Genomic DNA, 72,089 nt, shown 5'->3' on the forward strand with positions numbered 1-72,089 from the left:
ATTTTGAAGAGTCGGGACATGACTGAAATGATTGACCAATGACAACAAAAATGGGTAATTTGATTGGGGGCATTTGGGAGCACCTTCCTACAGAATATGGTTGTGGACCCCGTGGCTTTGCTGGGATCCCACAGAAAGCTCCATCTATTTTTCACCTCCTGGGAGTACCTCACTGGGGGAGGCTGACTGGGATGTGGGAGGCCAGCTTTTCATGGCTGTAGAAACTGCCATTTGGGGCAAGGCCTCTTACAAAGGAGAACAGCAGCTATCTCTTGACCTTTTCCCTTTTGCCCACTTCAGAAGACAGGCAGCAGCAGATGATTGGACCTGCTTCTGGAAACCTAAGATTTCCCTGGAATAAATTCTGAGGTGGTAATATAACAAGCCAAAGAGAGAAATGGATCTTCTTGGGTTAGGCCCCTAGGATCCAACATAGTCTGTGAAAACCCAGAGCATTTTGAGGGTCATAAGTCACATCTAAACAACAACACTAAAGCTGAAATGACCTTTAGAAACCCTCCAGTACAACCCCTTCACTTTACAGATAAGGAAACTGAGGAAAGTCCAAGGTTGTATGTCTAGTAATGGGGTGTCAAGACTGTTCCAAGATCCTTTTTTCTTTTCTCTTTTATTTCTGTTAATCATGTCTTCTGGGGCCCCGAAGACATCTGATGTGTTTCCAATGCCTAGGGAATGCATTTATTAAATCCTTTACCCTTCAAACAGCCTGTTTATGAACTTCAATACAATGTAGGTTTTCGTCCAGGCCAAGCTCTCTGAATCTTTTTTTTTTTTTTTTTTTTAAACCATGCTCAGGCACTATTAAGCTGACGGTCACCTTGCTGGTATTTACACAGCCCTTAAGTTAGCAAAATACTCTGCAAATATTAATTTTTTTCTCAAAACCACCTTGGGAAATAGGTCCTATAATTATCCCCATTTTGTAGATGAGGAAACTGAGGCAGACAGAGGTTCAGTAACTTGGCTAGGGTCACACGGATAGGAAGTGTCTGAGGCCAGCCTTACTCTAGACCCAAATCTTAGTGGCCTTGTTCTAGAAGTCACAATGTATTTTTTGAGTCACCACCTTCTCTGCCCTTTCATCTACCCACCTTTTTTCCTCTTCTAATATTTAAAAATAATCAAGGGCACACATTTGTGTTCTCAACACAAAACCTTGGCCCATAGTGTCTTAAGAGATCACTTAATCTCTTTGGACCTCAGTTTTCTAATCTATAAAATGGGGATAATAATAGCATCCACCTCCCAGGGTGGTTGCGGGAATAAAATTAATATTTGTTTTAGCCTTTTTTAATTAAGCAATATTTGTGAAGTGTTTTGCAAACGTCAAAGTGCTTCCTGAGTGACGCTGTCAGACAGTATGGAATACAGAATGATTGTGGTTTAGATTAGTTTGGAGAAAATTTAATTCACAATCATTTAGGAGGGTAGAAAATAAAGCAATAAAGCTTCATGTTTACATACAAATAATAGCTTGTGTTTATACAGAATTTACAAAGCACATTCTATACATTCTCATTTGATCCTTAGAAGCCCTAGGTGGCAGATAGGGCTGGTATAGCTATTTTTTTAGAGAGCAGAAAATAGACTCAGAGAAGTGATAATCCTATGAGAGGCACTTGAACTAGAAGTCCAGGTTGACTTGGACTTTGTTGACTACTTCTCATTTTGATGGGAGACTAATCCTTTAAATTAAAATATGTGGAACTATAATATGTAAGCACCAAGACCATCCTAATAGTTCCCAAATCATTTCAGCTGCCTACTTCACCATTTTTTTTTTTTTTTTAAATGGAGACTAGCCATTCGGAGCTTCCTTTTTATCAATTCTACACTAAAAAACCTTCTAATTGTGCCTTTGATCTCATCCTTTTCCATCTCCTCTGGAAATTTATCCTCTATATCACAAACCTACTGACTCCTTTCCTATCACCTAGAAATATGACCAAGCCTTCTTCACTACCTCATGCCTTTAAGTGATTGTTCTATATTTCTTGTCCCATTCATAGTCAAACTCCTAGAAAGTCTTTGTCCATACAGACATATCTTATTTTACTGTGCTACAAAGAAAATACAATTAGTTTATTATTTTAACAGATTGAAGGTCTATGGCAACCCTGAATGGAGCAAATCTATCGGCACTATTTTCCCAAAAACATTGTGTCACATTTTGGCAATTTTTATAACATTTCAAGCTTTTTTTATTATTATATCTGCCATGATGATCTTTGATGTTACTATTGTCATTGTTTTGGGATGTTCTGAACCATGTCTATATGAAAACTAATAGAGAAATATTGTGTGTGCTCTGACTGCTCCACTGACTAGCTATTCCCTTTCCTCAGACCTCCCCATTCCCTGAAATATAATATTGAAGAATATTCCATAAACTTAGTTGATAAAGTAGCGCAGAGTTTGAGAGGATTGACTCCAATTATGAAAAAAGTTTTCTTACAGATAAAATGCTATTAAACATCATTGCATGTTCTCTCTCATGAAAGGAAGAGTCAATCAATGCAGCCAAATTCTCATTGTCGTCTTATTTTAGAAAACTGCATACCACCCCAACCCTTCAGCAACCACCACCTTGATCATTCAAAAGCCATCAATATTGAGGCAAGACCCTACACCAGCAAAAAGATTACAATTAACTGAAGGTTCAGATGCTGATTAGCACTTTTCAGCAATAATATTTTTAGAGTATTTTAAATTAAATTTCATTAATTTTTAATTGTTGCACATTTTTAGACATTAGTAATTATTGCACATTTAATAAACTACAGTATAGTATAAACATAACTTTTATATGCAATGGGAAACCAAAAAGAATTCATGTGACTTACATTATTTCAATATTCGCTTTATTGTGGTATTCTGGATCTAAACCTACAATATCTCTGAAGTATGTCTGTACTTCTGAGTTCCTATTGAAACTGCTCTTCCCAGGATTACCAATAATTTCCTAATCACCAAGTTCTAAGACTTTTTGACCTCTGTAGATTTTGGCACATTTTGACTATTCCCCAGCTCCTAATTGCCCATATTCTTCTCTCCCTTGGCTTTCCTGATACTACTTTCTTTTAATTTCCCCCCATCCTCCTCATTCACCCTCCCTGGATCATCATCCATCAGTAAGACTGCATTTGTCTTTTTTGTTCCTAGGCCCTCTTCTCTCTCTAGCTAAGCAAAGAAGCTCCTGTGGATTAATTTATTACCATTCTGTTCTAAGCTCCCAAACCAATATACTCCAGACATCTTGCCACTTGAATGTGCCATAAGCATCACAAATTCATGTCCAAAATGGAATTATACTTGTTCAGTTGTTTTTCAGTTATATCCAACTCTTCGTGACCCCATTTTGGGTTTTCTTGGCAAAATTGTTGGAATGGTTTTCTTCTCCAGCTTATTTTACAGATGAGGAAACTGAGGCAAAAAGGGTTATTAAGTGATTTGTCACACCAGAGGATCACATAGCTAGTAAGTATCTGAGATCAGATTTTAATTCAGGAAGATGACTTCCTAAAACTCCAGGCCCATTCTATTCATTGTGTCAACAAATTTCCCTAGGAATTATATATTCTCCCAAAATTCAACCTCTCCTCCAAATATCCCTATTTTCATTGATAGTACCACCATCCATTCTTTCAGTTGGCCAAGCTATGAGAGTCAGAAAGTGGTCATTGTTTGGGTCCTCCGAGTGAATGCAAATAAGTCTTTTTTGTTTTGCCCAGAAACTCTGAAGGTTCTTTCTCTCCCAGGTTTATTTAATTGTTATTGTTTTTGACTAGGTTTAAGAGGAGATACTTTGCCTCAATTACTACCCAACATTAATCACTGAATGATTCAGCCTCAGTCAAACTGGGACCTGTTGAGGATCTGAGCTTAAAGAGTGCAAAGGCTCCCAATGCAACCAGGGCCATCTCCAGGAGTTCTGATCCATATTGGATCACTGAACGCAGAAGAGACTGGAGAGAAAACTGAGGCAGGTGACCTTGCACAGCCCACCCTAATTTAGCTCCAACTCACATGTCACAGCATCACTTCCTGCTATCATGGTCTTCTTGGAGAACAAACAACATTCTTTCAGTACCTGGGGTTCACAACCTTGGAGCCATTCTTTATTCTCCCTTCTCCTACCATATCTATTACCTATTTTACTATCACATTTCTTGCATTAATGTCCTTCTGTCCACTGACATGGTCACCATCCAGGCTCAGGCATTCATCATCTCTGACTTGGACTACTGCAAAAGCTTTCAAACTGATCTTCCAGCTTTCAGCTCCAGTTCTCTCCCTTCTCTAATCCATCCATTACACAGCTGAAAATTAAAATAAATAAAATGAAGTCCAGACATATTATTCCTCTGATCAAAGACCTTTAGAGACTTCTTTGCCTTAGGGTAAAATGCAATCTTCAGCCAGATATGGAAAGCGGGCTACCACCTGGCTCCCATCTGCCTTTCCAAACATTTCAGATTACTCCTCTATACACATGTTCTACTTCCAGCCAAAATGGTCTATGAGCTATTCTCTGAACATTCCATTTTTCTATCTTCATGTCTTCATTACCCCTTGCCTAGAATCAGTTAATCCAAAAGCATTTATTAAGCATTTACAATATGCTGAATACTAAGCTCAGCACTAGTAATACAAACAAACAAACAAAAAAAAAAAAAAAAAAAAAAAAAGGTCCTGTATTCTTGTACCTAAGGAGCTTACATTTTAATGGGTGGAAACAATTTGTAGGTAGATATAATACATATACAGAATAAATAGAAGGTAAAATCAGAGGGCAAGGCATTAGCAGCAATGGGGAAATAGGGAACAGGTTCTTGCAGAAGGTGGTATTTGAGCTGAGACTTCAAGGAGGCCAAGGAAGCTAAGAACCAAGGTGAGAAGAGGAAGCATTCTAGGCATGGGGGGCAACCAATGCCAAGGCATGAAGATGGGAGATGGAATATAACACGTGAGAGGAACAGCAATTAGGCCAATGAAGCTGAATTGTGGAGTAGATGGAAGGGAGCACAGGAGGGGGAAACTTCTTCACTCTAATCCCTAGGTTCTTTCCTGCCTGGCTGCCCTAAAGGAAGATAGCAAGGACAACTGGAAGCCTGAATGGAAGAGCTAGTATCAGCAGCCTGCATACCCCATTGAACAACATGAAGCCATGAGTTCATGGCCCTGCTGCTCTATCCCTGTGGTGTCCATTATTCTTTCCTGCCTAGTGAAGGAACATTAGAGATGGAATGAACTAGACAACTTTGTGAGCTTCAGATGATCAGGAGAACACTAGGGATCCAGGAACTGGAATTTATATTTGCAAGAATCTGTAGGCAGAGAAGATTAATGAGGATTGACACCAAAATGTTTATTTCTGGAAGGGTCTTCACTCATCACTATGTCACATTCAGAAGTGATATTGGTGGGACAAATACTCTAAAGTAATCAACTCAAGGATGAGCTCATTCCCCCCAGGGATTAGTGTGGTGGTGGTAATGGTGGTGATGTGGAGTGCTCCTGATTCAGGAGAATGTGTTTGTATTTCTGTTCTTGCTTTATCTTCTTGATAGATCAAATTCTCTGTTTGGTTCTAGTCTTTTCATCAAAAAATAATTGAAATCCCCTATTTCATTGATTATCCATCCTTTTCCTTAAAAGACAATGCTTAGTTTTGCTGGGCAGTTGATTCTTTTGTCCTCCAAAATACTATATTCTAGGCCCTTTGATCCTTTAAAGTGAAAATTGCTATGTCCCGGGTAGTCTTGATTATGACTCCTTACTATTTGAATTTTTTCTGGCTGCTTTCAGTATTTTTTCCTCAATCTGATAATTCTGGAATCTAGTTACAATATTCCTTAGAATTTTTATTTTGGGGTCTCTTTCAGGTGGTGATTGGTGGATTCTTTCAATAGTTATTTTACCCTCTGGTTCTAGAACATCAGGGCAGTTTCCCTTGAATTTTTTTTCCCCCCTGAGGCTGGGGTTAAGTGACTTGCCCAAGGTCACACAGCTAGGAAGTGTTAAGTGTCTGAGACCAGATTTGAACTGGGGTCCTCCTGAATTCAAGGCTGGTGCTCTATCCACTGAGCCACCTAGCTGCCCCTCCCTTGAATTCTTGAAAGATGTTGTCTAGGCTCCTTTTTTCATCATGGTTTTCAGGTAGTCCAATAATTATTAGATTGTCTCTCCTGGATTTATTTTCCAAGCCAGTTGCTTTTCTGATGAGGTATTTTATATTTTCTTATTTTTTCATTTTTTAAAAGTTTTGTTTAACTGATTCTTGATGTCTCATTGAGTCATTCACTTCCATTTGTTCAACTCTAATTTTTGGTGAATTATTTTCTTCAGTTAGCTTTTCTACCTCCTTTTGAATTTAGCTAATTGAAGTTTTAAATGAGTTGTTTTGTTCATTGGATTTTTTTTTCCCATTTCACCATATTTTTAAGGAGTTGTTCTCTTTTTTCCATTTCACCAATTCTGTTTTTCAAGGAGTTTTCTTTTTTCCATTTTGCCAAATATATTTTTTAAGGATTATTTTCTTCTGACACTTTCTGTGTTTCCTTTCCCCATTTTTCTTCTCTCTTTTAAAATCCTTTTTGAATCCTTTCAAGAGAGTATTTTGAGTTGAAGGCCAACTCTTATCACCCTCTGAGACTTCATCTGGAGATGTTTTGCCTTTAGTGTCCTCAGGGTTTGAGGTTCTGTTCTTCCCTATTTCCATAATAGCTATCTATAGTCAGAGCTCTTTTTGTATTTTTGCTCATTTTTAAAGGTTGAAGTCTATTCTTAGGGCAAAGGGAAAATTGTCCCAGTCTTCCTCTAAAGGGCAACAATGGTTTCTTTCTTGTGGGCATGGCCAAGTCCCACTTGTTATGCTAGTGTTCAGGGGCAACACTATTCAGTAGTGGTGCTGGAGATTTCATAGCTAAGTCTGCTGATTCACAGACTTCTGAACCAGGACAGAGTAGTCAACACTGCTGTATTTTGGTTAGGAGCCTCCCACTAGCTTCCCCTGGCATGTGGAAGCCTCTCCACCCTGGGCCTACTTGCACTGCGCCTGCAATGGGCTGTGTTCCCCTGCCCAATTGAGACAAACCTTTCCTGAAATTCTTTCAAAATATCTTCTGTTGGAAATTTGTTACATTCCAAATATTTTGTGGGCTCTGTCACTCCAAAATACATTTAGAGGCTTGATCTGGTATTGATTCCGAAGCAAGCCAGAAAGAGTTCAGGCAAAGATCTGTCTAATCTCTGCCATCTTGGCTCGGCCCTATCTTCTTGATAAATAACTCTTTTGTTAAAGTTTAAAAAAAAAAACTTAGAAAACTAGGAAGAAGCTAGATTAAGAAAAGCATTAAGCATAAAACTCAGATTTACATCTGATCCTAGAGATAATAGGGAGTCCCTGGAGTTTAATGAATAAAGCAGTGACATGATCAGACCTGCAATTTAGGAAAATGTCTCTGGCAATTGAAATATGGATAAGAGTGAGGAAAGACTTATGGCAGGGAGACTAATTTAAAAGCTACTGAAATAATATAGTCAAGAGATGAAAAAGAAATATATAGGAGAGATGTTGTAAAGATAGATATGACAAGATTTACAACCAAACAAATGTGTTGTGAATGAGAATAAGTAGAAGATGACACAGACATTTTAAGCCTGGAGCCTGGAAGTGTCCTCAACAATAATAGAGAAGCTTAGGAGAGGGAATGGTTTGGGGAAAAGATAATGTTGAGATACCTAAGGGATATATAGATATGGCAATCATTTTTATAGAGATAACTGATCCTGTGGGAGCTAATAAGATTACCAAGATAGTCTAGATAGAAAAAGGCAAAATGGCTCAGGGACAGAGCAATGAAGTTAGCCAGTCAGTGGGCCTGTCATGAATAAAGAATTAGTAAATGTACTCCCTGCTCATATCACCCTTTTAAATCACTTGGCTCTCACCAACGGTCAGCCTAGATACCATCTCCTATGTAAAAATTTTTCCTAATCTCCCTAGTAAATGCTCACTCCTCAAAGTACTTGTATTTTATGTGTAAGCATGCTGTTACCTTTTCCATAGAATGTAAGCTATTTGAAGACATCAAATACTTCACTTTTGTTTTTGTATCTGTAATAACTAGCATAATGCTTGTCACACAGTGGATATCTATTTGCTGAATTGAATTAAGAGTCAGACTGTAGTTTCAACCTGATATTTTTAATCCTCAATCAATGGCAGATCATCAGCTCTAAGTAAGTTCTGTTGATAACAGATAGAGATATGAGTGATTAATCCAATGGTGGAAAATTGGCAAGACTGGTCCTTAATCTGCCATGACTAGGGTCAGGTCAATTCTAGATTAAGACCTTGACCTATACCCTAACTGTAAACCTTAAACTGAAATGAACCACATTCTTTTTATCCCCTAAACTTTATTTTTTAATTGAATCATTAACTAAACTGAAGATGTTGCTTTTTAGTGTCTATCAAACCAGTTTTAACCATAGTGAGCTGAATATCTTCATATTTTTTTAAAAGATAACATTCAATATCTCTTTGGCAGTACACAGAAGTCAGAAGTGTAGAAACAGTCTCATTGGTAGCAAGTGCTTTAAAGGATTTTGTGAAAGTTTAGCACAGAAAGTGAGAAAAAGGATCCCTAAGGATCCAGTGATATCCATGTAATATAGGACAGGAAATGAGCTGTCACAAGTATCAGACTGATGGTCAGGAGAGGCCTCCAGATTGCAGTTGCCTCTCTGTTCTCTAGTCTTGTGTCAGGAAATCAAACCAATCTGATAATTACTCCATAACTAGAAAGTATGCTTCATTAGGGGTCAAGAGGCCTGGGTTCTAGTCTTGGCTCTGTCATTAATTCATTCAGTGATTAGAAATATCACCTTCTTCCCTGTTCTAGGCCTCAGCCTCTAGTCTGTTCCATGAGAAGATCTCTAAAGTCCTTTCTGGCTCTATAATACCAACAATTGATAGTATGAAAGTACAAACAAGGCTAACTCTGGCTTTTCCAAATCCTGTTTCCTCAGACTGTATCTCTAGGCTCAGACCTATCACCATCTACTCCCAATGTTGGAGACCAAATTTTCCTCCCCCTGTGTTCTCAGTCCCTTCCCTTCCTGTGGCTAGCTAGCCAGGCCTGACAGCAAGGGTAGCCACAGATTAGGAGCTGAGATTCAGGGCAAGGCACAAAGAGGGCTTCAGCTGTCTGCCTAAGCTTGGGGAAAGGGGATTGCATTGATACTGCCTGAGATACCACCCAAGTCCCAGGAAACTATTCTGGGAAAGGGCATTGCTGAAATAAATCTTCAAAGAGAATTCCTGTTTGAATTCAATTGCCTCAGATAGGAGGAATGTTCCATGTCTGGACAGACCAAAATGTCGGGGGATGTTTCTAGGTCAACCTAATGACAAATTTGAGGACTCAAACCTCAGATGGGATACTGTTTGTTGCCCACAGGTTCAAAGAAAAGATGTCAGAAGAAATAGATCTTATGAATAGAGCAGAAATTAATGGAAATCCGAAGTCCAGTCCAAATATACAGGAAAGTTACTGTTCCCTTCCCAGGAGCACCATGCCCCATAAAGAGTGGAGACTATTCTACTAAATTAAGTGTGGTACAGTAGGGTCAAGAGGGATTAAGTTAAATCACAGAAACCAAACTGGGCCTAATAGAGAAGCTGGTACTATTGAAAGGAAAAGGGAGCTCCTCCCCCCAATTCTGCCACTGTTTGAGCCAGAGCAGGGGTCACTATTGACCAGGAGAGGCAGGCTCCCGGATCCAGTGCTTTCTAATGAAAAATCCAATCAATAAATATCATGGGAGAAGAGAAATGTTCACAACTCCTTTGTTGTCAAAGAGCATAGACTCTTTTTAGCATATATTAATGACATCTCATAATATCTGGACTCTCAAGATCTTGCTCATAACCTCTAATTTCATTTTTATCTAATCCAAAGTCCTAAGAAAGACAATATATTCTTGAGAAATAAGATAAAATTATAAAAGATTCTTTCTACCACCTGTTCAGGTCTTATGCTGGAAAGACCAGCCCAAAGCCTAGGAGGAAAAATGGCCTAATACCCAAGGTTCTAGTATTGAATGGATCCTTGAATGGGTCAGGCCTGACCAACTTGGCTATAGGGGGCTACAAACTCAGCCAGAGGCACATTCCAAACGCCTAACCCCATCTTTATTTACAGCTCCTCAGGCTACAGAGTAATGACAAACAACTCAGCTCTCAAACTGTAACAGAAAGAAAAAAGGGAACTACTGGTAACCCTCTCAGTAAAACTACCAGCTGGGAATAGGATAGACCAGGGAACAATAGCAGCCAATGAGCCTCAGGGTGTGGGCTCCTAAGGGAGAGAGGCTGCTGATTTAGGAGAGACTTGGCATGGCTGCCTGATAACCCTGTGGGGAATGGGTCCTAGAGGGCTATCCAGGCATGAGGGAGCTGGGGCCAAAAGGGTTTGGAAAGCAGGGAAAGAGCCTCAGTTGAACACCTGGGAAAGGAAGAATGGAGATTTCCCAGCTTGCCCAAGACAGAGGCAATAGCAGATGTTTATAGTGGAACCAGGTTGTGGGAGGATGGAGCTCCCACCTCACCACCTTAGAGAACTAATTTGATTCAACTCCCACTGGTCCCAGGTCCCCCCAGATGTCCCCTGCTCCTTCCACCTTATCGCAGAAGTACAGGAAGAGATGGGAGGATTACCATGCTCAGCTGCCTTGGCATCTAAAAGCCAAAAAGGGAAAATGAGGGCCCTAGGCTGCCTGGAGGACAGACAGAGCCAGGCAACTCCAGAGACATAAAGGTTAGAGTATGAGAGAATGGGTGGTGACAGGGGCCCAAGTCCCCCAAGTCACGGTAACAACTTGGAACCTCCCTAAAGAAAAAGGAAGGAGGAGAAGGGGAGGGAGGGCCTTGAGTGTCAATCAAGTCCATCCTTGCAGGTACTCAGCCCAACATGAGCATGGCCCTTTACTTGCCCTGCCAGGGAGATGGGCCCAGAGGAGAGGGAGAAAAACCAACATAAATTCTGCAACTTTCAATCTTCCAGAGGCCATGGGGAGGAAGGGAGCGGCCAGGACACTGCCCTTAGGACTTCTTGGCATCTTGTGTGTTCCGGCGTTTCAGGTCACTCAAGTCAAAAGGTTTGAAAGCTGTTGGGTGCAGAGGGAGTTGAATGTCAGTTTCTGAAGAAGGTCACTTGTCTAATCCCACCTTCCCAAAGAAACCTTAGGATCCATTCCATCCCAGTTTTGTATGAAACCAGTCTCCAAGCTGCCCCTGTGGGAAGATTCAGTCTGTCTCCTTCAACCAGATTTCTGAAAGAGGAAGCAAGCACTTCCTCAAGTACTTCTTTCCTAGCCCTGCATCTAAGTGGCCAATACTCTCATGAGTTCAGAAGGGAAGCTAGGACTCAGTAGCCTCCCCATGTCCTTCCAGGGGCACTCACTCTTCAGGCTGGGATTAGGAACCTTTTCCACATACTCCTCCACCAGGCCACGTTCATTGCCAGACATCTGGTTCCGGAGATCTCGTTCCACACACTGCCATGCTGTTCAGAAAGGGAAATAAAAAGTTAGAGACCAAGGCTCAAATTGACTGCAATATGAACTTCTGGAATCTAGTTGTCAAGATTTGATATATACTCTGTCATGATAATTAAAATTACAAGTCAGGGAAGATCTTTTTACGATCTTCTGCCCATGAATCAATCTCTCAAAATCCACCTCTTGTAGGAAGCCCTTCTTGAGTAATGCACTAAAATTAATCCTTCATGTCCATCAATTGGAGAATGGTTGGGTAAATTGTGGTAGATGAAGGTTATGGAGTATTATTGCTCTGTAAGAAATGACCAGCAGGAGGAATACAGAGAGGCTTGGAGAGACTTAAATCAGCTGTTGCTGAGTGAAATGAGCAGAACCAGAAGATCACTATACACTTCAACAACAATACTGTATGAGGATGTATTCTGATGGAAGTGGAAATCTTCAACATAAAGAAGATCCAACTCACTTCCAGTTGATCAATGATGGACAGAGGTAGCTACACCCAGAGAAGAAACACTGGGAAGTGAATGTAAATTGTTAGCACTACTGTCTATCTACCCAGGTTACTTATACCTTTGGAAGCTAATAATTAATGTGCAACAAGAAAATGGTATTTACACACATATATTGTATCTAGGTTATATTGTAACACATGTAAAATGTATGGGATTGCCTGTCATCGGGGGAGGGAGTGGAGGGAGGGAGGGGATAATTTAGAAAAATGAATTAAAAATAAATAAATAAATAAATAAATAAAATAAAATAAAATAAATTAAAAAAAAGAAAAAGAAAAAAAGAAAATAAAATTAATCCTTCACTGTGCTCTTCCAACCACTATGTATTATTATTAATCTGTACTTGTTGCCATATTTTATAAGTTGTACTTGTGTTTCCTGTTTCCTTAGCTGGATGTAAGCTATCTAAAAATAGTGACCATATCATGAGATCACAGAACATAATGGTGGGGAAACCTAAGATCACCTAGTCCACCCATTCATTTTACAGATAAAAACACTAATTCTTAGACTGGTGAAGTGTACTGCCCAAGGTCACATAATTAGTAACTTCTATATGTATACATCTTACAAATAAGATTTCATTTGCTTCTCACAACAACCTTGGGAGGTAGGTGCCATTACTAAACCACCTTTCTATATGACACTAAGGTAGACAGAAGTTAAATGCTTTGCTCAGGGTCACACAGACATTAAGTCTGAGACTGGATGTGATCTTAGGACTTCCTGACACCAGATCCAGTGCTCAATCCTCACGCTTTAGTATTTAAAATAGGACAGAGCCTGATTCATTCTTTAGTGTACTCTCCTAGCAACTAATTCAAAACTGCATTTAAGGGCCACTTGATCTATCACAGAATCTGAGTGACTTCAATGCTAAAGGGATCTCCCTACAGAAATGAGACAAAAAGAGAATCCCCTTTGCAAGAGGTTGTTCTTTAGAACTAAAAGGTCCTGAGCAGTGAGGAGAACGGCTTATAAAGAAAAGCCACAGAGACAATGACCAGGGTGAGGACCATGGAAAAGGGATCGGATTACTCACCTTCATAAATGAAGCGAACGTTCTCTTCATGAGCTGGAGTAAAGATCTCACTGCTGTTGCTTGGAGACCGGGGACTACTATTCCTTTTGCCATTGTAGACAACTCTAGAGACGGGGGAACTGGGTACAAACACCTGTGTGTAAGTATCTAGAAAACCGTCAGAGTTTGAGAGCTACCTCCCACCCTATAGTAGCAAGGAGACTTGTAACTCAAAAAGGCCCTAGAGTCAAGCCCTGTCTCTGTGGCATAAATGATACAAGTCTCACCTGGTCATAGCTGGGGGTGTCTGGTCCAATCACTCAACTCAAATGCCTGGGTCTCCTCCTTGGTTTCAGTCTGATGTTGGGAATTTCTGGAAGGGCAACTGCTAGAGAAGAAAAACCAAGTGTCAATCCAGGCCACTGCCTCCCTCTAAAACTAGACTAAAGCAATAATAAAGTAAGTTGTATGGATGCTAGAGATGACCTTGCTTCCTTTTTTGGCATTTAGTTATGTCTATGTTGTTAGTATGGACAATATATCAGCAAGCATGGGGTCCTAAATTAAGAGCAGAAAAGCCTGGGGTATCTTTCATTCTCCATCATCTTTCAAAGATCCCAGACAAGTGGCCCAGCAATCCTTTCTGCCAATTTCTTAAGTAGCTTATAAAGATATCATTCATTTGGGTCTAGGTGACTTGAACTCATTAAGGTGCACTTAAGAAAAAATGTTATTCATATTTTTATGTCAGATCACCTGCATCTCAAAAATGGTCAATTCCTCCTCCACACCCAAAAAGCCCTCTCTCTCTCTCTTTTTTTAAAAGCTTTTTATTTTCAAAACATACATACAGACAATTTGACCACACTGATCCTTGCATAGCCTTGTGTTTCAGATTTTATCTCCTCCACCTCCTCCCCAGATGGCAAGCAATCCAATATATGTTAAATCCAATATGTATAAACATATTTATACAATTCTCTTGCACAAGAAAAATCAGATAAAAAACAAAGTAAATGAATAAGAAAACAAAATGCAAGCGAACAACAAAAAAAGTGAGAAAATTATGCTGTGATGCACATTCATTTCCCACAGTCTTCTCTCTGGATGTAGATGTAGAGCCCTCTTTGTTCTTGAAGAGAATCGTGACATCAAGAAAGTGATGTCATGACATACAAGTAAATTAAATTTAAGTGATGGTGGGCTGTGCAAGTTACCAGCCTTACTTTCTCTTACAGATAGAATAACAAGAAGAGAAACAGAATAGCAAAATATATGAACACTTCAACATGTTGTGTTTCTTATCTGGGAGTTTCCCCCCAAGCTCTACGAAGAAGGTACATTTTCCTCTCTCTTCAAAGCCATGCTTAGTTAAGTGTTTTTTTTTTTTTTTTTAAATGAAATCCATGATCATCTCATATTGAAGTAATCATCACAAGCATTTAAAAACAGATAAGGGTGCAGCAAGATGGCACAGTGGATAAGCATCAGTCCTGAAGTCAGGAAGTCCTGAGTTCAAATTTGATCTCAGATACTTAACATTTCCTAGCTGTGTGATCCTGGGTACTTAACCCCAACTGACTAAGCAAAAAATAAATAAAAATAAATTTTAAAAAGAAAAAGAAATAAGCATGAAGGTGATAATAGCTATATACCAATATCTGTCATACAGGGTGATAAATTCTATAAAAACACTACAAGATCCTCTCCAAATTAAATCAAAACCTGCTTTAATATTCGGTGACCTTAATAAACTTGCTGATATAGGGAAAGAGCTTGAAAGGTCTTGGACAGATTTCTTCTTGTTGCACAATTCTTCCAGTTATCATAAATGTATTCTTCCAGAAGTGTCAAAATGTTCTAGAAATGGTGATCAATTAATAACATCACAAAACTATGAACTCATGATATTTTAATGAAGAAATTATTGGTTAATAATATGGAAATCATTTCTGAATCTATGTATTATAAGACTATCAATTTGTTAGGACAAAGATCAAAACCAATACCAACTTGGATTAAAAAATAAGAAAATAAAATATGCTATTTAAACAAGCCATTAGCTTATAAAACAGAAAATAACTACAAGAACAGAACTTGACACAGACTAATACCATTTCCTAAGAAATTTTACTGATGTCTATCATCACAAAAAGAAACTGAAATAGTCTAGAAATAAATATATCCCAAAATATTTGTTATCATTTTGGCTAGGGGGTTCTTTATAATCTACCTATGTGAATTCCTCATCCACTAATATTTATCCTTCTTTACTAGTCCAAAGAAAATTCTCTATGGCAAAGAGAAGCAAAGTAACAAGTCCCTCTGCTTTCCCCTTTTCATATGGGATTACTGTCTCATCCCACTCAAATATTTTATTCCTTCTTTGATCCTCCTACTCTTCCCCTTCAACATAACTTTTTAAAAAAAGAAAGAAAAAAAAAAAAAAAAAGAAACCACCACCAAACCAAAACAATGTTCTTAGCTTTACTAACCAACTACAGCTCACTCAACTTTAGCAAGCCTGACACCAAGCTTACAGGACTATTTTTTGTTTTTGAACTCATCCTCTTACTGCTTTTGCTGGCTCCATGGCTCATGGGGGTAACCTATACTTCTACAGTGTTTTATGGATTAAGGGAGCTCAGTTTCTAGAAATACTGCTCCGGTGCCATAGGAATCTCTGGTCTGATGCATCTTCTCAATTATGAGAGTATAGTCTGACCCAAAGTCATTCAAGCCTGCTTTCAAGCTTCCATTTAAGCACCTTTGGTTTATTACTTCAGAGTATCTCCAAGAGTCTATTTCTGAGTTTTCAGAAGCAGGCTGACCTGAGTCTGTTTGTTCTCAGAGAAGCAGGCCCTCACTAGGATTCTGTCAGGGTAAAACAGAAGAGGGAAGGGGCAAGTAAGATTACAACAACCTAGTTAGGGCTTGACCTAGTGGGATCCTGTCACTGAGTAGTATTTATAGCTACCTTTTGCTCTGGGGATTTCCATAGTCCAGGAGAATGACTATTTTTAGTTGGAAGTTCTCAAATTAGCCAGACAGAAAAGCACTATACTAGTGATAGAAGGGAGGCAGAAGAAAGGGTGAACTGACTGAATAGCAAGCATGGCCAGCATTCAACCTAGGAAAGAGACACACCAGAAAATGGTATACAGGTCAAACAAGGATAATGCCATCAATGTCTCCATTCTGATACCCTACTTAGAACACAAAAAAGCTTACTTAACTTGCTCTTGAGGAGCTCACTGGCAAAGATGCAAGGAATGAGTAGAGAGAATTTCACTCCATAGATGAAAGGGGAAAATTAGGTTTGTGTGGGTATTAGTTAGGAAGTTAGGAAGAAAGTTCCCAATATCCACTAAAATATTTTTAGAAGCATATTTTTTGTGGTAGCAAAGAACTGACTATAAACAAAGTCAGTGACCATCAATCAGGGAAATGGCTGGACAAATTGTGATACATGTGATTGAATATTAACCCAATTTTACAACAGACAGTAAGAAGCAATGAAAATGAACTTTTTTTCAAGGCACAGGAAGTCACACACAGATTGATGCAGAAGTAAATAGAACCAGAAAATGTACACACTAACTATAACAATGTAAACGGAAAGAATAACAATAACAAAATCAAAATTGAACACTGAGTAATTTAATGAACAGGCTTGAACTTATGTTCAGCAAGTTATGTTCAGCAAAAGATAGGAGAATGTAGCTTGCTTTCCCTTCTTTGCAGAGTTATGGAAATGGAACACTGCATATTCTGTGAAACTTGACTATGCGGATTATTTTTTCTAAAGTGGTTGGTTTTTTATTCGAATTTTAAGGCATGGCTCTCTGTGAGAGGAAGAGGGAAAGGCACATTAGGAAATGAAGGTTATGTAAAACAAAAAGTATCCATATAAATTTTAAAAATAAAACCATCAGCATCTGAAAGGTGATTGTAGGCTTTTTCTACCCAGAGACCATGAATATCCAGCCTTCATGTTTAGATTAAATCAAACTACTGTACAAACGTAAACCTAATTACATCAGAGAGATTAGGTAAGGTTGGAAAGAAATTTAAACAGAGGCATTAGAAAGAAGTAGGAATCAAGAAACTCCCTTTGCTGAATTTCTTGTAGCATTTATAAGAGTAAATCACATCATTTAATATATTTACTCGAGGAATCAGAGTTGGAAGGGATCTGAAAGGTCATTTAGGTCAATCTCTCAATCCATGTAGGTCATCTAGTCCAAATACAAAATTGACAGGTCTTTAATTGGGCACTGTCAACAATAAAGGATGTTATAACTTTATGAAGCAAATCATTCACTTTCTGAAAGTTCTAATTGTTAGGAAGCTTTTCCTCTAGATATAAAACTGAAATCTGCCTTTCCATAACTTCCACTTTATAGAAGAACTATTCTTAGTTTTACTTTCTGAAGCCATATAAAATAAATCTAATTCTCCTTCCACATGACATCCTATCAAATATTTTTGTTGTTTTTTTCGTTTTTGTTTTTGCTGAGGCAGTTTGGGGTTAAGTAACTTGCCCAGGGTCACACAAGCTATCAAATGTTTTAAAACAGTAATCATATTCTAAGTTTTCATTTCTTCAGGCTTAAAATTCCTCATTTTATTATATGATATGTTTTAATATAGTTTTGGGGCAGCTAGGTGGCGCAGTGGATAGAGCACCAGCCCTGAAGTCAGGAGGACCCAAGTTCAAATTTGGCTTCAGACACTTAATTCTTCCTAGCTGTGTGACCCTGGGCAAGTCATTTAACCCCAATTTCCTCGGGGGGGGGGGGGGGGGGGAAATGATATAGTTTTTGAGTGTCCTCACCATTCTGCCTGTCTCTGATGGAAATATTACTAGTTTGTCAATGTCTTTACACACTATTTTATGTGTATTATCTTCCCATTGAAAACACAAGCTTTTCAAAGTTCAAAAGAAAAACAAACAAGCAGAGTGGCATTTAGAAGTCACATGTAAAGTTTATTATATACTTGGGGAGAGGGGAGAAGCAAGCAACAGATTCATGTTTTTACATATAATCTTTTTCAGATTTTTTTTTTTTTGCTGTTCATATATATATATATATCTATATATTTTGAAATTCCAAACTGAAAGACCAAAGTTGTGTTCTATTTTTAATGTAAATTCTCTTTTTATCCCTCAATGAGTATTTTAAAATGTTGACTTGAAAAAAGTCATTCATTTACATTCCTTTCTGGTCTCCTCCTGAAGAAAACAAGAACTCTTCACTGAACTAGCTTTCAGTAAGTCTCTTACCAGGTTATCTTTCTAAAACAAGAGTTCTAGACATCCCTTCTAGTATCTCACCCTGATTCTGCTTATTGGATTCTATTCATCTTAATATCTAATGCTGTCATACACACCTCCATAGTTATCTCCCATTTGTTGACTCTGTACTACAGAAGAGACTTAGAACCAATCTCTCTGCAGCCACTAATATATGTTACTGTTCCATTGGTCAGTTGTTCTTACTTATTTGCTGTGGCAGTTCTTTTGGCAATCTAGTAAAGTCTATGGGCACCTTCTTGGAATAATATTTTTAAAAACAAAATAAAATACATGGAATTACAAAGGAAATGAGAGGTTAGTGAAAATAAAGATGTAATTTTTTACCTATTCAAATTCATAACTCCCTGAAATCTATCCAAGGATTTCTAGCTAAGAAATCCTGCACTCAAACTTTTCCCTTAACCAGTGGTTCTTTTAAGGAGTTCAACCTGAAATGTTTGAAGAAGTGTTTCTATTTAAAAAAGAGTTAAAAACTTAAAAGATAAGAGAATATTCCCTGCCCCAATGGGTTTCCCTATAATCTGACCCTGACTCCAACCATGGAAGTATAATCACATGTAAACAAAGAATGTGCAAGAAGCACAGAATCAGTGGTTCTCAACTTTTAAAAGTTTGATGATGGGCAGAACCAAGATGGTGGAGAAAAGGAAGCTATTTGCCTGAATTCTCCCCAAAACCTTTGCAAAAATATCTTCAAAAAAGTAATGCCATAGTTTTAATTCCAGGAGCAGCAGAACATCAGAAAGAAAGGAATGAAATGATTTTCCAACCAAAGACAACTTAGAAGGTCAACAGGAAAGATCTATTATATCTGGGTGACAGCTGAGCACAGTCCAGCCCCAGCAAACCAAGAGAAGCAGGCCTTGGAAGCCACTGAATTAGTAGTCGCAACAGATGCTACTGCTTTCCAGAACCTTCAGCTCACATATAGGAAGGGGTTGAACAAATGGTCAGAAGATTACCAGAGTCTCTTTGCTAGCACTGAAGCAGGGTTCTGTTACTACTCAGATCTGGGTTGCAGATCTGGGTGGTAGTCCCAGGGAGAGGAGCAACATTAATACACCAGATCTTGTGACCACAGTGGACCAGGGACCCTCCTCATGGTTCCAAAGCAGAAAAGAGAGCATGTGGTTGCTCACAAACCAGAGCTTAGGCCAGAAGAGTAATATTTTATTATCATACCACCTTGTTAGAACTGAAAACTTTTAAGTCCCTAGAAGTATCTCTGAAAACAGCTTAACAAAACCCCTTGAAGCTTAAGACAGTGTAGCCTCTATTATGGAAATAGAGCCCTACTTTAACAGAGTTGCTGAGAAAATGAGCAAGCAAAAGAAAAAATTATTCTGACCATAGAAAGTTACTGTGATGACAAGGAAGATCAAAACATACTCAGAAGAAGATAACAAAGTCAAAGCTCCTACATCAAAAGCCTCCAAGAAAAATATTAACTTTGTTCTTCTACCCCCTATCCCCAGTGCTTAGCATTGTGCCTGGTACAATACAGAAATAAATGCTTTTTGACTGATTGAAATGGACATTCTGTAATAACTCTATAAGCCTCAACCTCTAAAACCACTAGGAAGGAAAAAAAGATTTCTCCAGCCCTCTTTAATTTATAAAACCTCTCCATTAAGAGGCATTAAAACCCCCAGCTTCATTGAAAGATTGGAATAAATTATCCCTCATATTCTTTTACTGTCCAGAACCACAAACTACCTCAGCCTTCCGTGTTCTAGAGCTTAGTGCCACAGAAATTACCCAAGACAAACTCTCTTACTTTCTTTAAAATCACTCACTGGATTTTCTCAGGATACAGACAATATCTAACTAGTTAGTATCATATGTAGGAGAGAAAACCAAAACAGGCTAGAATAAATTATCTGCTTTCCTTTTCACAAATATCATTAACACTCCCACAATTTCAAATATCAATTTTATGGAGATAACTCCCAAATTTTTAAACAGTATTATGCTGTCAACTGCCTAGTGGATATTTCCATCTGCATTAAAGCATTGAATTAGGTTCCATCTCTCCAAAATTCATAAGTCTAAAAAGGAAAATGACAAATGTTAAAGGAAAAAAGAAAGCAGGCATGCTGAAGCGTTTGAGGGTGGAACTGTGAATTAATACATTCTGATGGCAGAAACTAGGCATGGACTCACATTTAACATCACATACTAAGATAAGATCAAAATGAGTCCAAGATTTAGGCATAAAGAACGAAATCATAAACAAATGAGAGGAACATAGGATAGTTTACCTCTCAGACTTGTGGAGGAGGAAGGAATTTGTGACCAAAGGAGAACTAGAGACCATTATTGACCACAAAATAGAAAATTTTGAATACATCAAATTAGAAAGTTTCTGCACGATTGGCTAAGATGACAGGAACAAATAATGATGAATGTTGGAGGGGATGTGAGAAAATTGGGACACTGATACATTGTTGGTGGAGTTGTGAAAGAATCCAGCCATTCTGGAGAGCAATTTGGAACTATGCTCAAAAAGTTATCAAACTGTGCATACCCTTTGACCCAGCATTGCTGCTATTGGGCTTATATCCCAAAGAAATACTAAAGAGCGGAAAGGGACCTGTATGTGCCAAAATGTTTGTGGCAGCTCTTTTTGTTGTAGCTAGAAACTGGAAAATGAATGGATGTCCATCAGTTGGAGAATGGTTGGGTAAATTGTGGTATATGAAGGTTATGGAATATTATTGCTCTGTAAGAAATGACCAGCAGGAGGAATACAGAGAGGCTTGGAGAGACTTACATCAACTGATGCTGAGTGAAATGAATAGAACCAGGAGATCACTATACACTTCAATGCTGTATGAAGAGGTATTCTGATGGAAGTGGATATCTTCAACATAAAGAAGATCCAACTCATTTCCAGTTGATCAATGATGGACAGAAATAACTATACCCAGAGAAGGAACACTGGGAAGTGAATGTAAATTGTTAGCACTACTGTCTATCTACCCAGGTTACTTAGACCTTCGGAATCTAATACTTAATGTGCAACAAGAAAATGGTATTTACACACATATATTGTATCTAGGTTTTATTGTAACACATGTAAAATGTATGGGATTGCCTGTCATCGGGGGGAGGGAGTAGAGCGAGGGGGGGATAATTTGGAAAAATGAATACAAGAGATAATATTATTTAAAAAATTACTCATGCATATATACTGTGGAAAAAAAATTCTAAAAAAAAAAAAAAGTTTCTGCACAAACAAAACTAATGCAAACAAGATTAGAAGGGAAGTAACAAATTGGGAAAACATTTTTACAGTTAAAGGTTCTGATAAAGGCTTCATCTCCAAAATATACAGAGAATTGACTTTAATTTATAAGAAATCAAGCCATTCTCCAATTGATAAATGGTCAAAAAATATGAACAGACAATTTTCAGATGATGAAATTAAAACTATTTCCACTCATATGGAAGAGTGTTCCAAATCACTATTAATCAGAGAAATGCAAATTAAGACAACTCTGAGATATCATTACACACCTGTCAGATTGGCTAAGATGACAGGAACAAATAATGATGAATGTTGGAGGGGCTGTGGGAAAACTGGGACACTTATGCATTGTTGGTGGAGTTGTGAAAGAATCCAATCATTCTGGAGAGCAATCTGGAATTATGCCCCAAAAGTTATCAAAATGTGCATACCCTTTGATCCAGCCATACTACTACTGGGCTTATACCCCAAGGAAATACTAGAGAAGGGAAAGGGACCTGTATGTGCCAAAATGTTTGTGGCAGCCCTTTTTATAGTGGTTAGAAACTGGAAAATGAATGGATGTCCATCAATTGGAGAATGGTTGGGTAAATTATGGTATATGAATGTTATGGAATATTATTGTTCTGTAAGAAATGACCAACAGGAATACAGAGAGGCTTGGAGAGATTTACATCAACTGATGCTGAGTGAAACAAGCAGAACTAGGAGATCATTATATACTTCAACAATGATACTGTATGAGGATGTATTCTGATGGAAGTGGATATCTTCAACATAGAGAAGAACTAATCCAATTCCAATTGATTAATGATGAACAGAATCAGCTACATCCAGAAAAGGAACACTGGGAAATGAGTGTAAACTGTGAGAATTTTTTTTTTCTTTCCAGATTATTTTTCCTTCCAAATACAATTCTTCCTTTGCAACAACAACAACAAAATTCGGTTCTGCGCATATATATTGTACCTAGGATATACTATAAGATATTTAATATGTATGGGAATGCCTGCCATCTAGGGGAGGGAGTGGAGGGAAAGAGGGGAAAAATTCGGAACAGAAGGGAGTACAAGGGATTAATGTTGTTAAAAAAAAAATTACCTATGCATATGTACTGTCAAAAAAATGTTATAATTATAAAAATTAATTAAAAAAATAAAATAAGAGAAAAAAATACATTCTGGAAAGCAAATTAGGATTATATTGCCAAATTGATAAACTGTGCTCACCCTTTTGCTCAGAGTTAACACCTATATCCTAAAGGGAAAAACTAACTACAGCAATTCTTTTTGTGATAATAAATACCTAGAAACTAAGGACTGTCCATCACTTAGGGAATGGCTGGACAAATTATGGCGAATGGGTATAATGTAATACTATTTGCCAAAGGACAATTTTGATGAAATCTGGGAAGATGTGTATGAACTGATACAGAATCAAGTAAGCAGAAAAAGAAAAATAATTTATACAATAACAACAATAGCACAAAAACTAACGCTTTTGCCTTAAAAATCTGATCAATGAGATGATAAATGAATTATGGCTCCAGAGGAATCCATGATAAAGCCATGACAAATAGGAGATGGACTCAGGAGACAGAATGAAATTGAATTTTTTTATCAGAAATTTATTTTGCTTGACTATGCATTCTTACAAGGATTTTTTTTTCCTTTTTTTTTTTTTTCCTTTCCAATTGGGGTGGTGGGATGGAAAATAGATTTTTGTTTGTTAAAAAAAATTTAACCAAAATTAGAAAAAATTTTAATGACATTTCTAAAATTTACCTCCTTCTAAAATAGCTTTACTGTAGGACTTATCCTACTTAATCAGATTCAAAACTACAGAATCCTTTTTTTTCCCCTCTCCCATGCCCTCTACATCCAATGGATGTCAATCCCTATGAGAGATTTCCTTCATTACTATCTTTACCTTTAATATTGTAGGATATTTTCAAGATCCCACAATGACTAAGGTCTCAAAAGGACATAAACTCAAATAACTTTAATCATACTCAAAAAAGGCTTCCTATGAATAAATAAGGAAACACAAAAGGTACTCCTAGAAATGGAAGCAGTGTTTTCTGATTCCCACCATTATTCATGCTTTGATTCTCATCTTCAATAAGTAGAAGGGAACAGTGGTATAGTGGAAAGAAATCAGGCCCTAGAGATTGGAGAGACAGATTTAAATCCTGCACCTCTGATACCTTTCTAGCATATGCAACCTAGCAGGTTATTTAATCTCTCTAGGACTCAAGTTCCTCAATGTAAAACAGGTAATATTTTTAGTACTTCACAAAGTTGTGAGGATCAAATTGATGGGTAATTGGTGCAGGAGAAAGATTAGGGAATTTAGTGGTGTCTAAATAGTCCTGAATTCAAATTCTGCCCCAAACACTTACCAACTATGTATCGGTAGACAAGTCACTTAACTGCTTACCTGCCTCAGTTTACTCATCTGTAAAGTGGGAATAATAACAGCAACTATCTACAAGGATGGTTGTATCAATCAAATGAATAAACATCCTTTTGCAAATAGTAAGATGGTAGCTATTATCATCAAATGAAGTAATGTCTATAAAGAGAATTGCAAATCTTAAATCATACATAACTACATATAGCTATATGTATAGTTATATGATTAAATATACTATATATATTTATCATCTTACATATTTATATGATTTAAGGTTTGGAATAAATAAAATCATTCTGTCTCCAGGCCTCTGAAAATTCCAGTTTAAGCTAGTCAGATTAAATCTAGAAGGTGATCTTCAGACTCAGGGAACAACAGGGCTTCTCAAATTTATAAGAAAATTGTGACTGGATTGGGAGTCACTTGAAAATCCACAATTAAAACTTGCAAATTTCACAACCTCTTGTTGCTGCTTCCTGCCATCAAAGGAAAAGGGGGATGATGGTCCTGTAGCAGAGTATCTGAACATCTAAATACTAGAAGTTCCAATTGCAGCTCTGTCACCCACGTGGCGCTGATAAATCTCCCTTTGGTATGAGGAAGTTTAAAGAGCATACTTGTCAAATTACCTGGGGACTATGGCAACAGTAACTAAATATATATAAGAGCAGGGAAAGCAGAGTTTTGCTCATAGTGTAACAAACAAACAAAAAGGCAGTGAACTATAACTGACTTCTGGGTCCAATTCCATCCCCTACCTATGTGGACTCTCATAAAAGTTACCAGAGCCTTATTTTCCTCATCTAAGAAGAATTTGGTCTAGATAATTTCTAAGGTTCTAAGATTAGAGTGGTACAAATTTCATATTTATCGGTTCTTCCTAGGCTCTTAGTGAATAATAATTGCAGAAGACAAGTGCAAGAAGGGGCTCTTCGGCCTCAAAGGAAAAGCCCATTCCCAGGCCTCAGGGATTACCCGCTATTGTTGGCAAGTTTCATCAACATTTTTGCCCCAAAAGTCAGGCCGACCCTCCCCATGCCCCCAAACTTGCATTCTGAAAAGCCCAGCCACAGGGGGTAAATGGGAAAGTAAGCATCTCACCTAAAAGGAGAAGAACCTGCGACCCGCCGGCTTCCTCTCTGTATCACCAAGGGAAGAGGGGAACTGGTGATACTTCCTGTGGAGAGCTGGGGGTCCTAATATTTGACTGGGGAGAAGGGAGAACCAAATGGAAAGGCTTCTCCAGGTAGATCTGTTCCTTTCCATTCACCAACTTGTAGTGAGGCAGTCCCACTCCTGACTTTCAATCTAAATTTCTGGAATAACACCTCACTATATCGCCTATGCCCTGGTGTCGTGACATGACTATCTAGTCCCAGGATGGGGGGGGGTCTCCTCTCCCCCAGTTAGGGGTTATACAACGCGACAAGTATACTCGTAAAGGTCAGGGGATTGGACTCCTTCAGCGTGAGGGGGCGGAGCCCACTTCACGAAGTGACGTATCGGTCGCATCGCGACAGTGCGGGGATGGGGGGGGGTCGTATCGTGACATGAAGGGGAGTGGAGAAGAAAGGGAGGAGGCGTGGCCCAGGCCACGTCAGGGGCGGGGCGATCCCCACAGGTTTCCGGCGCGAGCCCAGTCCCGCCCCCCAGCCCCGGGCCCCTAGCCGCCCCCTGGCGCCTCACCTCGCCCAGTTTCAGACACCGCCACCGCCGCAGCCGCTTCCAGCTGGGAGGCCCGGGCCGGAAGTGACGAGACAGAGGGGCCGCGCAGGCGCAGGATGGAGGGAGAGCCCCCATGTGATTGTTCGGCCCAAGCGGGCCTCTCTAGCAGTAAGTAGCCCCACGGTAACCTCGGCCCAGAGGTTTTCCTGAGGGGCGTGGTCGTGACGACTAGCCCCGCCCCTCCCAGATCCCCCGGGGGTGGAGAGCGGAAGGAGAGTGGATTCTAGGAGGAACTAAAGCTGATGGCTACCGTCCCAACCCCTGGGTCTCCGAAGACAGGAAGGGCGGGGCAAAGAGGCAAGAGTGGTCTGTGGAAATTAAATTTATTGAAAAAGTAAAAATTTTTCAACAATTAAAAAAAAAAAAACACGAAAACGTCCTGTAGAAAAGCCAAGTTCCCCGCGGAGCTGCAAAGAAAAGTGGGAGCCGGGGCCGGGAGGGCCGAAGGATTCCCGCAGCTCTCCCCCAGGTCTGGGGCAAGCAGGAGCCCGCGAGCCCCCCACTCCCGCCTTGTGGGACCCAGACCTCAGCGACCTTGGCCTCTCCGCGAGGGTGTCTCCTGCCCGGGCTCAGGCAGGACGCCCGAGCGCGGGGCTGCGGACTAGGGTGGAGGTATCCGCAGCCGAAAAGTCTAGTTCCACCAATGGGGCATGCGGGGCCTCGAGCCGGGCTGAGCTGGGCGGGGCGCGGCCTGGGAAGGATGCTTAATAAACAGCTTTCCCGGCACACTTCCTAGCCCCAGCTCCAGCTCCTTCCTGCCAACCCCGCTTCAAGTTCGGGATCTCCTGGGAGGAAGAGGAGGTGGGCAGGACAGTGCATAGAGATGTGGCAGCAAGAAGATGGACGGTCAAGTCAGTCCATCGTGGCCCCTTTGAATAACTCCACCAGATCCGTGTAGTCGGGGTCGATGAGGTCGGAGGGCAAATCACCGTCGTCATTGGCAACGTCTATGTTAGCCCCCAGGGAGATGAGGTATCTAAGGTGGGAAGGAAAAAGTTAAGGGACCCTGCTTGCTATTTACCTAAAAGAACCTCGAGTCCAGGTATAGGTGGATGGAATGGATGTTGGATTAGAAAGACTCGGATTAAAATGCCAGCTCTGCCAATAATGGACCTTTGCCACCTTGCCCTTTCTGGGATTTAGTTCAGTTCAATTAAAGCATTTAAATGTTAGAATAAAATCAAAAGTAGCCTTGTCCTCTGACCTTAATTCTATTAATAGTTTGCCAAATGGAGTTGAACTTTTAAAAGTCCCCTCTACCTATCCCTAAATTCACAGTGTCCTGTCATTTAGAGGTCATTCCATGCTTCTAGAAGGGTGGAAATGGGACTTTATGGCTAGAGAGACTGGACTTTGGAGTTTTCATTTGAGATACTGCTTCTCCTTCCAAAGGATGACCTTTAGGTGGCCACTGGCAGCCTAAAGGAGAGCTGAGCCCCTACCTCTTCTTGGGCTCCTCACCTGGCAATGTCTGGGTAACCATCACTGCAGGCCATGTGTAATGCAGTCCATCCTGTTTCATCCCGTTGATGGATGTCAGCTCCATGCTTGACGAGCAGCTTCACACAATCCAGGTTTCCAGAAAGTACTGCTTCATGCAGGGCAGCCAGACCTTATTGAGGGAAGCATTGAGGAAGTCAACTAGTTGATTGATTAGAAAGATGGGGATTAGAGCACAAAGAGCCACAGTGAAGAGCAAATTCTCCACCCCCTGTGTTTTCTTCCAAGCCTGCCAGGTACTAGTTATGTGATCTTGGATAAGTTACCTCTCTAGAACACAGTCTCCTCATGTATAGAAAGGGCAGATTGCATTAGTTGACCTCTAAGGTCTAAATTGGTGCTTCTATAAGCCAGGCTAAGCCTCAAATCAGTGTCAAAGTGGTTCCCAGAGCAGTCTCTCCCTACTAGTCTAGGTTTGTTACCTCCTCTTCTGTCCCTTCAGGACACCTGTTCACACACACACACCCCAAATTGTTTATAACAACTCTAAGGTCTTCCTGTGTCAATGTAGCTTTAGGTCCCTTCAGCTCCTTTAGAATTCTAAAATTGTCTTCTAGAGCAACAGTTATCAAAGTATGGTCCAGAGAATCTTGGGGGATCTCTGAAACCCTTTCAGTGGATCTATAAATGCAAATTTAGTTTTTTATTTCTATCATAGTAAATATAAAAATAACTCACATAAACAAAAATGCTTTGGACAGATTCTCAATAATTTTTTATAGTATAAAAACACTAAGAACAAAGTTTTAAAAACCCTATTCTAGGGTGTCACAGGGGAGAAGGGGAACAAGGCAGACTGCAAAAATAGCCGAAAGCAGCAAAGGGAATCAATCTTGAAACAATAACTAACTTTTTAAAGGAGTATGAAAAAGAGAACTTCTTTTGCTCACCTGAGGGATAGATGGTATCCAGGGAGACTTTTCGAGTCCGGATGAAGCGCCCTACCTGCCGCAGGTCACCCTGTCGGATGTGATCCAAAAACAGGACATCATTGGGAAATCGAACACAGCGCTCTGCATGTAGACGCCGCTGATTATAGCGGCTGCGGTGGGCAGGGGTGGTTGGCACTGAGTAACGCATCTTAGCAGGCAGTGGGAGAGACTAAATTCTCCCCAAGTACCCCTAAAAGACTTAGAGGGTCTGAGAAAATTAGAAGTGCAAGCTAAGATGTGGGCAAAGCAAGGACTGAGCTTTGGTCTTTAAGAGAAACTCGAACTATACAAGGATACAGTGATAATAGCAGCAGCAGTCACAATAAGGTCTCTCTCTTTAGCCCTGGGCATTTCCACCTTATATAGAGCTTTCCAGGCTATATAAAGTGAGCAAGTCATGCTGTTTGCTGTGAGGGACTGTAATTGAGCCACCTCCCTCCCCGTGCTCAAGATCATGTTTTAGAGTCTCAGCTTTCAGCCCACCTGTCTCTGTATGCAGCCAAAAGGGTCAGCTTCTCTCTGGCTACCCACTCCCTGCCTCACAGCTGGACCTAGGCACTTAAAGCTGGGCCCTGCAATGAGAATCATGCTAGAGGAATGAGTCTACTGGGAAGACTTGTGATTGCTGACTCAGTCAAGTTAGTCAACTAGCTGCTACTCAAGGGGGAAACAAGATCCAAAAATAACCTAGAAGGAATATTAATACCCCAAAGTCTCAGCAATTCAGATTTGTGAGCTGGTTCTTAGGCAACTGATGATGAAATGAGAACTACTAGCACCCCATCCACTATTTTCTGGTCTGGTTTTCTTCAAGACCCAAATAAAATCCCATCTTTTATAAGAAGCATTTCCTGATTCTCCTTCTTGCTAGTCCCCCCTCTCTTTTATTAACTAACTCCAACTTATCATGTATATCTTGTTTGTACATAATTGTTTTTGTATAGTTTCTCCCTCATTTTAGACTGTGAGCTTTTGAGAGCAGTGTTTTGTTTTTTCTTTTTTTGTATCCCCAGCACTTAGTACAGTGCCTGACACATAGTAGGCTCTTAATGAATGTTGTTCTTGTTAATCATTCATTCTCAAAGATAATCATGACATATTTACATTCCTTTGGATAGAACATTTGCAGGAAGGGAAAGAAAGGGAAGGAGGGAAAGAAAGGAAGGAAGAGGAAAAAAGAAAGAAAAGAAAAAGAAAGCTATGTTGCTCTATTCTCAGCAGGGCAACTCCTACTCACAGAGGTTATTTGTCCTTTCTCGAGGTAAGGTAATGCCATGACATGCAAGTGAATTGGATTTAGGTGATGGAGGACTGTGCAAGGTCACCTGTCTCACTTTCCTCTCCAGAGCCATCTGGGTCCAGTGGCCAGATATAAATCAGGACAACTGGAAATGGCCCTGGATGCAGTGGGAGACCTTGGCCTTTTTTAAGCTAAGGTCTTCAACAGGATTCAATAAACTTTTATTGACTATGTTCCCAGCCCTAGCACTTGCTGCTGTCAGATCCCACAATTCAATTTGGGGAGGAGAAAAGCAAAGGTCCTGAAAAGGAAGCATATCTTCCAGGAGAACTAGACCCACTAGGATTTCTGTGTTGGGTTTCTTCTTCCACTCCCATCCCATCCTGCCCTCTGATGCCATAATAATCTTAAAACACCTTTGTCATGTCATTTTCCTGCTCAAAATTCTTGAGCTGCCTACAAATCCAAACTCCTCAATGTAGCATTCAAGACTGTCATCCAACAGGGCTCAAGTCTAATCCTTGGTTTCTCACTGCTCCCTAGTATGAACTTTCTTTTTCAGCATAGCTAATTCCATTATGTTGTTCCCTGAGTATGTCAAGTTTATTCCTATCTTTACTATTTTCCCTTGCCTAAAATGCCTCTTACATCTATCTGAAGTCAACCCATTCTTTAAGATCCAAATTAAATCCCATGTCATCCAGGAAACTTTCCTAGAAAGGCATACTAAAACATTTTTGGTGGGACTGTGAATTGATCCAATAATTCTCAAAAGCATAAATGTGGTATGTGGTTGTAATAAAATACTACTGTGCCATAAGAAATGATGAGCTTGATGATTTTAGAAAAACAGAAAGCCTTGTAATGAAATAAAGAGAAGTGAGTGGAACCTAGTGAACATTGTATACAGCAATAGCAATACTGTTTTAAGAATGACTTTTTTAAGCAGTTACATCATTTTAACATTCTTTTATTAAAGCTTTTTATTTACAAAACATATGCAAGAGTAATTTTTCAACATTGACCCTTGCAAAACTTTGTTCCAAATTTTTCCCTTCTTTCCCCCACCCCCACCCCTAGATGGCTGTGGTAGTCCAATATGTGTTAAATATGTTAAAATATATGTTAAATCCAATATATGTATACAAATTTATACAGTTATCTTGTTGCACCCATAAAAATCAGATCTAGAAAGAAAAAAAAAACCTGAGAAAGAAAACAAAATGAAAGCAAACATCAACAAAAAGAGTGAAAATGTTATGCTATGATCCACACTCAATTCCTACAATATTCTCTCTGGGTGTAGATGGCTTTCTCATCACTGAACAATTGGAACTGGTTTGAATCATCTCATTGTTGAAGAGAGCCAAGTCCATCAGAAGTGATTGTTGTATAATCTTCTTGTTTGCCATGTATCTCCTGATTCTGCTCACTTCGAGTAGTTCATGTAAGTCTCTCCAAGCCTCTCTGAAATCATCCTTTTGGTTGTTTCTTACAGAACAATACTATTCCATAACATTCATATACCATAATTTATTCAGCCATTCTCCAATTGATGGGCATCCATTTTCAGTTTCTAGCCACTACAAAAAGGGCTGCTACAAACATTTTTGCACATACAGGTCCCTTTCCCTTCTTAGTATCTTTTTGGGATATAAGCCCAGTAGAAACACTGCTGGATCAAAGGGTATGCACAATTTGATAACTTTTTGAGCATAGTTCCAGATTGCTCTCCACAATGGTTGGATCTGTTCACAGTTCCACCCACAATGTGTCAGTGTCCCAGCTTTTCAATATTCCCCCCCCCCCCCCCCGCTCATTATCTTTTCCTGTTATTTTAATCAATCTGACAGGTGTGTAGTGGAGTATCAGAGTTGTTTTAATTTACATTTCTCTGATCAATAGTAATTTGGAGTACCTTTTCATATGACTAGAAATAGTTTCAATTGCTTCATCTGAAAATTGTTCATATTCTTTGACTATCAATTGGAGAATGGCTTGAATTCTTATAAATTTGAATTAATTCTCTATATATTTTAGAAATGAGGCCTTTGTATGTAAAAATGTTTTTCCACTGTATTGTTTCCCGTCTAATCTTGACTGCATTAGTTTTGTTTGTACAAAAACTTTTTAACTTAAAATAATCAAAATTATCTATTTTGTGATCAAAATACATCTCTAGTTCTTCTTTGGTCACAAATTCCTTCTCCACAGATCTGAGAGGTAAACTATTCTATGTTCTTCTAATTTGTTTATAATATCATTCTTTATGTCTAAATCATGAATCCATTTCTATCTTATCTTGTTATACAGTGTTAGGTGTGGGTCAGTGCCTAGTTTCTGCCATACTAGTTTCCAATTTTCCAAGCAGTTTTTGTCACATAGTGAGTTCTTATTCCAAAAGCTGGAGTCTTTGGGTTTGTCAAACACTAGATTACTATAGTCACTGACTGTTTTGTCCTGTGAACCTAACCTATTTCACTACTGTTTCTTAGCCAAAACCAAATGGTTTTGATGACTACTGCTTTATAATATAGTTTTAGATCTAGTACAGCTAGGTTACCTTCATTTGTTTGTTTGTTTTTTTCCATTAATTCCCTTGAAATTCTTGATCTTTTGTTCTTCCAGATGAATTTTGTTGTTATTTTTTCTAGATCAGTAAAATAGTTTCTTGGAAGTTTGATTGGTATAGCACTAAATAAATAGATTAGTTTAGGTAGAATTGTCATCTTTATTATATTCACTCTACTTATTCAAGAGCACTTGATATTTTTCCAATTGTTTAGATTTGACTTTATTTATGTGAAAAGTGCTTTGTAGTTTTGCTTATGTAGTTCCTGACCCTCCCTTGGCAGATAGATTCCCAAATATTTTATACTATTGGCAGTTATTTTAAATGGAATTTCTCTTTGTATCTCTTGATGTTGAGTTTTGTTAGTAATATATAAAAATACTGATGATTTCTATGGATTTATTTTGTATTCTGCTACTTTGCTAGAGTTGTGGATTGTTTCTAATAGTATACCATCATATCATCTGCAAAGAGTGATAATTTTGTTTGCTTATAACTTACTCTAATTCTTTTAATCTCTTTTTCTTCTCTTATTTACAAAGCTAGCATTTCTAAGACAATATTGAATAGTAATGGTGATAGTGGACAACCTTGTTTCACCCCTGATCTTATTGGGAATGGTTCCAGTTTATCACCATTACATATGATGCTTGCTGATGGTTTTAAATAGGTGCTCCTGACTATTTTAAGGAAAAGTCCATTTATTCCTATCCTCTCAAGTGTTTTTATTAGAAATGGATGTTGGATTTTATCAAATACTTTTTCTGCATCTATTGAGATGATCATATGGTTTTTGTTAATTTGGTTATTGATATAGTCAATTATGCTAATAGTTTTCCTAATATTGGCCAGTCCTGCATTCCTGGTATAAATCCTATTTGGTTATGGTTTATTATCCTGGGGATGATTTCCTGTAATCTCTTTGCTAATATTTTATTTAAGATTTTTGCATCAATATTCATTAGGAATATTGTCTATAATTTTCTTTCTCTGTTTTCATCTTACCTGGTTTAGATATCCATACCATGTCTGTGTCATAAAAAGAATTTGGTAGGAGTCCTTCGTTCCCTATTTTTTCAAATAATTTACATAGTACTGGAGTTAATTATTCTTTAAATGTTTGGTAGAATTCATCTATAAATCCATCTGATCCTGGGGATTTTTTCTTAGGGAGTTGATTAATAGCGTGTTCTATTTTTTTAAGAATGACTTAAAATAAATTATTTTGACTATTTATAAATATACAAATAAAGGACATATGAAGAAAGATGCTATCTGTACCCAGAGAAAGAACTGAAAAATAGAATTATATATAGAATAATTTTACATATATATATATATATATATATATATATATATATATATATATATATATACCTCCAAATCATTATTGATCAGAGAAATACAAATTAAGATGACTCTGAGATACCACTACACACCTCTCAGATTGGCTAAGATGACAGGAAAAGATAATGACGAATGTTGGAGGGGATATAGGAAAACTGGAACACTGATATATTGTTAGTGGAATTGTGAACAAATCCAACTTTGGAGCTATGCTCAAAAAGTTATCAAACTGTACCTTTGATTCAGCAGTGTTTTCTGCTGGGATTTTATCCCATAGAGATCTTAAAGTAGGAAAAGGGACCCACATGTGCAAAAAATGTTTATGGCAGCCCTTTTTGTAGTGGCTAGAAACTGGAAATTGAATGAATGCCCATCAATTGGAGAGTGGCTGAATCAAATTATGGTATATGAATGTTATGGAATATTATTGTTCTGTAAGAAATGACCATTTCAGAGAAAGCCATTTCAGAGAGGCTTGGAGAGACTTACATGAACTGATGCTAAATGAAATAAGCAGAACCAAGAGATCATTTTTTTAATAATTTTTTCACAGTATATATGCATGAGTAATTTTTTTTATAATATTATCCCTTGTATTCATTTTTCCAAATTATCCCCTCCCTCCCTCTACTCCCTCCCCTTGATGACAGGCAATCCCATACATTTTACATATGTTACAATATAACCTAGATATAATATATGTATGTAGATACCATTTTCTTGTTGCACATTAAGTATTAGATTCCGAATGTATAAGTAACCTGGGTAGATAGACAGTAGTGCTAACAATTTACATTCACTTCCCAGTGTTCCTTCTCTGGGTGTAGTTGTTTCTGTCCATCATTGATCAACTGGAAGTGAGTTGGATCTTCTTTATGTTGATGATATCCACTTCCATCAGAATATATCTTCATACAGTATTGTTGTTGAAGTGTATAGTGATCTTCTGAGAACCAGAAGATCATTATACATGGCAACAAGATTATATGATGATCAACTCTGAAGGATGTGGCTCTCTTCAACAATGAGATGATTCAAACCAGTTCCAATTATTCAGTAATGAAGAGAATCAGCTACACCCAGAGAGAGAACTATGGGAAACCAGTGTGAAGCACAACATAGCATTTCCACTCTTTCTGTTATTGTTTGCTTACATTCTTGTTTTCCTTCTTAGATTTTTTTTCTTTCATTCTAGATTTGACTTTTCTTAGCAAGATAACTGTATAAATATATTGGATTTACATATACTTTAACATATTTAACATGTATTGAACTACCTGCTATCTAGGGAATGGGGGGGAAAGAGGGAAAAAGTTAGAACAGAAGGTTTTACAAGGGTCAATGTTGAAAAATTACCCATGCATAGGTTTTATAAATTAAAAGCTATAATAATAATAATAAAACCATATCTATACCTATTTCTGTCTAATGATGGACAACTCTATGGTAAGAGGGAGTAGAAGGAAGAAAAAAAGAAATTTGCATGGTAACTTTATTTTATATTTTAAAGGAATAAGTTATAATAGATTTGCAATTTCATGTACAACCTTTTTATGTTATTGGAATGCTTGTTTTATCCCATAAATTAAAAATAAAATAAATTTTAAGAGCAAAATGAAATTTATTCACTGAAACCGTTTAATAAAGATGAGAATAAAATTAAGGAAAAAAATTTTAAAAGAAAGCATAGTCTATGTTGGAGGGATTGTGGGAAGATAGAAACATTGATGCATTGTTGGAGGAACTGTGAATCGATACAACCATTTTAGAAAGAAATTTGGAATTATGCAATAATAAACAAAAGATGGGATAGGGATAGATACTTCTGAGGAAGGTACCCTATAAATCAAACTACTCTAGTACTCTAGTAATAGGGTAGCAAAGAATTGGAAACAATGAAAATAATCAATTGGGTAATGTTTAAATAAATTGTGGTACATGAATGTAATTAAACATTACTGTACTATAGGAAACTATGAATATGAAGAATTCAAAAAAGCATGGAAAGGTTAATATTGATTAAATAAAAAGAATCAAGAAAGCAATATATACAATGTCTACAACAATGTAAATGGAAAAGTACCAAAAAAAGAAACAACTCTTTATTAATGACCACGCTTGGCCCAGAGAAGAATTGAGAAAATACACTGCCCTCTCTTCTGTGCCAACATGGCAAAGTGTGGACCATGGGTGTACGTTGTTACAAATAGCCAAAACACAGTTGAGGACATTACTTTTACTTTACTGCTTTCTCTCTTACTCAGGAGAGAGAAGAAAGATATCTTAAGAAATAAAGGTATGTGATTAAAAACATGATTTCAAGAGCTTTTCCTAATTACTTTAGCTTTCTAATCATCTTCAGTCTTTGAGTATGCACTTACTGTCTATAACTACTTTGGCATTTATTAGAGACTTTGGTCATAGAAGTGTTTCAGATTTGTATGCATATTTTTTCTCCCTAACTAGAATATAAAATTACTAAAGAGGAAAAAACCTGTCTTATTTTTTATATTCCACATTGTATAGAACATCTATTATGGACTCAATAAATACATGTTAAGTGAATGAATACTGAGATTTTGAAAAAGTATGAAATCCCAGAATTATACAAAAGGTTCAGAGGGGAACTAAAGATCACATCATTCAACCATTTAATTTTTACAAAGTAATAAATCATAACTCAGGGATGATCTTTTCCATTATCAAAGACCTAGGATAGAATTCTTCTGCCCTACATTGCCTCATGCATGTAGACTACCCTCCAATTCCATTGAATTGTAAGAAATAACCAAGGAGCAAGTGTGGAGGTTTGAACAAATAATTAAGCTTTCTCCTTATTAAGGGATGAGATGGAAGAAAGTCGGCAAAGCAACATAGCTTTGGGAAATAAGTTTGTGTTTAGTTGTGTGTTTGGAGAAACAAATCTGCAAAATAAGGAGAGGCTTACGAGGAGAAAGGCTAGAGACAGGGAAGGCTGGCTGTCAGTGGTAGTTGGAGCTGCAGGCAATTTAGGCTTAGGCTCTTAACACTTCTCAGGTCTGGCTCAAAGTCAGCCTGGTTTTATTAAGTGACTAAAGTGAAAAGTGACAAGCTCTGTTTGCTGTTCTTGATCCCAATCCTTGATGGAATTTAATAGACTAAAGAGCTGAAGGATTTAATAGAGAGAAAAAGACTAATCTCTCACACTAAGAGACAGTTTCTCTTGTTTGGGAACCACGAACATGCTAGACTGCTCTATGAGCTAAAATAGAAACCTTCTGATAAGAAAAGGCAGATTGGAAGGCCTCTACTTGTATACTAGATTGTTGTTGTTGATGAAAAATCAAATCAACAAAGACTTGTTGAGCTATGTTAAGAGGGATACCTTTTTTTTTTTTTTTTTGGTGTGTTTATACACATACACATATACATAGATATATATAGACATACCTATATATGTTGTTTAGAATTACAGTCATGTCTGACTGTGACCTTATTTGAGATTTTCTCGGTAAAAATACTGCATGTTTTGCCATTTCCTTTTCTAGCTCATTTTACAGGAAGAACTGAAGCAAAAGGATTCAGTAATTAGTTCAGGTTCTCCTGATTCCATGACCCATACTTTCCACAGAGCCACCTAGTTGCTGCTGCTGTGTGTGTGTGTTTACTCATGCATATATACAAATATGTATCCTGTATATACTTACATATCCTCTCAATGCTCTAGAATCTAAAGTTTAGCTAAATCTGAGGCAGGAACTTTTAACTCAGGGAATTTAATTTTTTTAAATATTTTAATAACTTGACCAATACAATTGATTTTCTTTAGAATACTTTGCATTTTATTTACACTCTTAGACTTCTACTTTCCTGCCTCCTTTGGTTGTGTCTTCCCCTTTAGAAATGTAAGCTCCCCAAGGATAAGGGCAGTCTATCTTTTTTAAAATTGTGTCCCCAGAGTTCAGCTTAGGGCCTGGCACATTGGTACTTAATAAATGTTTATTGTATTGGGCTATTCTGAGAAAGTTCATAACTTCCACTAGACTGCCAAAGAAGTCCATGACAAACAAAAGTTCATAAGGTCCTCTACTCTAAAGACTACAAGTTGCAGAGACAATGCTTACCTGCACTAGCAGAGTTCTATAAACTGCTGAAATAACAGCTCCAGTCCTTATGTCTACTTTATACTTTGCATTTGTACCTGTTGGCTTTCCAGATAGATGTTTTCATCTTAAGAGCAGTTTTTTTATTTCTTGCCACCAATTGTGTTCCTCCAATTTAACCCCTTAATTGTGTTCCATTTAACCACATGACAGATTAGCTTATTTGCATGTATGCATATATTGGATTTAATATATTTCTACCATGTTTAACATATATTGGACTATTTGCCATCTAGGGGAGAGGGAGGGGGGTGAAAAGGGGGAAAACTGGAACACAAGGTTTTGCAAGGTTTAATGTCACAGAATTATCCATGCATATGTTTTGAAAAATAAAAAGCTTTAATACAAAAAAAAGAAAAAAGAATTACTCCAAATACACAAACATTCCTCCTCAAAACCTGGGGAATAGTTCCCTCCTTAGACTACCTTTGTTTATGGGGAGAAGTGAGGAATTAATTAAGTTCACAGTTTAATTCAGTTCCTATATAATAGAATCCTACCAAGTTAGACTGGTTTCTCAGGGCTTCCCTGATGGTCTGGTAGAAAAGAATGTAAAGTTCTTGAATTGTGAGTGTCTGGTCGTCTGCTCAATTATAATCCTTCTCTGGGAGGAGATCTGTAAAATCTTTTATTCTGTGCACAGGTTTCTTGGGAGCTCTGAATCTCCTCCAGCTCTTGTCCTTCCCCAAATCAGACTGGTCTCCTTTCAGCCTGCCTGGGGTCACAACTCCATCCCAGAGTAGATTCCTCAGGCCCAATGCTGCCCTTCTTTTATCCTCCCAGAGAATGGGCATGTAAGAACTCAGCAGGGCGTAGGGAAATACTTCCACCAATGAACTTGCTCCTCTTAGAATTCCTAAGGTGTAAACTCCCTTTAAAGACCGGAGCCAAAAGTCTGAGCCAGAGAACTGTCAAGTCAACCTGAGTTCTCACCTTGTAATTGTCCAGACAATCTGAGTTCTCACCTTGTAATCCTAACAAAAGAAGGAAACTAGTATTTCTTAAAGTACCTACTATGTGCCGGTCACATACAAATATTATTTCATTTGACCATCACAACAACACTAGTAGGTAGATGCTATTATTATCCTATTTTATATTGAGAAAACTGAGGCAAACAGGATAGAGTGATTTGCCCAGTATCTCACAGCTAATAGATCAAATCTGAATTCCTGACTCCTGGTTCAATATTCTATTCTCTGTACTTTTTAGATGCTTTTTGCAAATTCTGTCCCAGAACCTTGCCTCCTAAGATTACCACTGCTAAAAATCCACTGCCTAAATCTAGAACTAAAAAAGATCAACTACGAGACCAAAAGCTCAAGCCCAATTTTGGGGGACACAGGGCCTAAAAGGAAGAGAGGGAACATAGCCCTTCAACTCGTACCCAGCTCAATATAAGGTGCCTTTGCTATGGGTGAACAAGACTTTCATGTTCTGGAAGCAGCCAGAAAGAGAAAATGAAACTATCCTACTCTGGGAGTTTTAAAGATAAAGCCTGTCCTGGCTAGCAGCCAGTGAATAGAGACCATTCCTATCTATATGGTAGGGGAGCAGGTTGTCTTCTGCCAGAAGCAGATTCCTGTCATCTTCCACACAGGTTCTTCCGTCTTATGTGATTTGGGCATACATAGCAAAACTCTGTTTTATTTGGATAAAGCTTCCTGTCCCCAAATAACTTACAATCCAGCTACAGTGACACTATTATAAAAATGTGTAAATATAGTCCATAGTTCCAACTTTCTCTCCTCCTGGAGTCCTAGCCCTAACAACAGGAACCACCAAACCTCAACCTGTTTCTTTCTTTCTTCTTCTTCTTTTTTTTTTTTTAATACTTTCTTTTTTTTTTATTTTATAATTATAACTTTTTTTTTTTGATAGTACATATGCATGGGTAATTTTTTTACATTATCCCTTGCACTCACTTCTGTTCTGAATTTTCCCCTCCTTCCCTCCATCCCCTCCTCTAGATGGCAGGCAGTCCCATACATGTTAAATGTGTTATAGTATATCCTAGATACAATATATGTGTGCAGAACCAAATTTCTTGTTGCACCGGAAGAAATGGATTCAGAAGGTAAAAATAACCTGGGAAGAAAAACAAAAATGCAAACAGTTTACACTCATTTCCCAGTGTTCCTTCTCTGGGTATAGCTGATTCTGTCCATCATTGATCAAACCTCAACCTGTTTCATATGGTTCTGGGAATATACATTAATCAGGAACTAGAAATCTGACCAGCTCTAATGTTACATAGTGCCCTGCATCTTAAACTGATGGGCTCTTGTAACTGAATATGGGAGCTGCAATATTATAATTTATCATCAGTAAATGTTTGATTTTTTAATACCTATTTTATATACCTATATCGTGGGGGGCCACAAAAAAAAGATCACAAATAGAAAAAGTTTAATAAGTTCTGGTATAGTGTCTTTAGTCCCAAAAGAAAATGGTTTGGGAAACAAAGCATGGTGGACCCGTCTATTTGCTGGTTGCCTGGAACTCAGGTGACTTTTATTTGGGGACTGCTTGTACCAGTATTACTCTGAGAAGGGAGACTAAAGTTGCACATTGTACACTTGAAACAAAACCCTTTGATGTGAAGATAGTATTTTTATTCTTTTTTCCTATGGTTGTGGAAACTTAACTCTCTACTCTATCTCTCTTACAAGAGAAGTTGGAAGGATCAAATGAGATACAATAAAAGGGTGAAATACAAAAAATGGCTAATATCAGCAAATAAAAGGAATTTCTCTTCTCAGGACATCTTATTTTAATTTATTTGTTGGCCAGATTTAGATACCAAGGAGGAAGGAGTACTTTGGAGTGTTCTGGGAATTGTAATGCAAATACTTTTTGACATTGGAAACTATCTTTGGCTCTAAGAAGAAATGAATCTCTCAACCCCCGATACTATCATTCTTCATACTGGCCCAGGCTCTTTGAACAACTGTTTTCCAAAACATGAATATTGTCAGAAGAAAAATATGGTATATCGGGATTTATTTTTCCTCCATATATGTGACCAGTTTTTTAATTAAAGATATGATATAGCTAAAACAAAATCAAATTGATATGAAATCAATATTTTTTAATCTTTTATTTCTTTATGCATAAACATCTTTTAAAGTTTTTTTTTTTCAAAAAAAGAAAAAGAAGAATATCTACATAGCCAAGTGGAACTTGATAAACTATCTATCCTTTCTTTACATTAAATGATTCAGCTCTTGTAGTGAATATGTCAAATAATTCTTTTTCCTAGACAGTGTATCAATAGGCAACAACTACATATCACTGTGTGCTAGGCAATGTGTAAAGTACAAATACAAAAGTAAGAATGATAGTTACAAGGTACTTGTAATCTATTAAAGCAACATTCAGGTATAGAAATATGTATTTTTTTTTTTTTTTTGATTACTTGCTGGGAATGGGAGAAATGGAGAGAGAAAAATTTGGAACACAAGGTTTTGCAAGGGTAAATGTTGCAAATTTTGCATCTATTTTGAAAATAAAAAACAATTATTAAAAAAATGAAGATGAAGTAACTGACAAAATCAAATATACAAAATTTTTACATGTAATTTAGGGGGAAATTCTAAATTAAAAATATATGTATATATATTTTCCAATTAACAAGCATTTATTTTTTTCTCTTTCTCACTGCCACAGGTTAAAAAAAAAGAAGAAGAAGAAAAATACCCTAATAGCAAATAGACACAGGCAAACAAAACAAATTCCCCATTGATGATGCCGGAAAAACATATAAGTTTCTAGAGTGACTTAGCTTACATCATTTTACATAAATAATTTTAGAACAAAAATAGACTTGCATAAGAAATTTAAGTGTTTATATATTAATGTCAGAGCAAGGACTAAAATCCAATCGTATTGGCTGTTAGGACCATATTCTTCCCATAATACCACATACGGTATAGACTGTATATGGTATATACTGTAATGTCTGGCCTGGCTCTTTGGAGGGCCTCAGGATCAGTCAGAGTCCTTGGTCTTTAGGAGAGAAGTGAAGGAGGCAGGCAAGCTGTCATGTGACTCGTCAAAAACTCCAGACTCCAGAGTCTGGAGCCTGAAGTCTTCCCTGCTGAGCGAACTGCAGCAGAGAGACTCTTACCCTCTCCCTCAGCCTTCCAATCCTTCCCTCCGATTACCTCACCACAACATAGAGCCTTCACATCTTCATAGCATCTAAGTATATGTTTATAAAATATCACATTGAGTAGGTACTTAGCCTTAAGTATTTTCCTGTTCTGGAGTAGGTACTTAGCCTTAAATACTTTGCTGTTCTGGATTCAAGGACATATTTTCAGAGTTCTAACCCTCTACAATATTGTGTAACAAAAGTCTGTCTACATGCAGGAATTTTTTTTTTTCCTTTCTGTTGTCAGAAGAGTAAAAAAAAAAAAAAAAAAAATGAAAACAATACAAAAAGCCTATCTACACAGCAGTCTTTTGGTTTAATACACTAATCTTCCAGCTAAGCCAGACAGATTTTGGCTAACAATCCATAAACTTCCAGAAAAATGCAACACAAGGAGGTCCAGCAAATCGGTTACCTCTGCAGAGGGAAAATATATCAGTGACTTTTTTTTTTTTTTTCTATCATGTATACTCTGAGTTTCTGGGACAACTAATTGGCATAGGATATAGATCTCCAGGCTTGGTGTCAGAAAGACCTGAATTCAAATATGGCCTCTGACTCTTACTTCCTGTGTGATACTGGACAAGTCACTTAACTCTGTTTGCCTCAATTCCCTCATCTGTAAAATGGGGATAATAGCATCTATCTCTCATGTAAAGATCAAATATAAAGCTTTTAGCAGAGTTTGTGGTGCATAGTAAGCTCTATATAAATGTAAGCTGTTATTAATATACACACATTCCCCCAAGAATATTACTAGTACTACTACCACCACCACCAGTATCAGAGTTACTATTACTTCATTGTAGATGCATCTGCTCTGATGAAAATATATGTTCAGCCCCAATCCTAAGTAATATGTTCCCTCTTATACCTAAAATCTTTAACTATGAATAATTTAAATGTTTATGCTCATTTAAATTTCTCCCCTTCTCTTATATTCTGTTTTGCACTTGATGATGGATTTTTTTTCTTTTCCTGTTTTTTTTTCTATTTTGTATTTAAGTTTTAAATAAATAGAAAACATTTTTAAATAAATAAAATTTTTTCCCAAAGTGCAAATATCTTGTTAGGTAGAAATGCTTACAACTAGAGCTAGGTGGCTATTAGTGAATAGAGAAAGTGAAGTGAGGAATACCTGAGTTCATATTTGACCTCAGACTCAATGTAACCTTGGAAAAATCATTTAACCTCTTTCTTAGCCTCAGGTTCCCTCAAATGAAAAATCCATATAATAATAGCACCAGGAATACTGTGGGGATAAAATGAAAGGACATTTGTAAAGTGTTTTGAAAATCTTGAAATACTTTATAAATAAATAGCAATACAGTATATTATAGTATATAGTATAGTATTATAGTATGTAGTATAATACTACTTAATAATTATTGACACTTCAACTAATGCAAACAAGATTAGAAGGGAAGTAACAAACTGGGAAAATATTTTTATAGTTAAAGGTTCTGATAAAGGTCTCATTTCCAAAATCTATAGAGAACTGACTCTATAAGAAATCAAGCCATTCTCCAATTGATAAATGGTCAAAGGATATGAACAGATAATTTTCAGATGATGAAATTAAAACTATTTCCACTCATATGAAAGAGTATTCCAAATCACTATTGATCAGAGAAATGCAAATTAAGACAACTCTGAGATACCACTACACACCTGTCAGATTAGCTAAGATGACAGGAACAAATAGTGATGAATGTTGGAGTTGGAAAACTGATGAAAATTGAGCATTATTGGTGGATCCAACCATTCTGGAGAGCAATCTGGAATTATGCCCCAAAAGGTATCAAACTCTGCATACCCTTTGATCCAGCAGTGCTGCTACTGGGCTTATATCCCAAAGAAATACTAAAGAAGGGAAAGGGACCTGTATGTGCCAGAATGTTTGTGGCAGCCCTTTTTGCAGTGACTAGAAACTGGAAAGTGAATGGATGTCCATCAATTGGAGAATGGTTGGGCAAATTATGGTATATGAATGTTAGGAAGAATATTGTTCTGTAACAAATGACCAACAGGAGCAATACAGAGAGGCTTGGAGAGTTTTACAGCAACTGATATTGAGTGAAATGAGCAGAACTAGGAGACCATTATACACTTCAACAACAATACTATATGAGGATGTATTCTGATGGAAGTAGATATCTTCAACAAAGAGAAGATCTAATTCAGTTCCAATTGATAAATGATGGACAGAATCAGCTACACCCAGAGAAGGAACACTGGGAAATGAGTGTAAACTGTTTGCATTTTTGTTTTTCTTCCCAAGTTATTTTTATCTTCTGAATCCATTTCTTCCGGTGCAACAAGAAATTCGTTTCTGCACACATATATTCTATCTATGATATACTATAACATATTTAACATATATGGGACTGCCTGCCATCTAGGGGAGGGGGTGGAGGGAAGGAGGGGAGAATTCGGAACAGAAGTCAGTGCAAGGGATAAGGTTGTAAAAAATTACCCATGTATAGGTACCATCAAAAAAAAGTTATAATTATAAAATTAATAAAAAATAAAGTTAAAAATATTAAATAAAAAATAATTATTATTGACACTTCAAAACTCAACCAATTGATAAGTATTTTTAAAGCATCTACTACATATTGAGTCTAGTGCTAGGACATAAAAATGCTAGACATACAAATACAGAGAATGAAACAATCCCTATTTGTAACAAATTTGCATTCTAGTGGGAACAAGAAGTAAATATAAAAATATATATAGCATAAATATGAAGCTAATGTGTTTGTGCATACAGGCACACAAGACAATTCAGACAGAGGGCACTAGTAGTTGAGGAGGAGGAAGGAATAGTAAAAACTGCATGTGGAAACTAGTGCCCCAACTGCATCTGAGAGGAGGAAAGGAAACTTATGAGATGGAAACAAGAAAAAAGTACATTTCCCATGCAAGGGATACCAGTACAAAAAGATGAAAGTAAAGTATTGTGTATAAAAAGGCCAATTTGATTGTATCACAGTGTAAGAGGGTGAGTAAGATGGAAAGTGAAGGGAAGTAGGACAAGAAAGAAACTAGAATAATATCAAATAAGTCTAAGGAGATAGATTGGGGCAATTTTAGCCTTTCAGTGATCTAGACAAACTTTTAAGATAAATTGTAGATGTATAAGTACCACGACATTTTAAATCCAGACCCTATAATTCCTTATACCTATTCTTTAACTATGAGTAATTTAAGTGTTTATGCTCATTTAAATTTCTCCTCCAAAGAACAAATACCTTGTAGGCAGAGATGCCAACTGGGTGACTTACTTAGTAGAGGAAGTAGAGTAAGGAATACTTTGAGTTCAAATTTGACCTCAGACACTTATTGGCTCAATGTAACCTCTTTCTCAACTTCAGGTTTCCTAAATGGAAAATAGGGATAATAATAGCACCCAGGAATGTTGTGAAGATAAAATGAGAGAGGGCATTGTAAAGTGCTTTTCAAACCTTAAAGTGCTTTATAAGTGTTAGCTAGGTCTATATCCAAAAGACTTAAAAATAAAAAGGGAAAATAACTTATTTGTACAAAAATATAGCAACTCTTTTTGTGGTGTCTAAGAATTGGAAGAGATGTCCTTCAAATGGAAAATGGCTAAACAAGCTGTGGTATATGATTGTGGTGGAATATTATTGTGCCATAAGAAATGAGAAGCAGGATAATTTCAGAAAAATCTGGAAAGACATACATGAACTGATGCAAAATGAAGTGAATAGAACCAGGAGAATGTTGTACACAGTAGCAGCAAGATGAAAACTTGTGAATGACTTAACTAATCTCAGCAATACAATGATTTAAAACAAACCTAAAGGATTAATTAACTATCTGCCTCCAGAAAAAGAACAGATACTATCTGAATATTATTATCTGAATATTTTCTCTTTATTTCTTTTTTCTTTCATTCAAGTCTTCTTGAACAAAATAACTAATATGGAAATGTTTTGCATGATTGCACATGTAAAAATTATATCAGATTGTTTACTGTCTTGGGAGAAGAGGGAAGGGAAGAATAAAATTTGGAATTGAAAACTTTTTAAAAGTTTAAAAATTATTTTTACGTGTAATTGAAGAAAAACTAAATGTGTAAAAAATATTAACTAGTACTAGTGGTGATGGTGGTAATAGAAGGAGGAGGAAGAGTAATAAACCTAAAGGTGCTCACTTTCCTTTAGCGTGTATTTTGAACATTTTTAACTTCTCACTGGAGCTTAGATTAAGCACAATCCTCTCTAAGAGTGAAATATTCTAGGCTAGACCTAGTCCTAACACAAGTTATCTGGAAAACCAATAGGAAAACAAGTGTTTTGTCATTGTCTCCGAAACTGTGTTCTTTGCTATAAATTTAACATGCTGCTATAAACATTTTTTTTTGTGTATATGAATCCTTTTTTTTTTCTTTCTCATCTCTTTTTGGGATATATGTCTAGTAATTATATTACTAGATTAAGAAATAGACAGTTTAATGACTTTTCATGTCACCTTCATACACTAGTGATTTCCTATTGCTTCCAAGAACAAACAGAATGCAAAATTCTTTGGTTGGTATTCAAAAGCCCCTCATAACCCAGCCCCTTTCTACCCATCCCTTACATGTACTCTTGAATCCAGTGACACTGGCCTCCCAATTGTTCCATGAACAAGATTGGTCATCTTGCAGTTCTAGGCATTTTCTCTGGCTGTCCCCCTGCCTAGAATGTTCTCCCTTCATCATCTCTACCTGTTGCCTTTCATGACTTCTTTGAAGTTCCAACACAAATCCCAATCCCAATCCCAATCCACCTTTACCCAATCCGTCCACAGGAAGCTTTTCCTGGCCCTTTTTAATTTCAGTGCCTGCCTTTTATGATTTCCTATTTATCCTCTATATAGTTTACTTGATATTATGTCTGCATGTTATCTCTCTCATTTAAGTATAAAGTCCTGGAGGGTAGGGACTGTCTTTTGCTTCTTTTGTATCCCCAGCATCTAACAATAGTCCCGGGCACATTTTAACATGAAATAACTATCGATTGATTTCTTTTTCTTTTTTTTTTTTTTTTTTTTTTTTTTTTTGCATTTTGGATCCTGGAAATTTATCTTTCCTTTATTTTGGTGATTAGCTTTATCAGCTTTTTCATAAAATAACAGGTCCCATTTTTATAAATTTAATAATTAGAATTTAACACTTTTAAAATTTTCTTTTTTTTTTAATTTTTATTTTATTTTATAATTATAACATTTTTTTGACAGAACATATGCATGGGTAATTTTTTACAACATTATCCCTTGCACTTACTTCTATTCAGATTTTTTCCCTTCCTCCCTCAACCCCCTCCCCCAGATGGCAAGCAGTCTTATATATGTTAAATATATTACAGTATATTCTAGATACAATATATGTGTGTGTAGAACCGAATTTTTTGTTGCACAGGAAGAATTGGATTCAGAAGGTAAAAATAACAGTTTACATTCATTTCCCAGTGTTCCTTTTCTGGATGTAGCTGGTTCTGTCCATCATTAATCAATTGGAATTGGATTAGCTCTTCTCTATGTTGAAGAAATCCACTTCCATCAGCATACATCCTCGTACAGTATCATTGTTGAAGTGTATAATGATCTTCTGGTTCTGCTCGTTTCACTCAGCATCAGTTGATGTAAGTCTCTCCAAGCCTCTCTGTATTTCTCCTGTTGGTCATTTCTTATAGAACAATAATATTCCATAACATTCATATACCATAGTTTACCCAACCATTCTCCAATTGATGGACATCCATTCATCTTCCAGCTTCTAGCCACTATGAAAAGGGCTGCCACAAACATTTTGGCACATACAGGACCCTTTCCCTTCTCTAGTAGTTCCTTGGGGTATAAGCCCAGTAGTAGTATGGCTGGGTCAAAGGGTATGCACATTTTGATAACTTTTTGGGCATAATTCCAGATTGCTCTCCAGAATGGTTGGATTCTTTCACAACTCCACCAACAATGCATCAGTGTCCCAGTTTTCCCACAGCCCCTCCAACATTCATCATTATTTGTTCCTGTCATCTTAGCCAATCTGACAGGTGTGTAATGATACCTCAGAGTTGTCTTAATTTGCATTTCTCTGATCAATAGTGATATGGAACACTCTTTCATATGAGTGGAAATAGTTTTAATTTCATCATCTGAAAATTGTCTGTTCATATCCTTTGACCATTTATCAATTGGAGAATGGCTTGATTTCTTATAAATTAAAGTCAATTCTCTGTATATTTTGGAGATGAGGCCTTTATCAGAACCTTTAACTGTAAAAATTTTTCCCCAATTTGTTACTTCCCTTCTAATCTTGTTTGCATTAGTTTTGTTTGTGCAGAAACTTTTTAATTTGGTGTAATCAAAATGTTCTATTTTGTGATCAATAATGGTCTCTAGTTCTCCCTTGGACACAAACTCCTTCCTCCTCCACAAGTCTGAGAGGTAAACCATCCCATGTTCCTCCAAATTATTTATGATTTCATTCTTTATGCCTAAATCTTGGACCCATTTTGATCGTATCTTAGTATGTGGTGTTAAATGTGGGTCCATGCCTAGTTTCTGCCATACTAATTTCCAGTTTTCCCAGCAGTTTTTGTCAAATAATGAATTCTTATCCCAAAATTTGGGATCTTTGGGTTTGTCAAAGATTAGATTGCTATTTTTATTCACTATCTTGCCCTGTGAACCTAACCTATGCCACTGATCAACTAGTCTATTTCTTAGCCAATACCAAATGGTTTTGGTGACTGTTGCTTTATAATATAGCTTTAAATCAGGTACACTTAGACCACCTTCCTCTGACTTTTTTTTCATTAGTTCCCTTGCAATTCTCGACCTTTTATTCTTCCATATGAATTTTGTTGTTATTTTTTCTAGGTCATTAAAATAGTTTCTTGGGAGTCTGATTGGTATAGCACTAAATAAATAGATTAGTTTGGGGAGTATTGTCATCTTTATTATATTCGCTTGACCTATCCAAGAACACTGAATCTCTTTCCAATTATTTAAATCTGACTTTATTTTTGTGGCAAGTGTTTTGTAATTTTGCTCATATAATTCCTGACTCTCCTTTGGTAGATATATTCCCAAATATTTTATACTATCGACTGTTATTTTGAATGGAATTTCTCTTTGTATCTCTTGCTGTTGGATTGTGTTGGTAATGTATAAAAATGCTGAGGATTTATGTGGATTTATTTTGTATCCTGCGACTTTGCTAAAATTCTGAATTATTTCTAATAGTTTTTTAGCAGAGTCTTTGGGGTTCTCTAAGTATACCATCATGTCATCTGCGAAAAGTGACAATTTGATTTCTTCATTTCCTACTCTAATTCCTTGGATCTCTTTCTCGGCTCTTATTGCCAAGGCTAGAGTTTCTAGTACTATATTGAATAGTAATGGTGATAGTGGGCAACCTTGTTTCACTCCTGATCTTACAGGGAAAGGTTCTAGTTTATCACCATTACATATGATGTTTACTGAAGGTTTTAAATATATGCTCCTTATTATTTTAAGGAATAGTCCATTTATTCCTATACTCTCAAGCGTTTTTAGTAGGAATGGATGTTGGATTTTATCAAATGCCTTTTCTGCATCTATTGAGATGATCATATGGTTTTTATTAATTTGATTATTAATATGGTCAATTATACTAATAGTTTTCCTAATATTAAACCAGCCCTGCATTCCTGGTATAAATCCCACTTGGTCATAGTGTATTATCCTGGGGATGATTTTCTGAAGTCTATTTGCTAATATCTTATTTAAGATTTTAGCATCAATATTCATTAAGGAAATTGGTCTATAGTTTTCTTTCTCAGTTTTTGATCTACCTGGTTTAGGTATCAGTACCATGTCTGTGTCATAGAAGGAATTTGGTAGGACTCCTTCAATCCCTATTTTTTCAAATAGTTTACATAGCATTGGAGTTAGTTGTTCTTTAAATGTTTGGTAGAATTCATCTGTAAATCCATCTGGTCCTGGGGACTTTTTCTTAGGAAGTTGGTTAATAGCTTGGTCTATTTCTTTTTCTGAGATGGGACTATTTAGACTACTTAATTCTTCCTCTGTTAATCTGGGCAAGCTATATTTTTGAAGGTATTCTTCCATTTCATTTAAGTTATCGAATTTATCAGCATAAAGTTGAGCAAAGTAGCTCCTATTGTTCTAATTTCCTCTTCATTAGTGGTGAGTTCATCCTTTTCATTTTCAAGACTATCAATTTGCTTTTTCTCTTTCCTTTTTTTAATCAGGTTTACTAAGGGTTTGTCTATTTTGTTGGTTTTTTCATAAAACCAACTCTTAGTTTTATTAATTAATTCAATAGTTTTTTTACTTTCAATTTTATTAATCTCACCTTTTATTTTTTGAATTTCAAGTTTTGTGTTTGTCTGGGGGTTTTTAATTTGTTCCTTTTCTAGCAATTTTAGTTGTAAGCCCAATTCGTTGGCCCTCTCTTTCTCTATTTTATGCAAGTAGGCCTGTAGAGATATAAAACTTCCCCTTATTACTGCTTTGGCTGTATCCCACACATTTTGGTATGATGTCTCATTATTGTCATTTTCTTGGGTGAAGTTATTAATTATGTCTATGATTTGCTGTTTTACCCAATCATTCTTTAGTATAAGATTATTTAGTTTCCAATTATTTTTTGGTCTATTTTCCCCTGGCTTTTTATTAAATGTTATTTTGATTGCATTATGGTCTGAAAAGGATGCATTTACTATTTCTGCCTTACTGCATTTGATTTTGAGGTTTTTATGCCCTAGTATATGATCAATTTTTGTATAGGTTCCATGAACTGCTGAGAAGAAAGTATATTCCTTTCTGTCTCCATTTAGCTTTCGCCAAAGATCTATCATATCAAACTTTTCTAGTATTCTATTTACCTCTTTGACTTCTTTCTTATTTATTTTGTGGTTTGATTTATCTAATTCTGAGAGTGCAAGGTTGAGATCTCCCGCTATTATAGTTTTGCTATCTATTTCCTCTTGCAGCTCTCTTAATTTCTCTTTTAAGAATTTAGATGCTGCACCACTTGGTGCATACATGTTTAATATTGATAGTGCTTCACTATTGATGCTTCCCTTTAGCAGGATATAATGCCCTTCCTTATCTCTTTTAATTAGATCAATTTTTGTTTTTGCTTGATCTGAGATGAGGATGGCTACTCCTGCTTTTTTGGTTTTGCCTGAAGCATAATAGATTCTGCTCCACCCTTTTACTTTTAGTTTGAATGTCTCATCCTGTTTCAGGTGTGTTTCCTGTAAACAACATATAGTAGGATTACTTTTAAAGTTTTTAATGTGCCTTACAAATACTATCTAATTTTGTTCTCACAACAACCCAGGTAGGTATGTGCTATTATCCTCATTTCACTTGAGGAAACTGAGGCCAAGAGAGTTTGTGATTTATCTAAGCTCACACAGCTAATAAAGCACAAGAGTCAGGATATGAATTTAAGTCTACCTGACTTTAGACCCAGTGCTCTATTTACTAAGTCATTTGTTTTTTTATTATCTCTTTTTTGATTTTCAGAATTTCTTTTTGCTTTTAATCAGAATTTTTTTGATGTTGTTTTTCTCAGATTTAACTTAAGTAAGCAATTCCATTTTATTTGAAGCCTCCATTTTGTGGCCAAGTTATCACATAAGTTGTTATTCTATAATAAAATAAGCATAAAATAAGTAGTTTGGCAATAACATATTACACCCAAAATTAAGTAAAAACTATTTATGAAACAATAATTGATAAACACTTGTTAATGATATAAGTAAACTAAAGCTCTCGTTTAACAGTTTCCTTTCCTTATAAGCTAATCAATCACCAATAAGAACTTAGATGTACTTTTTAATCATCTTTAGACAAAACCATAGGACCCCACCAGAGGTCCCATCTATCTATATTCATCTAGGTGGCTACACAAACTGATTCCAGTGTACCCTAAACTTTGAGACTGAAGCATGACCTGTTTGCTTGAAAGCAGTGCTGACAATTGCCAGAGCATCATTTCAGAGGGAGACACAAAGCTTACAGCTAGGCAGAAAACGAACCTTGTTATAAGAATGAAATACAGGCCTATAGAAATCAAGCTGATATTTTGTTCTCATAGGAGTGGTATTTTCACATATTGATTAATAAAGTTTGATTGCATTCATTAAGAAAGGTAAGTCTAATTAGTGTTGTAGCACTAGTAAATAGAAAATCAATTTTAATCATGCCCAGGGTTATACATGTCCGATTTATTGATTGTTCCCCTCTTTTGTTGATGAAAATGTTTGGATACAAATTTTCCCTAAGGACTGCTTTGGCTGCATACCAAAAGTATGCTATTTTTTTACTGGCATGTTTTGATGAAATTATCCATTATTTTTGGGCTCAGCAATTCATAAGGATGAAAATATTTAGTTACCATGTTTTAATTTTTTTCCCAAAGGTCCTTTCTTGATAATTTTTATCATGAGGAATGTTTAATGCCTCTACATTTGTTTTTATTCACCAGCACATAGTTTTGGTAAAAATTACAGCTGAGAAATCTATTCTCATTCTGTAATCACCAGAACCTATAACTTTATAAAATTCTGTTAAGTTTCTTAACTTTTTCTTATCTTTTTTGTAAAGTTGTTTCCAAATAAGGCCTATTGGATCTCCAACTACAGTAGCTTTGTTGCCCATTTCTTCATGTAATTTGACATCTTTGAATATTTATGTTGTACTATTTGGTGCACTTTCAAGAACCGATATTATTTTATTACCTATGGTTTGGTTCCTTTAATGTAGTTTCTATTCATCTACTTTAAACATATTTGTTGCTTTGTCTGTCTAAAAAGTTGATTTTGTTTTAGAAGCTCTAGAATCTGGCTATGACAGTGACTGCCTTCTATTTGAAGTTTATTTCAGGTGACCAACAGATCCTATTTTTATTCTGCCCTTTGGTGCTAACAGAGCTGAGCTAGTTGTTTTTTTTTAACTACTGTATCCAATTTTCTTCTTTTTAGTTTAGTTTTCGGGGAGTCTGATGATTCTTTGTTTCTACTTGTTTTCTAGGTCATGTAGATACTGCGGCCTTTTTTTTTTTTTTTAATCTTTTGATTTTTTGGAAATAATTTTCAGTGTGTAATTGAATACCATTGTTCCATTCTATTTTTCAGGTCATTACTTAGGTATCTATTTCCTTTCATTTTTTCCCTCAAGTTTTTCCATTTCTAATTTCATTATAGTTTCATTTCTTCCAGCCACTCTTGTATCCCTATGGTCATTTCTCTTACACAATTCTTTACTTATGGAGTTACTTTTTCATCAGAATGACTTCCTGTTTTTCATTGCATCTTTAATTTATTCTGTATGCTATTTTGTTTACTTATCTTTCCTGGCATATCTTTTTTCAGCACTTGGACTTCAAAATTCATTTACTGTAGCAGCACTAGCTTCTCATAAAGGAACTCTCTCCCAGTCTCTACTGGGCACTGGCAGTCAGTCCCAAAGGCATGACCTCTGGCATCTCTATTATTAACAAGTATTATGGGAAACTATTGGATACTTAACAACTGTGACTATACGACATTGTTATTACACAGTCAAGTTTGAAATCAGTAAATTTTATTAAATTCCTATTTGCCAGGTGCTGTGGATACAAAAGACAAAAAAAAAAATCCCTGCTCACAAGGAGCTTCCATTCTAAAAGAAGAAACATGTTCTTGTATAAGTTCACATTGAACAAATCAAATACAAAGTTAGTGAGGGCACTAGAAGTTAATGGGAAGCAAGATTTGGAAAAGCTTCACATAATTGGTACTTGGGGTGTTATCTTGAAGGAAGAGATACTATAAGGTGGCAGTAATGTGATGCATTCAGGATGGGGACTTCCAGTACAAAGGCAGACACAAGAGGTGGAATACCATGAGCAAAACTGACAAACCAATTTGGCTATATCAGTGTGGGAAGTTAACAGTAATAAGGCTGGAAAGATTGGCTTTTAAAATTCCTCATAAGCTGGTCAGCCTAACTAAGTTATATTTTATCCAACAGGCAGTAGGAAGCCACTGCAGCATACTGAGTAGTAAAGTGACACGATCAGATCTGTCTTTAAGGAAAATCATTCTGGCAGCAATGGATATTGACCAGAGATGTCAAACATATAGCCCACAAGGCATAGGTGACTCCCAACACTCTCCAGTGTATTCTGCCAAACAAATTTAAAATGTAATTGGGAAATAGTTAACAAAATAAATAAAAATATATATGTAAAAACCAAATTAATATGCAGCCTGCAAGGATCCTTATATATGTATAAATTTTCATTTGCGTTTAACATCACTGATATGGAGGATGGATGGAGTGGAGTAAAATTTAAGAGGCAGGAATACAAATCAAAGAAGCTGTTGCAATAATCTAAGTGAAAAATAAGGGAATGAATTAGGGTGTATGAAAAGATTCAAAAGATTTTGTACAGCTAGAAATACAAAGATTTAATAACTTACCAGATATGTACAGTAAGTGTAAAAGATAACATGAGACTTAAAAGGCAATGGTGCCCTCAACAGGGAAGTTTAATGGTGGGGATGAACAAACAGGTAAGTTTAGCTCTGTTTTGGACATATTAAGTCTGAGATGCTAATACCCATGAGTGGCACTTAGAGGATACTAGCATAGAACTATCAGTAGCCCAAGGGAACCGATAGGTCACTAAGACAGTAGAAAAGAGGACTTTGGACAAACTCCACCCCCAGTTAAAGGGCACCATATAGATAATGAATGCAAAGGATTCAGAAGCAGCAGTCAGGTAAATAAAGAGAAAGTAGTGTCATGAAACTCCAAAGAGGAGAGTATCCAGGAGGTGACTATCATAAAGTAGAGAGATCAAGACCAGAAAGATTTAACAAACTAAAAATATGAGTAACTTTAATAAGAGCAGTTTTGGTAAAGTTCAAAGAAAAAAAGAAGTCAAACTGAAAAGAACCGAGGGGTAAAGAAGAGTTAACATATCCATCCTACTTCAAAAGCTTAAGAAAACTAGTCTTAAGGGAAATGACAACAATCACCCTTAGGAAATTATTAAAATCCATTCTCCCCAAAGTAACTTCTTGCATATTAGTTTTTAAGGCAAAACACATACATACACACACATACACACACTCTCTCTCAAGATACTTGATTCTAGGCTCAATTACATATGAGTTTAAAAAAATAAAGTTAGTAAGATAAAGGCAACACCAAATATTAAAATTTCAACTTTATTTGGCCAATGTGTTCAGTTCCAACATTATAGTGGAAATGTTTAAAGTGTTATCAAGTCTGATTGAGCTCAAACATCCTTGGCCCATGCCCACACAACTGCCCTTCCCAATTCCCAATGATCATAAGTGTCCTGGTTTACTGCATCAAGTAGGCCTTGAAACCCATCTTATACACTTGGAAAAGAATCCAACATTCACAGAGCAATGCACCAGAAAGTTGTGGAACAAAACCCTGTATCATAACAGGGAAGAAGGTGATGCTACTTCTGTCTAAGTAAGGAAGCTAGAAACTATCTTCCCCTTCACCAATGATTGTTGTCACAAAAATACAAAGGATGGCATAGTCCTATCTACCTCCAGAGCATTAAAAAAGTGTTTTTAAAGCAAAATACAAGGACATTCAGCCATAATAACACTGGTGTGAAGGGGAGAGTCCTTGCATTTAGCTTAGTGGTTGCTCCTCCCCAGATTGAGGAATGGTCGATTCCAGGGAGGACTAGCTAAAAGGTGAGTGACACTGCCATCGACACCCTGACATGTTGAACTATCAAATGTGTTTAAAAACCCTACAGGCAGGATTTTTAAAAAAGGGATGACAAGAATCTTCATGGGAGATATGAGTGTGGCAGACACTAAAATGGTTATTAATGACAACGGCACTCATGCTTTTAACTTTTAACAACCTGCTTCAAACAAACAAACAAAAAAAAAAAACCACGTGTGAGAAAAAAAAAATTGTACACAAAAAAAAAAAAAAAACACCACATCCCCCACCCCTTCCCCTGAAAGAATAGGAGGCTCACCAAATGATCTGGGCTGTTAAAGGTAACTCACTTTTCAAAAACTGAAAAGCAAAAAGGAAAGGACATTTGAATTTACAAACATGTTAGAATGAAGTATTATTTAAAAAAAAAAAAAAAAAAATAACTCCCTGGATTTTCAATGAACACTCTCCTTCAGTTGTGAATCTTACAAGTTTCCAGATGCATTTGCTGCTTGGTTGGAGCAGCCCATAATGTAGTGTCTTGTTTTGGGGATATGTCAGCTTAGTTCTCTTTACAATTCATCTTTTGGAGCTACTTGATCATCGTCTTCTTCCATATCTGGCTCTTCAGCTTCTTCTAAGTCTTCTAGATCCTACAATTAAAAAAAAACAACAACAAATAAAAGGTTTTGTAAAAGGTGGTGTTTGGATGGAATCTTCAAATAAGATAAAGATTAAGAGAGAAGACGAATGCAAAGTTAAAGAAAAAAGAAGTAAAGGGCTATATGTAGGAAACAGAACACCAATCTCAAAAGGAAAGAAATGGAATGTATATATAATAAAGCCAGAAAGATACAGTGGGAAAAGGGCAGAGAAAAGGCAGCAACTTTGCTTTCCTCCAAACTCCTTTAAATAATGATATAAAACAATTTCTGGGGTAAGAGAACCCACAAAAGAATGAGGGGGTAAAATAATTTTCCAGCCAAAAAGAGTTTAGAAGATCAAAAAGAAAGGTTTGTCACACTTGGGTGAGAATGGAACATAGTCCAGCTCCATCAAAGCAGGAGCAGGCCTTAGGAGCCACTAGATGAGCAACAACTGTATTCAGAACTCTCATTTAAATGAGGTTAAATTAGTCAGGAGATTAAAAGGATCTCTCTGCTGACACTGAGGCAGGACTCTGTTGCTATTCAAACAGAGACTGTAGTTCTGAGTGGCAGTACCAGGAAGAGGAGCATTAATACACCAGAACTTGTGGCCACAGTAGAGCAGGGACCCGCCTCATGGTTTCCAAGGCAGAAAAGAGTACATATGGTCACTCACAGAGCACAGCAGAGGCCAAGGGGCTGGTAAAGAAATCTTTCCTTATATCATATCATCTTGGAAGAACTGAAAACTTATAGGTCCCTAGAAGAATCTCTGAAAACAGCTTTACAATCCCCTTTAAGTTTAGGGTAGTAAGCCCTCTACTCTGGAAGTACCTTTAAGGAAGGAACTCTTTAAGGAAGAGTTAAAAGTCATAGTAATAGTAATAGGCTGCAAAAATGAGCAAATAACAGAAAAAAAAAAATTCTGACCATAGCATGGTGATAAGAAAGATCAAAACACACACTCAAAAGAAGATAATTTTTAAATTCCAACATCCAAAGCTTCCAAGAAAAATATTAATTATTCTCAGGTCATGGAAGAGCTCAAAAAAGCTTTTGGATATCAAAGAGAGGAGGTACAGGAAAAATTGAGAAGATGAAAGCGATGCAAGAAAATCATGAAGTCAACAGTTTGATAATGGAGACAAAAAATATTGAAGAAAATAACACCTTAAAAAACAGTAGGCCAAATGGTTGAGGTTTAAAAAAAAAAAAAAAAAAGCCAATGAGGAAAAGAATGCCTTAAAAAGCAGAACTGATCAAATGGAAGATATACAAAAATTCACTAAAGAAACAACTTTCTTAAAAATCAGAATTGAGCAAATGGAAGTTAATGCCTTTATAAGAAATCAATAAACAATAAAAACTTAAAAAAATGAAAAAAACAAACTGTGAAATATCTCATTGGAAAAATAACTGACTTGGAAAATAAATCCAGGAGATATAATTTAAAAATTATTGGACTACTGAAAGCCATGATCAAAAAAGGAAATTTAAATACCATCTTTCAAGAAATGATCAAGGAAAACTGTCCTGATATTCTAGAACCAGAGTATAAAATAGATTGAAAAAAATTAAAAATCCATTAATCACCTCCTGAAAGAAAACCCAAAATAAAAACTCCCAGGAATATTATAGACAAATACTAGAATTGTCAGATGAAGGAGAAAATAAGCAGAAAGCCAGAAAGAATCCTCAAACATATTGAGAACTGAGTCAAATTTATAAAAATAAGAGCCATTGCTCAATCAATAAATGATAAAAACTCATGAAGTTTTCAGATGAAGGAATCAAATATATCTATAGATAATATGGAAAAAATGTTCTAATACTGACTGGAGAAATGCACAACCGGAGGTACTTCACATCTATTTCATTGGCTAATACAATAGAAAAGGAAAATGACAAAAAGACTTTAATCCAGTGTTGGCAGAGTTGTGATCTGATTCAACCATTCTGTAGAGCAATTGGAAACGATACCCAAAGGGCTATAAAAACCACATATACCCTTTGACTTAGTTATATCACTATCAGTATCCCAAGAGATTTAAAAAAAAAAAGAAAGAAAAAGCATCTTTCTACATATTTATATACACATATATACACACACATACATATATATAAAACATTTAAACCAATTGTTTTCTGGTGACAAAGAATTGAAACTTAAAGGGATGCCTATCCACTGGGGAATGGCTGAACGAACTGTCATGTGATTATGATGGAATATTATTGAGCCATAAGAAATGATGAACAGCTTCCCAGCAATGCAATGATCCAATTCCTATAGATTTGGGATGGAAAAATGCCAACCACATCCAAAGAGAGAACTATGGAGACTGAATATGCATATTCACTTTTTTTTTGTTTGGTTGGTTTTTCTCATAGTTTTTTTTTTTCTCTTTGGTCAAATTTTTCTTGTACAACATGACAAATATGAAAATATTTTTAAAAATATTTTAAATGTACAATTTATATTACATTACTTTCTTGGCGAATGGGGAGACAAGGAGAAAAAAATCTGGAACAGAAAATCTTGCAAAAATGAATATTGAAAATTATCTTTCTGGTTTTTATGATTTCAGTAACTGAAATTTTCTGTTTTATCCATGTATTATGATTATATTTTATCTTTTGGTTAAGAATCCTTCTCTATGTTGTCAGAGAGGAAAGGAGGATGATATGGGGAAAATTAGGCAATGTAAAAACAAAGTGTTGATTAAAAAAGGAGAAAAATAAAAGGAAAATTGTTTTTCCATAGATTTAGAAAAATACTATTGAGAGAGAAAAAAGCAATGAACAGCAGGAGGCTCTCAGAAAAACCTGGAAAGCTGATGCAAAGTAAAATGTAGAGTGTACTGAGTAAATGCAATATTGTATTATCAGCTGTGAATGGCTTAGTTATTCTCAGCAATTCAATGATCCAAGATAGTTGGATGGATGCAATCCATCTCCAGAGAAAGAACTGATGATATCTAAATACAAAATTGAAGCATGCTTCAATTTTGTAACTTTATTTTTCTTGATTTTTTTCTGTCCTTTCACAACATGACTAATATGAAAATGTTTTTTGTGACTATACACGTATAACCTAATATCAAATTGCTTGACTTTTCAAAGAAGAAGAGAGGTATTAAAGGAGGGAAAGAATTTGGAACAAAGTTTTAAAAACAAATAATTGTTTTTACATATGACTGGGGAAAAACTAAATAAATTCTAAAAAAAAGAGGCAGTGGTGGAACAGATTGTCAAGGACTTTAAAAGACAGGCAATGATTGCAACTTGATCTATTCAGTAACTAATCAATACATAAAATGAATTCCAAATATCTATGGGAATCTAGCTGCAAAGAAAACAAAAATCCTACCTCATGTATGAGTATACATTAAAGCTCACTCTCCTATTTCCTACCCTTTTTTTTTTGGGGGGGGGGGAATTTTTTTTCATAATCTTGGTCTTAAAAAAACCTTCATTTTACTTGAGTTAAAGAGCTCATCAGTTTTCTTTTCTTTTTAATTTTTAAAATTAATTTTATAATTATAACTTTTTTTTTTTGACAATACATATGCATGGGTAAATTTTTACATTATCCCTTGCACTCACTTCTGTTCCGAATTTTCCCCTCCTTTCCTCCCCTAGATGGCAGGAAGTCCCATATATGTTAAATATGTTATAGTATATCCTAGATACAATATATGTGCAGAACCGAATTTCTTGTTGCATAGGAAGAATTGGATTCAGGAGGTAAAAATAACCTGGAAAGAAAAACAAAAATGCAAACAATTTACACTCATTTCCCAGTGTTCCTTCTCTGAGTGTGGCTGATTCTGTCCATCATTGATCAACTGGAACTGAATTAGATCTTCTCTTTGTTGAAAATATCCACTTCCATCAGAATACATCCTCATACAGTATTGTTGTTGAAGTGTATAATGATCTCCTGGTTCTGCTCATTTCACTCAGGATTAGTTTATGTAAATAATTCATCCTGCTGGTCATTTCTTACAGAACAATAATATTCCATAACATTCATATACCACAATCTTACCCAACCATTCTCTAATTGATGGGCATCCATTCGTTTTCCAGTTTCTAGCCACTACAAAAAGGGACACACAGGTCCCTTTCCCTTCTTTAGTATTTCTTTGGGATATAAGCCCAGTAGTGAGCTCATCTTGTATAGAAGAAAAAAAGCAGAAGATAGAAAAACTTTAGAAAAGGATACTTACAAGTTTATTAACTGATTAATCACTTTTTAATGGGGATGTCAGTTCAGCTAATGATAGATTATTCTCTGAAATTAAGATACTAATTAGATTAAAAGATTTATTTCAGTTTTAATTCAGTTAATAGAAGATAGTCTCTGGAGTTTACCTTTGACTAGGTAAAATGAAAAAAAATTGGGAGTGTTTAAATAAAGAAGGAATGGTTTTAGAAAAATGATTCTCCAAAGTGACTATTCTTCCAACCCAAGTCTATTGGAATTGTAATTAACTGTAATATATATTTCTAAAATATATAGAAAACAGGCTCAAATTTGTTAAGAAAACAAGCCATCTTCCAATTGCTAAATGGTCAAAGGATATGAACATAATTTTCAGATGAAAAAATTAAAGCCATTTCTAGTCAAATAATGCTCTAAATCTCTAAATCACTACTGATTAGAGAATATAAACTGGGGTTACCACTACACTTCTCAGAAAGATGACGGCTAAGATGACTGAAAAAAGATGGCAAATGTTGAAGGGATGTAGGAAAACTGGGACACTAATACATTGTTGGCGAAATTGTGAACTGATCTAAACCATTTTAGAGAGCAATTTGGAACAATGTTCAAAGGGCTATCAAACTGTGTATACCTTTTGATCCAGTGGTGTCTGTATCCCATCATAAAAAATAGGGAACATTTTTAAAAAAGGAAAAGGAAAAAGTACCTATGTGTGCAAAAATTTATAGCCGCCCTTTTTGTAGTGGCAAGAAACTGGAAACTAAGTGTATGCCCACCAGTTGGGAAATGGCTGAATAAGTTATGTATATGAATGTTATGGAATATTATTGAAAGAGATAAGAAATGATGAGGAGGCTGATTTCAAAAAACCTGGAGAGACTTATATGAACTGATGCTGAATGAAGTATGTAAAACCAAAAGAACATTGTACACTGCAACAACATGATTATGTGATGATCAACTGTGATGGACTTGATTCTTTTCAACAAAGAGGCAATTCAAGGCAATTCCAATAGGCTGGTTCTGAAAATAGCCATCCTCATCTAGAGAGAGAACCTATGGAGACTAAATATTGCTGTTTGCTTTGTTTTTTTTTTTTTCCTTTTGATCTGATTTTTCTTGTGCAGAATGATGAATATGGAAATGTTTAGAAGAATTGCATATGTTTAACAAGCCATATTGGATTACTTGCTGTCTATAGAATGAAGTGGGGGAAAGGGAGAAAAATTTGAAATAAGGTTTTGCAAAAGCAAATGTTGAAAACTATTATTTGGAAAAATAAAAAGCTATTTAGAAAAAGTTTCTCTACAAGATTTTATGACAAAACACAAAATAGTTGTTCTATTTGTCTTTAAGAAGACTATAACTTAATTGAGATAGGACAAGCATAATCTAGGATCTATAAAGACATACAAAAGACAGAAGAAAGCAGAAGTAAATATTTGGGAGCATGAGTTAACTGGAATAGGTAGGATGAAGTGAAGTATTCTATTTCTAGAGAGCTCAAAGAACAATTAGAGGATTTTTTAAAATCACATTCTGTCTATACATATTTGTAATGATTTTTGTTTTTCTTACTTTTTCAACATATGGGGGAGGAGGAAGAGGAGGGAGGGAGAGAATCTGGAACTGAAAATAAAATCGAAATAAAAATAAAGAGTTCATAACAAAAAGAAGTCCCTTAACAAGATGCTAGGTTTGTTGTGCCCCATGTATCAAAATTTCAGTCAAACTTAGTATCCAGCTCATTAAGCGTTAAGTAAACATGTTATTCAATCATCTAGAACTAAATATGTTTTAAGCCCTCTGAACTCCAAAGAATGTGCTACCATTCAGGGCCCTCCACCCAAACCTGTCTGAAAACATTTGTGTTCTATCCAGTCATCTTTAATTTCTTTTACAGGCTAGTCAGAGGAGCAAAGGGCATAATTTTCTTCTAATAGGATGAACTCTGTAAGGAGCAATGTAGGTCAGAACTATTCATGGGTGGAAGACAGTGAAGTATGCAAGGATAGAATCAGAGAATGGATTCTACACATTCATCAAAAATCAAAAGATTTCTTTCATAAGATGAGTATATGGATCTATACTGATGCTCAAAAGAAAAATATACTTACATCATCATCCCCTGCCCCATCTAATCCACCACTCTCTAGGAACTTCTTGAAACCTTCTAGTGTTCTCTCTCCATTATAGTCAATTACCTGTAGGAGGGAAGGGAAAAAAGGAGAAAGGTAAAACCAACACCCTCTAAATCCTGCACCTATAACAGTTTTTGCCCCCAAAACCTCTCCCTTCCTACACAAAATCAAGCTCAGGAAATGTGCTTTTCCATTAACCCACAAGGGAAAGAGCTTCTGCTAGGAGGTACCAAAACCAAAAGCCACATCCCCACTTAAGAGCTCTTCCATTCCTTCCACCAAAAAACAGCCCCTTCCCAGTTCCCTTACCTCTGCGCTAAAGCAGACCCAACCTGATCCTTCCTAGCTCTTGGTTCCCTGGATGACAGATTCCATAGAGAGGCTCTCAAGTGGACTTGAGGGAAGGTAGTGGCATTGGGAAGGCAGGTTATGAGAAGAGTACACACTAGCATCATTTGCATGGAAGCAAGTCTTAACCAGCCCATAATCAATCCCACCCTCCCCCCAATCTCAGAAACACACCTTAGCTTCAAAGATAAAAAAGCAACTCAATTCTTTCCTTTTCCACTTCCCACCCAACATTAACATTAAGGTTGTGGACAAGCCATCACACTGCAATTGGTCCTTTTCCCCTCCTACTTCTCTCTGTTGCAAAATCCTTACCGTTCTGTCAGCACTTGCAGGGAAGAACTTTAATGTGGGGAAACTGTGGACCTTAACTGCCTCTACTTCATTAGCTGTTGAGTCCATCTTGGCGATGACTATACTTTCATGATCCTTATAAGTCTCTCCCAATTTGTCCCAAATGGGAGCCAACTGTTTGCAGTGACCACACCAGGGAGCATCTGTAAAAATGACAAGTCCACAGTCAGCACAAGGAGGACAGTGCTCCTCAATCCTTATCCTATGAACAAAATGCTTTGCCATTCCAATTAGGCATTTCATACTATATTGCAAAAGGAAAAAGTTAGATATCTACTTACAGAATTCTACAAAGACATTCTTTTTTTCATCAAAAGCAATTTCTTCAAAGTTCTTCCCCACTAGTACTTTAACAGGTTGCTTGTCCCAGTCATCAGGTAGGTCCTGGCTCATTAAATGGGGCTTAAAAAAAAAAAATAAAACAAAAAAAACTCAAACACAAGATAGGTAACCAACAATAAACAAGTGTTCCAAAGGGTCACTACTGGGCCTATCCTAGCAGGGTTAGTGCTCAGTGGCTCAAATAAGACTTTTCTCACTACCTTAATTTATTCCTCTTTCACAAAGAAATAGCCTAAGAAAGAAGGAACTAAAATTTAATTGGGGGATTGATTATACCATGGTGATACTGCTCAGCTGACTTTGCTTCATTCCTCCTGGGCAAAAAGTAAACCTGAAAATTGAGGTGATAGCCCAATCACTACAAATTACAAGAGGGAATAATTGGAGCCATGATTCTGCCAAAAAAACCAAAAATAACAAACTCTCCTATTTTCTGAGGATATGAGAACACTAGTCAAACTACAACTAACAGGCTAGTGTATGCCTGAGCAACCCCATAGCAGGAAAAAATAATTTTGGTTACTGCATATTAAAAAAGGAGTTATTTTTGTGCTGGTATTATTGCATCTAGTTTTGTGATCTATATTCTGTGATTTTGCCAAATACTCTAGAAAAAGCTGGAGGGGATCCAAAAGAAAGCTCAAAAGGACATGGTCTGAGTCAATCTGAGAAGTTGTACATGTTTTATGCTTATACTCTTTAAGCCAAATCATCAAGAAATCTAGGTTTCAGTTTTCACAACTGTAAAAATTGTGGTAAAATTCGTTTTAGCACTAATACCTTAACTTTGCCCTCCAAAAATCGGTCACAGAATTCTTTTATCTTTTCTGCAGTTAATTCATCTGACTCAGGTTTGTACTTGGTCATCTCTTCTTCCAAAGTGATAAGGCGGACAGCTGGACATTCCTCTTTCTTTAGGCCAAAAAATTCAAGGATCCTCTGGTTGTCAGTGTGATCACTATCAATGAAGATAAACAGGATCTTGGGAACAAAAGATTTTTGACATTAGAAAGATCTGAGCTATTTTTTGTCTTCCCAAGCTAAAGAAGTTATGTTCCCTAAATTTAAACTTTGGATCTGATATTCTCAGATTATACCAAATAACAAATAAAAAAGGTATTAAAAAACCCCACACTCCCTTTTATCCCTCCATTCTCAATATACAATAGACAATAAATACCTGCCCAACCCTTTTAAGGGAAATTTTAAAATGATTTCCTACTAAGATTTCCAAGCAAAGGCATTAAGTTACTCACAACAATTAGTGTTTCTTGAAAACTATTTCTTGAAAGCTTTTTTTTTTTTTTTTTTTTTTTTTTTTTTGAGGAGAGTCGGTGGTAGTGGGGCAGGTTGGGAAAGATATATAACACTATAGGGCAATCTTATTTAGGAAACAATTCCACTGACCAGATGGATACAGAAGATAGCAACTAAAAAGTTAAGATCTTTAAAAAAATTCAGTTGTTAAAGTCTGATCAGTATATTATAGTTTCTTTAATATAAAAACTGCCTATAGAAATGTTAAGTCTATGCATAAGACTGTCAATGCCTCCCTTAATCACCATTTTATTTATTTCTGATTGAACAGAAAAATAAATAACCTTAACAAGATCTTATCTCAGGCCAGGTAAGATTCCTTCCTTCCTAAAATTGTATCCAAAGCTACTAAAAATTTATGACAAGTCTACAAAAACATTCCTCTGAATTGTATAAGAGATTTGATATTAAGATGTTATTCAGATTTGGTTTCCTTTTCTTCTGCTGAATCATAGTAAGTAGTCAACTGGAATCTCTCTGCGGTTAGTCACTTCTGCTTATTTTTTGTGTTAACTTCCCTAAAATATCCCTCCCCAATATCTTTTGGGACTCTTTATCTTTAAACAGGAATTGGTTTAACTGACAGTCTTGAAGCCTTTCTTTTGGGCTTCTCCCTTAGTTCTCCTTTCTCACATCTTGGTTCCTTCCCTTTGGACACCAGTAGGCAGGCAGGTACAAGCATTTAGCACTGAGTCACACAGGGAAGGATCATTATAAAGAGCCAATTTTCTAAACCCAGACTTCTTTGGTTTGCCATTTGATCCTAAGAATTTACTTTTAACTTTACAATACTATAGTTTAAAGTCAAATACCTTCCCCTTGAAGCTTTCTGCTGCTTTTTTGAAGTTATTCAGTTTGTCATCATAGTCAGAAACGCTCTTTGGCAGGAACAGGAGGATATGAGTCTTGATTTCACCTCCAAAAATTTTTTGGGCCGTCTAGTTAACACAGAAAAAGAGAAAAATGCAATGACTTTCTCACATACATTTCCCATTCAGGGCCTTCTTTTGTTATTAATACATTTAAAAAACCACAAGTTACCTGGCAATCAGTTTTGACTTAACATGGAATCAATCAAGAATTCATTATACATCTATTACATAACAGGTTCTGGGGATACAAAGAATAAAAACAGTTCCTGATCTCAATGGTCTATTTTATTGAAGTAGGAGCCAACACACACATGGATTGGCACATTCAAGTTAATTTGGGGGAGATGGTCAGGAAAAGTTTCATGAAGTTAAGTGAGGTTTTGACAGAAACAAGGAATTCTAAGACGTAAAAGTGAGGAAGGAATTCTCTCTATATGAGGATTAGCCAATTATAAGGCATAGAGACAAAGATAGAATGCCAAATATTAAAAAAGAGATCAGTTTGGGTTGATTCAAAAGTACAGGAAGGGGAGATGTACAATGAGCCCAGGAAAGCAGGTTGGAACCATGTTGTGAAGTACTTTAAATGGTGAACAGAAGAGTTTACATTTTATCCTAGATATAATAAAGTACCAATAGAGATTACATAGTAAGGGCACGACAGTCAAATTTGTGCTTTAGGAAATATGGCAGCAATATAGAGGATCAGTTGAACAACAGACTCAAGAAGCAAGGATTTCCAATTAGGAGACTAGTGCATAATCCAGGAGAAAGATAAGAAGGGCCTGAGAGATATAAATGGCACCTGATGACTGAATATGAATTTTGTCCATTTCCAATGCCTGGCACACAGCAAGTATTTGATATACTTATTAACTGGAGTTAACTGAACTGGAGCTCAGGAGAATGAGGACAGTGTTGAGACTAATAACCAAGAAAAATGAAAGGGTTGTAATACATATGACAAAGAAAAGGATATGAAAGACACCTGTGGGATATTCAGAAGAAATATGCTCAACTAATGCTGGATATAGATTTAGAAATCATCTGGCTAGAGATCAATAAATCTAAGGGAAATTAACAAATGAGATTGTAGAAAGAGAAGTCCAAAGATAGAATGTTGAGGATACACCAAATCTCAAAGGACATTATACAGATGATGCAGCAAAGAAGACTGAAAAGGAGTGATCAGATGGAAAAGAGAACCAAGGGAATAGTTATCGGGAAAAATTTAAAGAGAACGTCAAACCTGTAATATTGTTGAGGTCAAGAAGTACGGAACTTCAGAAAAGGTCAAATTTGGCTTATTAAAAATCGACAGGACCTTTGGAAAGAACAATTTCAATTCAGCTGTTTAGACATTAGTCAAATTGTTCAGGGTTGAAAAATAACCGAGAAGAGGGAAATAAAGGCAATCAGTATAAACAGTTTTTTCTAGCAACATAGCATGGAAATGGGAGCAGAGACATAAAAAAGGATGGCAAAATCTAATTAGGTTTAAAGATAAAGAAATGTTTGTAGGCAGTAGAAAAAGATCAGAAGAAAAAGAATTATTGTAGAGAGCAAATTAATGGAGAAGGCAGGCAGGAACGGGATCAAGGATAAATGTAGAGGGGTTGACTCTGGCAAGTAATGTCAATTTCAGAGACTAGAGAGAACGGAATAAAAGAATAAGGACAAAGGACTATAAGATGTAGAGAAATGGAAAAGAATGAGATCATGGTAAACTTTCTAGTTTTTCAACAGTATATGAGGCAAAGTCCTCAGCTGAAGGTGGAGAAAGGAGATGGTCTGGGGAAGCAGGGGTTGAGGAGACCTAAAAGGTTGGAATCTGATCTGTCAACTATGAAGGTTCCAATGGCATTAGAAGACATAAATCTTCTCAGTCTGGTTACATGATTTCCTTTTTCTATTCACAAATACCTGAATAGGAACTCAGGAGACAGGTGATGGAAGTTATCCAAGATTAGGGTCTGACAAGAGTCTAAAGCAGACAGGACTAGGGGATAAGAACTTTAAGAGGAGAGGACAGGATAGTTAACAAGTTAACTATGGGTTGAGATTTGGGAGAGAGAAAAGTCAGAGTAGGAATGATGGCCTGGAATTGTACTGAGAAATCAAGGGATTAAAGGTCCCATAAATACAAAACACACACACACACACACACACACACACACACACACACACACACACGCTTTGTTAAGGCAAAAGTATTAGATAGCATGAGATGATAAGAGGTTATTATCTGATAAAAGAATTCTGGAGGTTTTGAACACAAAAATGGAAGACTTGTAAATAATGGTAAAAATTAAGAGTGTGATTATCCATCTCTATGTGTAGCTTAAGTGGAAGAGAAAACTAGGTCATAAGAATTGAAAAGACAGAGGATTACTAAGTGGCAAAAGGTAGAGGTCTAAACACAAGAAGTCTTTTCAGTTAAGGGATGAGATAACAGAAGGGGAAGGAAGGTAGGATGAAAGTGGGATATTGGAAGGGTAGGGTTCAGGTTTCTGGGATTAGAGTATAGTAGTGGGAGCTTGGATTGGAGTGGCTTGCTCTTAAACAGCCAGCAATTCATTATCACAGGGATTAAGATGAAAGGAAATAATCTGAAAGACATATGAGGAATCTGAGCAGAGGATATGGGGCACTCCTGGTAACTGGAGGTCTTAGCAGATGAATGGATTCCAAAGCAATAAATGATTTGCTGGAACAGAAACCACCAATCTTTCCTTCCAATTCTTGAATTCTCCTTTGAGTTAGCAATATATATTACATAGCAAAAAGCCTCATACCTGCTCAGTGAACTCGATGACCAAGGGCAGCCGGTGATAATTAACAAAAGTCAATAGGTTCTCCTTGGTAATCTCTCCTTCGAAATTGTTTCGACCTTCATCAAACTGAGAAAAGAGAAGGGTTACAAGTTAAGTCCTATATATATATATATATATACACACACACACACACACACACACACAAGCTATTCTGGGCTCTCTCCAGTAGGATAGATTAGCAACATCTCTATACCTAATGACCTTATATATCATATGAGACCCTAGCAACAAAGAAAACAAGATTGTACAGTTAACAGCCAAATTTTCCCACTAATGCCTCAGCATGAATCCAGGATTCCTTACAAGTTAACAAGGAATTTTTATAACCGCCACTGTAAATAAACTTAAATCCAAGTATTCACAGATAAGAATCTAATCTAATAATCAGACAGAATTGTAACAGAAAAAGTTGCAGACCCCAATCTTTGATTATCACTCTAATAAAATGAAAATTAGTCATGAAGAAAAGTCCACTGACCTAACAATGCTGACCCATATGATTGTAAGTCTCAAACCAGTCAATGAAGTCTTCCCAAACCCAAGTCAGTATGAGTCTGGAGAAGAAAAGTGTCATTCTGGATAATAAAAACCAGTAAGCACTGATGAAGAAAATGCTTCCCACATACCAGGAAAGCATCCAAAAGAAGAGGTATGCTGAAACACAGCTGATACTTCATTTGCTGATGAACAGTAGTTTACTTATGAGAGCATTTTGTCCCCACAGGGTATAAGGTGGCATAGGGATAAAAGCACAGATGTTCACTGAAGATAAGCTTCAATCTAATGCCAAAGCCCATTTCATAATAAAACAACACCTATTTTTGCCCTCAATTCTGGGAACCCTCATTTTCTATGGTGCCAAGAAGAAAGGACGTTGGTACATTAGGGTTCAAATGAACACCTTCCATTTATCCAAAAGGTTTTATTTAGGACATGGACCAGAGTTATTTCTAAAACACAAGGAGTTCAGCAACATATTCCAATTGCTAGCTTCTCAAGCTATAAAAAGAGCTAAAAATCTGAGTTCTTTCTTTTTTTTTTTTTTTTTTTTTTTTTTAAGTAAAATAAAATTACCTGGTGCTTTAAAAAAAAAAAAAAAGTTCTTTAAAAGTAGATCTAACAGCTTAAGACAAATATTTATACCTTTATTATTGACAACAGCGAAATGCTAAAACTAACTATTTCTCTTAATTTCTGGATTTACAATTGCTTCGGGGATATACCATATATTTTAATGTCCAGTTTTGGCAAAATTTGACAAAAATAGTTACAGATGAAGATGTACCTGTTTTTCCTTACATACCTGCTAAAAGCAACAAAAACAATTTTTTAAAAATTCATTCCTAATAAGTGACTAGGATTTAATACTTCTCAGGAATAGATTTGCAAACTATAAACGACTATATGAAAACAGGTCAGGATTCATTTCATTGAAATTGGACAAGAAAAGTAAATGCTAGAAGGGCTGTGTGAAAAGAGGCACTCTGAAATAAGTAACTATTCAGCTAACAATATTTAAGTGCTTACTATGTACCAGGCACTGGGAGTATAAGTAAAAGCATGAAATGATTCCTATTCACCAATAGCTTACATTCTATAAGAGAGACAAGGATATATACAATATATAGAATTTAATTAAACAGAACTATTATGTATGGTAAGCAAAGAAGCAGATAACTTGTTGACTAAAATAAAGTCAAACCAAGGAAAACTAAGTTTTCTTTATCAACAATGTAAATATATTAAATGCTGGACTACTTTAGTCATTAGGATTAATCATACTCCATCACATAGGACAACTCTAGCCATCACTTGGCTCATGGTTCAATAGTTTACAAAAGTTGGTCATTCCTATTGTTACTATATATTTCTAATACTGTCTGAAGACTTGAAATTAGGCCTGCATTGTAAAAGCAGTCCAACTCTGCCCCCTATTGCTCTCAGTGGCATCCTGAAGGACCTGAAGGACCATGAGCACCTAGAGCTCATGCAAAGAATTATCAGAACTGGAAGCTGCAGCAAGGATAGGAAACTTGTTTGGTGAAAGAAAGTCTAGCAGTAATTCAATTTAACAAACATTTATCATATATTTGTTTAAATTTATATTCATTTCCAGAAGATCCAGGGCTCTCTAAGTACCTTACTAAGTTTAGTCCAAAACAAAGTTCAGTTAAGAAATAGAAAATGCTATAAGACTTTCCCCCTCCACCCAAAAAAACTCCAAGTTTAAGTGGAAAAGGAAGAGAAGTGGTGGTTGAAACAGGCCTCAAAGAACTTCTCAATAAACATTAAATGTCTACTATGTGCCAAAGAAAATATAATGAAAAAAGTAATAATTCCTGTACTCAAGATACTTAATTCTATCAGGGGAAATAACTATACATAAAAATATTTACAGCATAAAGTTAAAAATAAAAACAAATACAAAGTACAATACACAAAATGTAGTTTGTGAGGATATAAGGAGCTAAAGAGATGGAGGAACAGAGGGATCAGTTTGGCTGGATAGTGAAGCTGGAAAGACAGGTTGGGATCAGGTAGTAAAGAGCTTTAAAAGTCAAACTAAGGATTTTTTATTGTATCTGAGAGGCAACAGGAAATCTAAGAAAAAATTACTTTGGCAGAAGTGTATAGGAATGACTGAAACAAACTAGGTTGCTGCAATAATACACACAAGAGGTGATGAAGACCTGGACTAATGTGGTGACTGTGTGAATGGAAGGGGTCAGATGAGATATGAAAGTAGAAATAAGACTTGGCACAGGTTAAGGGAATACACAAAAGGATATTAAGGTTAAAAAAATCAAAGTGGCAGGTAATGCCATTAACAGAAAAGAGAAAATAAGTTAAGTCTTGAGAACCAGTAGAAAGGAATGTTAATTTCATTTAAGGTTATCTCAATGATTACATCCAAAAGGCAAGTTGGCAACATGGAACAGGAGCTCAGGTAAGAAGTTATGTCTAGAAAAACAAACTATGAAGGTATCTTTATTGTCGTGAAAGTAAATAGAAAGCAAAGAGAAAATGTAGAAGGCAGAATTGGCAAACAGATATTTTTAGATGAAGATAGAATTGGACTACCTCTACAAAACAGGCCAGGAAGTCTCATTTTTGTCAGGTCTCTGGCAATATTAACAAGAATGGCAAGAATTACTGCTCCTCTTTTTTCCCCAGAAAAAACCTAAAACCTACATAGTATCAGGCAATGAAAACTATTGGGGGGGGGGGGAATCCAAGGAGTAGTTATATACTTAGTATCAAATACTGAAAAGAGAACCAAGAAAGAACTAAGATGTATTTGTCAGTTGGGAATTACCTCAATAAGACCAATTTCTATAAAATTATGAGGGCAGACACCAAAGCAGAAAACATTGAAATAAATGGGTGAATACACTACACTTCAGAAAATATATGAATAATCAGCAAGCACCACTTTAAGTACCTTCTTAGCACTAGAGAAACGAAGACAAATAGGCCCTAGCCTACAAAAGAGTAATATTCTAACCAAGGAAACAAAATATAGGTATGTACATATATATATATATATATAT

The 72,089-nt window shown here is 36.5% G+C and overlaps 3 protein-coding genes across 9 annotated transcripts in view; all 3 read right to left on the reverse strand.

The window, feature by feature from the left end:
- Nucleotides 1-10,200: 10,200 nt before the first annotated feature.
- MCRIP1 (MAPK regulated corepressor interacting protein 1) lies at nucleotides 10,201-25,945 on the reverse strand. 7 transcript variants are annotated; one of them, XR_012481108.1, is made up of 6 exons: nucleotides 25,212-25,548; nucleotides 13,413-13,513; nucleotides 13,147-13,265; nucleotides 11,493-11,594; nucleotides 11,023-11,196; nucleotides 10,201-10,275 (listed from the first exon to the last, which is right to left on the reverse strand). XR_012481108.1 is itself a non-coding variant. In XM_074260425.1 (5 exons), exons 2-5 carry the CDS (start codon nucleotides 13,418-13,420, stop codon nucleotides 11,132-11,134), a joined length of 294 nt encoding a protein of 97 aa, XP_074116526.1. In that variant the 5' UTR covers nucleotides 13,421-13,510; nucleotides 25,797-25,945; the 3' UTR covers nucleotides 10,201-11,131. The 7 variants fall into 7 exon arrangements, 5 of the variants coding, with proteins under 5 accessions (XP_074116526.1, XP_074116525.1, XP_074116524.1 ...); XR_012481109.1 differs by having other exon boundaries at nucleotides 13,413-13,510; nucleotides 25,212-25,545; XM_074260425.1 differs by lacking the exon at nucleotides 25,212-25,548 and adding an exon at nucleotides 25,797-25,945 and having other exon boundaries at nucleotides 10,201-11,196; nucleotides 13,413-13,510.
- Nucleotides 25,946-26,142: 197 nt separating this feature from the next.
- PPP1R27 (protein phosphatase 1 regulatory subunit 27) lies at nucleotides 26,143-28,605 on the reverse strand. The gene is made up of 3 exons (XM_074260422.1): nucleotides 28,226-28,605; nucleotides 27,297-27,447; nucleotides 26,143-26,811 (listed from the first exon to the last, which is right to left on the reverse strand). Exons 1-3 carry the CDS (start codon nucleotides 28,413-28,415, stop codon nucleotides 26,688-26,690), a joined length of 465 nt encoding a protein of 154 aa, XP_074116523.1. The 5' UTR covers nucleotides 28,416-28,605; the 3' UTR covers nucleotides 26,143-26,687.
- A 26,349-nt stretch (nucleotides 28,606-54,954) lies between these two features.
- P4HB (prolyl 4-hydroxylase subunit beta) overlaps nucleotides 54,955-72,089 on the reverse strand; it is a 25,651-nt gene continuing 8,516 nt past the window's right edge. Inside the window, exons 5-11 of the mRNA XM_074260428.1 lie at nucleotides 68,500-68,604; nucleotides 65,645-65,770; nucleotides 64,296-64,496; nucleotides 63,455-63,575; nucleotides 63,135-63,316; nucleotides 62,448-62,534; nucleotides 54,955-56,108 (exon numbers count right to left, since the gene is read on the reverse strand). Of these exons, the coding sequence (XP_074116529.1) occupies nucleotides 56,028-56,108; nucleotides 62,448-62,534; nucleotides 63,135-63,316; nucleotides 63,455-63,575; nucleotides 64,296-64,496; nucleotides 65,645-65,770; nucleotides 68,500-68,604 (903 nt within the window). The 3' untranslated portion in view covers nucleotides 54,955-56,027. The remainder of the gene's footprint in view (nucleotides 56,109-62,447; nucleotides 62,535-63,134; nucleotides 63,317-63,454; nucleotides 63,576-64,295; nucleotides 64,497-65,644; nucleotides 65,771-68,499; nucleotides 68,605-72,089) is intronic.

The sequence above is a fragment of the Sminthopsis crassicaudata genome, chromosome 4 (genome assembly GCF_048593235.1).
Source record: "Sminthopsis crassicaudata isolate SCR6 chromosome 4, ASM4859323v1, whole genome shotgun sequence".
Lineage (NCBI taxonomy): Eukaryota > Metazoa > Chordata > Mammalia > Dasyuromorphia > Dasyuridae > Sminthopsis > Sminthopsis crassicaudata.

Bases quoted from the DNA above. Each gene is read 5' to 3' on its own strand.
- MCRIP1 (XM_074260423.1), bottom strand. The intron at 11,595-13,146 runs GTGAGTAATCCG...CTTTCTGAACAG, and splicing joins CGTTCGCTTCATTTATGAAG to CATGGCAGTGTGTGGAACGA. The intron at 11,197-11,492 runs GTGAGTGCCCCT...TGCACCCAACAG, and splicing joins TCCTAATCCCAGCCTGAAGA to CTTTCAAACCTTTTGACTTG.
- PPP1R27 (XM_074260422.1), bottom strand. From the start codon at position 28,415: ATGCGTTACTCAGTGCCAACCACCCCTGCCCACCGCAGCCGCTATAAT. The intron at 27,448-28,225 runs GTGAGCAAAAGA...TCCCTCAATAAG, and splicing joins GGATACCATCTATCCCTCAG to GTCTGGCTGCCCTGCATGAA. The intron at 26,812-27,296 runs GTGAGGAGCCCA...TTCCCACCTTAG, and splicing joins GGTTACCCAGACATTGCCAG to ATACCTCATCTCCCTGGGGG.